The sequence below is a fragment of the Arachis ipaensis genome, chromosome B2 (assembly GCF_059453495.1).
Source record: "Arachis ipaensis isolate K30076 ecotype BB chromosome B2, ASM5945349v1, whole genome shotgun sequence".
Taxonomy (NCBI): domain Eukaryota; kingdom Viridiplantae; phylum Streptophyta; class Magnoliopsida; order Fabales; family Fabaceae; genus Arachis; species Arachis ipaensis.
Window position 1 is genome coordinate 75788995 of NC_142437.1, and position 72089 is coordinate 75861083.

A 72089-nucleotide genomic window follows, 5' to 3' on the forward strand; every position below is an offset into this window, starting at 1 on the left:
TATGAATTCATTAATTCTCCCACACTTAAACACTAGCATGTTCTCATGCTAAACACACGCAAAAGAGATAGATGAAAGGGAAAATGACTTATGCTATATACTACTTAAATGCATGCAACTATCCTAACGCTAATCGCCAATATGTACTATGATGAGAGTTGGTAGAAACAAACTATGAAATTCCAATCTATCACAAGAAAATTTTAGAGCCAATGCAAAGAGTTCTTGCACTAAGATCAATGTCCAAAGAATTGAATTGAAGTTATCAAAACTATCCAATTAAACAACTTGCAAGAAGATACAATATGAGGCGTAAGAACATAGAATTGAGCGATCGAACCCCTCACCGGATGTGTATCCACTCAATTCACTCAGTGTTTAGGGTTTAACCACTCAATTCTCCTTTTATCATGCTTTCAAAGATTTGCAACTCATCTAACAATCAACTAGTATTTAATGCATGAATAACAAATATCATGAGGTCTTTAAAGGGATGTAACGGGGTTAGGGTTTAGGTAGGATAAACAATACAACCTTTCTACCCATTTTCTTTTTCTATCTCACTTTACCCATGCATTTTCTTTTCAAACATGGCATATGCATCCTTTATTTACTCTTTTATTTCATACTTTGTTATGCACAAGTTTTTTTTTTTAATTGAACTATGAATGCATATGTTTTAATTAATGAAATGCATGAGCATTACCTAATTGCCCAAAAATTTTCACAAAGAGTTCATGCCTCTATCACCAATGCTTCTCGAAATTTCCCCACACTTAGAATTTACACGCTAATCCAGCTAAGCTAATCAAAGAGTAATTCAGGAACATCAATGGTTTTCCACTTAAGGGGAGTAATGTGCTTTCATTAGAATAAAAGGGGATTCATATGCTCAAAGGGGGTTCACAAAGGTGAATGCAAGGGTTGGCCATGTAGATTGGTGAGTTTATCATCAAAGATGGCCTCAATAATGCTAAATGCATCCAAACACAAATACAGGACATAAAGAATCATGCAAATCAATGATCACAATAAAAAAGGAGTATGATCTCACACAAGAACAACATTATGGCTGAAAGGTGCAACCATCTATTAAAGCTCAAATCTCACAAGGTATGTTGTTCTAACTCTTTTCCATGTTCTACAAACAAAATACTCCAAACAAGTTGGTAAACACAATTTTTCTTCAATTCAATCAATGCTATGCCCCTAGAAAAGGTTTCATGGAAATTCTTTGGTGTTTCACCAACTTATTCCTTCTATCATGCAACATGCAAATATTAACTACTAAGTATCCATAAACGATAAAGAAGTATTTACAGCACCAAACAAGATGCAATAGGAATAAAGCTACTCAAAATGAAGAATAAGTACTACAAGAAGCATTGCAAAGTGTCTTTAAAAGAGAAATTTTTACCCCTTTGAAATCATCGATCCTCCCCCACACTTAATCTGTGCACGGTCCTCCGTGCATGCTTACGCTCCGGGAGAATGAAGAGGGGTCACCTTCAGCTGGTGGACTCAGGAGTGAGTTGGTCAACTGCATCATGCTCCTCCCCAGCTAGCTCGGATAAAGCTATAGGAATTGGGCCGGGGTCTCTTCCTTCTAGATTTGTCGCTATCCACTCAAAACGTTTGTGCTCCAAATGCTCCATGTGGTGGATATCGTGCAAGATGTCTCAGAATAGATCCAGAAGAGATCGGAGAAAGGGTAAAGCAGTTGATGAAGTTGGTAGATTTGAGGGTGGTGCTGTGGGTGTCTTCCTCTCGGAGGGTGTAATGTTTGTTGATCTTTCTAAATCTCCCCTCGGAATGAACTTGTTACCTCTAGGAACTCGGAACATAATGTCCATTGGTCGCCTCTCCACCCCCGCTACGTTTGCTAAGCGCATCACCATCGACGGAAATGGAATGCTGATATTCTTCTTCTCAACCAATTTCCAAATCGATTTGTGCAATAAAGGCAAGATGGCTATATGCTTCCTTTGCATAATAGCCCACAGTGGCAAAGCAGTTCTAAATCTCACATGGGTAGTGTGGGTGCTCGGGATGATGTAGTCCGCCATAATCTGATGCCATATACGAGCTTCAGCATTCAAATCAGAGTATGCAATACTAGTGAAAACAGAATTTCTCCCTTTGCTATACTCCCAAGATGCACCAGGACGGCCTATTCTCTCAAGAATGGGAGTTAGAGATACTCTTCCTTTGAAGACATCCACTTTTATCTTGAAATATTAATCCTTCTCAAGTGGAATGTGGGGGATGTTCAGAACAGCTTCTAGAGCTTGATTGGATGTATCCAACATCTTTCTCCAAAGGAAAACTGACTTTGGTTCCCAATCTTGGCAGTTCGCATAGAATTCCCGGACCATAGTCTCATTGACTTCAATGGGTTCTCGCTCGAGAAACTCCCAATGAAGCGAGGCAATCCTTTGGTGAATAGTCGCCTTGTATTAGCTTGGAACCTTCAACGGCCGCTCCCAATGGATTGTACGCTTTTTAATAGCCTCGTATTGAGAGTCAGCTCTTCGGTTAACCAAGGTGTTTGGTCTATCACCCTGGCGATTCCACCAAAAATCAGGAGAGCGAGCGGTGGTTTGCTCAAGCGGCAAAGTAACCGGTGCCTTACCTTTCTTTCTCATCCTAAAAATAAAAATAAAAGAATTTCGAGATCATAGGGTAACAATAAAGTAAAATCATTGAGGAAGCACTAACAAGGTTAAAAGAAGCTTATAGAAATAGTGTGATTTACAAAAACACGGTGTGTATATTCCAATGATGCGCGTGGTTGGAACACGCACCCCGGCCGGATATCACAGCAATCACACCCTTAAGGCAATTCACAGCTCAAAGCTTCACGACTTAGTGCTCAAGTTGCAAATATAAAAAAGAGAAATGCAAGCAACTTCAAGCAAGCACCTAAAGGGAATTGTCAATTGTTCATCCTCAAAAAGTGGTAATCACACATATAATGTTCTTAATTAGAAGCCAAAAGATGTTTGATCAAGACATCATTAAAAGTTGAACAATCGTAAAGTGATTGCCGAATTAAAATTTCAAGATGAACAATGTCAATTGGGTCTTATACAACACAATGCATTTTCAACCAAAATTGCACATCGACAAACAAGGAATTGCATTGGTCAATTCACTTAATTACCATCAAAAGTCACAATAGAAGTTGCACAATTCATACAATATGCCTATCGAGAGATAAATTGAACACATACGATGACCAAGTCATATGAATCAAACAAAATGTTCATTGAGGTATTTTATCGAACATGTGGTATGCAATGTGCAAGTTCATCACAATTAAGCTCAAATTTTATCATAACCAATCCAACAATCAAGCAACAACACTTTGCAATACAAAGAAACAACAAAGAAAGCAATTAATTTAATCTAAGCAACATAAAAGGAATGAAAGCAATTGCAAAAATATTAATACCCTAAATAGAAAGGAAAAACAAGAACCTGAGATATAGAGGTTGAAAAGAACAAGAACTAGGGAGGAACAATGGCACTTCTTATAGCCACTGCAAAATCACGGCATTTGGGTTTGCCAGAAAAAGAAGCACCGGAAGAGAGAACTCACCGATGGTGAATAGAGAAAAGAGAAGGAAAAAAAAGAAAGAAAGAAAAGAGAAGAGAAGAGAAGTAACAGAAAGAGAAAAAGAGAAGTCACCAGCGATGGGCTGACGGCGGCGATGGCCGGCGGCAGGGACCGGCAGAGATGTGCAGAGAAGAGAGAGAGAGCAGCTATGAAGAAAAGAAGAAAAGAAGAAAAGAAAGGGCTGCCTCTCAACAGGGCAGGTTGCCCTGTTAATGCTCAGAACGCAATGTGTGCGGGCGCACAGGGACCTGTGCGAACGCACAGAGAGCGCAACTTAGAAAGGGTGCGAACGCACACGGCGTGTGATCGCTGCAACCAGAGAGGTTGCATAAAGACGTGCGGACGCACAAGGACGTGCGACCGCACAGACAGGCTCTCTCTCTTTTTTTTTTTTATACTTGAGGACAGAATCATGTGTGCGTGCGCATGCACAGAGGCTAAAAATGGGGGAGGTTGATCAGGCGCACAAGCTGTTCCCTCGCTCCCACCAGAGGGGTCTGCAATTGGTATGTGGGCGCACACGTCTGTGCGGCCGCACAGATGAAGCATGAAAGGGAACGTGTGCGTACACACGCAGTTGTGTGCACGCACAAATCAGAGAAAACAGGGCAGCGTACACGCACAAGCTGTGCTGGCCCTGCGACCAGAGGGAATATTAAGGTGTGTGCAGATGCACAGGATCGTGCGACCGCACAGATGGTGAAAAATACAGTTTTGTGCGCACGCACAGCTTGGTGCGTACGCACAGATGCCCTGTTTCAGCAAATTCTTTTTTCTTTAAAACTAAGGTTCCTATCCTTTGCATATCAACATACGAACTCCAAATCATGCAAACAAGCACAATTTCATAGTCCACAAGTAATTTAACTTATTCAACTCAAAATCATCAAACCAAACCTAAGCTAATCATTATATCACAAGAAAGCAAATAATTCAAAAGGCTATAAATAAGAGATAAAATTGGAACAATGTTACCATGGTGGGGTGTCTCCTACCAAGCACTTTATTTTAGAGCCCTAGGTTGGACTTGCATGGCTTCATTGGTCACTTGGAACCTTCTCCAAAGAGGAAAATCTCCAACTCCTTGGCATTCTTGGGTTGAGTGTGATAAAGCTTCACCCTATGACCATTAACCTTGAACTTAACTCCATTGATAGGGTGAATCACTTCCACCACCCCATAAGGCTTGACATCTACAACTCTAAATGGCCCGTCCCATCTAGATCTCAATTTTCCGGGCATCAATCGCAACCTTGAATTGTACACAAGCACTTCATCACCTGTCTTGAAGTTCTTCCTCCTAATATTCTGGTCATGGAAAGCCTTAGCTTTTTCCTTGTAGAGCTGAGCATTCTCATATGCTTCCAGCCTAAGGCATTCTAATTCCTCCAATTGAAGCTTACGTTCCATACCCACCCCCTTTAAGTCCGGATTGCAATTCTTCACCGTCCAATAGGCTCTATGTTGGATTTCAACCGGAAGATGACAAGGCTTCCCAAAAATAATACAGAATGGGCTCATTCCGATTGGGGTCTTGTAGGCGGCCCTATAGGCCCATAATGCATCTCCCAATCTAGAACTCCAATCCTTCCTCTGTGGATTAACCACTTTCTCTAAGATTCTTTTGATCTCCCTGTTGGATACTTTCGCTTGCCCATTAGTTTGGGGGTGATAGGCTGTAGAAACTTTCTGAATGATCCCATACTTTTTCATCAACGCCTCAATTTTCCTGTTACAAAAATGGATTTCTTGGTCACTCACGATTGCTCGTGGTGACCCAAATCTACAAATAATGTTATTTTTCAAAAATGAAGCAACGGTGTTAGCGTCATCGCAACGGGTAAGAATTGCTTCCACCCATTTAGAGACGTAATCCACTGCTAACAATATGTACACAAACCCATTGGAATTTGGAAATGGCCCCATGAAGTCCTTGCCCCAAACATCAAAAATTTCGCAAAAAATCATCGGTTGTTGGGGCATCTTATCCCTTTGTGAGGTATTTCCAGATTTCTGGCAATGATGACAGGATTTGCAAAATTGGTTGGCATCCCTAAATAAAGTAGGCCACCAGAATCCACAGTCTAAAACCTTTCTCGTTGTTCGTTGCGGGCCAAAATGACCCTCACTCTCAGATGAGCGGCAAAATTGAAGGATAGACTGGAACTCAGATTCTGGCACACACTTTCTAATTACTTGATCCGCCCCACACCTCCACAGATGTGGATCATCCCAAATATAGTATTTACCATCGCTTCTCAATTTATCTTTTTGATGCTTTGAAAATTGTGAGGGAAAAACGTGAGCGACCAAGTAATTAGCTATCGGGGCAAACCAAGGGGTGCTATGGGATATTGCTTGGAAGGTATCTAAGGAAAATGAATCATTGATAGGAGTGGGATCCGGAGTTAAATGTTCGAGCCGACTCAAATGGTCCGCCACTAGATTTTGGGATCCACTTCTATCTTTGATCTCCAAGTCAAATTCTTGCAAAAGTAATATCCACCTAATGAGCCTAGGCTTTGACTCCTTCTTCTTTAGCAAATATTTCAAAGCGGAATGGTCCGAATACACCACCACTTTAGAGCCTAGCAAATAAGGTCAAAATTTTTCTAGAGCAAAAACAATGACTAAAAGCTCTTTTTCGGTGGTGGTGTAATTCGACTGAGCCGAATCCAAAGTTTTTGATGCATATGCTATAGTGTTGGGAGCGTTACCATCGCGTTGTGCTAGCGCGGCACCTACGGTGTGATTCGAGGCGTCGCACATGATCTCAAAAGGTTGATTCCAATTTGGGCCTCGCACAATAGGGGCTGTGGTTAGCGCTTCCTTCAACTTGTCAAAAGCCTTTTTGCAATCTTCTCCGAAATGAAATTCCACGTCCTTTTGCAGTAGGCGGGAGAGAGGTAAGGCGACTTTGCTAAAGTCCTTGATGAACCGACGATAAAAGCCTGCATGACCAAGGAAGGAACGGATCTCCCTCACTGAGGGTCGACGGAGATTCCGTCTTTATAAACAACATGACCCAATACTATACCTTGCTTCACCATGAAGTGGCACTTTTCAAAATTCAAAACAAGGTTAGTATTGGTGCATCGCTCTAGATACCCTAACTAAGTTCCCTAAACAAGCATCAAAGGAGCTACCATACACACTGAAATCGTCCATGAAGACTTCCATACAATCCTCCAAAAGATCCGAGAAAACACTTGTCATGCATCTTTGAAACGTTGCCGGTGCGTTGCATAAGCCAAACGGCATTCTCTTATACGCAAACGTTCCAAAGGGGCAAGTAAAAGTAGTTTTCTCCTGATCCTCAGGAGCTATGTGAATTTGAAAGTACCCTGTGTATCCATCTAAAAAATAGTAATGGGATTTACCTGCCAAGCGATCCAACATTTGGTCAATGAACGGCAACGGGTAGTGGTCCTTTCGCATTGCTTGATTCAGTCGGCGGTAATCAATGCACACTCGCCAAGTATTCTAGACTCGGGTGGCCACAAGCTCTCCACTCTTCGTCTTCACCATTGTTACTCCGGACTTCTTCGGCACTACTTGGATCGGACTTACTCATTCACTGTCGGAAATGGGGTAAATGACGTCCGCTTCCAAGAGGCGAGTTACTTCCTTCTTGACTATGTCAAGGATTGTGGGATTTAGCCATCTTTGCGGCTGTCGAACCGGCTTGGCACCTTCTTCCAAGAAAATCCTATGGAGGCACACTTGAGGACTTATTCCCACAATGTCACTCAGGCTCCATCCGATCGCCTTCTTATACTTCCGGATAACCTCAAGGAGTTGTTGCTCTTCTTGATCGGAGAGATCGGTTGCCACTATCACCGAAAATTTATGTTCCTAATCAAGAAACAGATATTTAACATGGGGTGATAGTGGTTTCAAATCTTTTCTTGCTTCTTGGTGGGGTAACTTATCCTCTTGGTTGTGGAGACTTGGTGGGGCACTTTCATCTTCTTCATCCTCAAGGTCTCCCGCTTGTAAACTCTCTTCATCACTCAGACCTTTTTGAAGCTCATGGTGGCTACCTTGAAGCTCATGGTGACTACCTACCTCAAGTTTCTCCTCTCTCCCATCTTCAATTAAATTCGTGCCCCTATTAATAGATTCCTCCTTCGGAAGAGCGGGTTGAGGGTTTATCTCATTAAGCGGCTCACTTCCTTTCGGAGTTATAGCATCAATGCTAGATTTCGGGGTTGATGGGTGTGAAAAGGGTGGAGGGGCAAGGCTACTAGGGGTGGAGTGAGAGGGTGCTAGACGTGACAAAGCCTCGGCAAGAGTTGTCATGCAATTCTCTTGCTTCCTTTGAAATTTCCTTTGCTCTTGGATGAGGGCTTGAAAGCTAGGCTCTCCATAAGGGAAGTTAATGGGGATGGGATGGTGGTGAAAGCTACATTGTCCCGAAGGTGGCGGTAGGTAGGTGGGTGGAGAGGGAATTGGTGGTGGAAAGGGTAAAGGAGCTTGAGGGTATGATGGTTGTATCTCATGTCGAGGGTATGGAGCATGAGCATATGGATGGACAAAATTGTAATAAGGACGTGTTTCCGCTAGGTGTGAGAGGTTGATAGATGTTAAGATCATAGGGGCCCCGCAACAGTCCTTGTCGCCAAGAATTGATTGCTTGTGACCCTTCCTCGAATTGACCGCCCCTACCTTGAGTTGAACCAACGTTGAAATTGCTACCCCCTACAACATGATAACAACTAGACTCCAAGCCAAAAGGGTGATAATTCATTATGAATAGGAAAAATAGAACACAATGATATCAATAAAAGCAATGAACAAATGAGTATATATGTTCTAATTATATCTACTCATCTAGGACTAGAAAAACAAAAAGTGTTAGTTGTTATCAATACTAAGACAGAGGCGCCTCCTACCAATTAGTGCCAATTAGCAAACCAAAAATCAAGTATTTATACTACTCACATATTTACAGCAACCAAATTTGTAGCACTCATTACACTTAAAGTGAACTCCCCGGCAACGGCGCCAAAATTTGACAACGCCCAAAAGCACCGGTTAGGAACTTGATTATCAAAATGGAATTGGCGTTGTAAGTATAGTCCTAACCCAACAAATTGGCCATCAATCAAATTGTTAATCCAAAAGATAGTCACAAGCAAAACCAATTCAAAACCGAGAGTATTTGACTCCCGAGTCGTCTCCTAAGGACCACTTTAGAGCAATGAGTGTGCAATTCCGATTGTAGTGATCAAGGGACTGTCAATGAAGAAATGAACATATAAAGCAATGAAAGAACATGAAAAATTGTAATGATTTAACAAATATAGAAATTAAAGAACCGACTATGTAATATAAACAAGTAAAGTATAAAAGAGATTAACATATAAGCGTATGAAAGATTCAAAGCATAAAAAGAGTCTTGGCTTGGAGTGAGCAAAGGGTCCTTTCCTTGTTGGAACTACAACTATGACAATTATGATGAATTAATCTCATTTGATCAACCCTCACATCGGAAAATAAGTTAAATGAGCATAAGTGTTCTCAACCCACAAATCCTAAATTGCTTGCTAATTGCCTTAGCAACAAATTAGTGTTAGCGGGAATAAGAACAATTAACAATCCAAGAATTGAAACTAAATGTTGGACATTCCAACTCTAGGAACCCAATTGCTCACTTTACCCAAGCCAAGAGCTAAAAATTTAGCCTAAAATCATGTATGACATTTTGTCAAACACTTGGTGGGCATAAACCTTAAACATGGAAGAATTGAGAAAAGGCTTGAAACTAAAAGCAACAATTAATCTCAATCAACAAGAATAACACAAGAAAGCATGAAACAAACATCAAACATCAAATTCATCAACAAGAAATTGAAATGGCAAGAGAGAAGTAAAATTGAACTATAACTTGAATTAGAAGAAAGAGTAATGACAACGTAACTATAAAGAGTAATAATAAGAGAATACTTACAATGAAAGCTAGCAAAATCCAAGATCAAAAATGGAAATGGCACTTGAATGTAAAACCCTAATATAAACCCTAATAGAGATGATGAAAAACTTAGAGAAAAAACTAAAATAAAAGCTTCCTTCCACTACTCCTAAACTATACTAATGATATGCTATGTTATCCTCCTCATTTTTCCTTCAAATATGAGTTAGAAGACTTCAGAAATGGGCCTCCAAAGCCCCCAAATCGCGAGTCACGTGCCATTTTAATGAAGTCATGTGCAGACACCTGTGCGGACGCACAGACACTTTACAAAAAATCCCGTCCTGTGCGTACGCACAAGCAGCTGTGTGCACGCACACTAAGCGATGTTTGAGTGGGCGCGCGACGCGCTCGAAACAATCCACGCGCTCTGATTGGGCAGCTGTGCGTACGCACAAGTAGCTGTGCGCATGCACACGTCTCTGAACTCACCTCCTTTGATTCTTCTTGTTTCCTCCACTTTGCATGCTCTTCTTCCATTTTCTCCAACCCATTCCTACCTTATACACCTGAAATTATTCACAAACAACATCAAGGCATCAAATGGAAGGCAAATGGAATAAAATAGCTTAAATCAAGCATGAAAGAGCATATTTTCATAATCAAGCGCAATTTGGGAGAAAAGTTCAAAAGCATGCTATTCCAGGGAATAAGTGCAAGTTTATATGATGAAAATCCATTCAATTCTAGCCAAAAAGCATCATCAAATATGGATTCATCAATTCCCCCACACTTAAACACTAGCATGTCCTCATGCTAAACACACGCAAAGGAGATAGATGAAAGGGAAAATGACTTATGCTATATACTACTTAAATGCATGCAACTATCCTAAGGCTAATCGCCAATATGTACTATGATGAGAGTTGGTAGAAACAAACCATGAAATTCTAATCTATCACAAGAAAATTTTAGGGCCAACGCAAAGAGTTCATGCACTAAGATCAATGTCCAAAGAATTGAATTGAAGTTATCAAAACTATCCAATTAAAGAACTTGAAAGAAGATACAATATGAGGCATAAGAACATAGAATTGAGCGATCGAACCCCTCACCGGATGTGTATCCACTCAATTCGCTCGATGTTTAGGGTTTAACCACTCAATTCTCCTTTTATCATGCTTTTCAAAGATTTGCAAGTCATCTAACAATCAACTAATATTTAATATATGAATAACAAATATCATGAGGTCTTTAGAGGGATGTAATGGGGCTAGGATTTAGGTAGGATAAATTATGGTTAAGTGGACTTAAAGAATTAGTTCTTTGATTAGCTTGAGTGTCCACCTAATCCTACGTCACCTATGTACAGATAACAATACAACCTTTCTACCCATTTTCTTTTTCTATCTCACTTTACCCATGCATTTTCTTTTCAAACATGCCATATGCATCCTTTATTTACTCTTTTATTTCATACTTTGTTATTCACAAGTTTTTTTTTTAAATTGAACTATGAATGCATATGTTTTAATTAATGAAATGTATGAGCATTACCTAATTGCCCAAAAATTTTCACAAAGAGTTCATGCCTCTATCACCAATGCTTCCCAAAATTCTCCCACACTTAGAATTTACACACTAATCCACCCATGCTAATCACAGAGTAATTCAGAGACATCAATTATTTTTCGCTTAAGGGGAGTAATGTGCTTTCATCAGAATAAAAGGGGATTCATAGGCTCAAAGAGGTTCACAAAGGTGAATGCAAGGGTTGGCCATGTAGGTTAGTGAGTTTATCATCAAAGATGGCCTCAATCATGCTAAATGCATCCAAACACAAATACAGGACATGAAGCATCATGCAAATCAATGATCATAATAAAAAACGAGTATAATCTCACACAAGAACAACATTATGGCTGAAAAGTGCAACTATCTATTAAAGCTCAAATCTCACAAGGTATGCTGTTCTAGCTCTTTTCCATGTTCTACAAACAAAATACTCCAAGCAAGTTGGTAAACACAATTTTTCTTCAATTCAATCAATGGTATGTCCCTAGAAAAGGTTTCATGGAAATTCCTTGGTATTTCACCAACTTATTCCTTCTATCATGCAACATGCAAATATTAACTATTAAGTATCCATAAACGATAAAGAAGTATTTACAACACCAAGGATTTGGAGCATTCAGAGCGAGGTACATCGTCCAGGCGACGCGTATGCGTGACAAGAAAAAAAAAGCCAGACGACCCGTACGCGTGACCCATGCGTACGCGTCACAATCAACACATGACCTCATTAAAGTGAATTCGCTATGGGCGATTTCTGAGCTTTCAAGGCCCAAATTCAACTAGTTTCTGAGGCTATTTCATGCAGAATTGAAGATAACATTGTACCTTCTTCCAGTGTTGGAGTTGACTAAATAGGATAAATTCTTGTTAATCATTGTATTATGATTGATGACTAGGATAGAATGCCTATATTCTAAATCCTTGCCATGAATGTCTCTCTTTATTAGTTGCTTCCTTTAGTTGTTACCTTTATTTCCTTACCATTTGCTTTCTTGTCTTTTTACCAACCCACCCCTTGGATACCATAACCAATAATATGCATACCTCACTGCAATTCCTTGAGAAGACAACCCGGGACTAATACCCTCGGTTATTTTAATTGGGTTGGACTTGTGACAACCAAAACTCTAAACTTTGATTGAGTATTATTTGTTGGCTAAGAACTATACAATCAACGAAATTATTGTGTGAAAATTCCTAACTGACGGTAATACTCTTTCAGGTTTTGACAAAGCAAGAGGAAGGAGAAGTGAGCCTTAAGGAGCCTAAGAGGAAGGCTATATTGGATGAATCCATTCTCATTCCATTCCCTTTCATAGTAAAGAGGGCCAAGAAAACTCTGGAGTCTGATCCAAACATGCTTCAAGTGTTCAAGAAAGTTGAGGTAACCATCCCACTTGTTGATGCCATTCAACAAATTTCGAAGTATGCTAAGTTTTTAAAGGACTTGTGCACACACAAGGATAGAATTGGTGAGTTCAAAACATTGTCATTGGGTAGTTCCATCTCTTCATTGATGAAGCCTATTCCGGAAAAGTGTAGTGACCCCGAACCATGTCTAGTATCTTGTTAGATTGGTGGAGTTGCTTTTTATGATTACATGTGTGATTTGGGGGCTTGTGTGAGTATCATGCCACTCTCTATATATGCAAGGTTGAAGTTATCCCCATTGAAAAGGTCGGCCGCCAAATTTGTCTTAGCCGACAAGAGTGTGATCACCGTAGTAGGGATAGCAGAAGATGTGCTTGTGACAATCAAGGATTTAGTGTTTCCGGTTGATTTCTATATCCTTGAAATGCCTCGGAAGGATAATGGAAGTTCTTCCTCCGTTTTGCTTGGTAGACCTTTCTTGAAGACCTCTAAATTTAAATTGAATGTCTTTACCGGCACATACTCTTTTGAGGTAGGTGACAAGACCATCAAGTTTAACTTGGAAGAGGCCATGAGACATTCACCTGAAGAGCACTCCGTCCTCCGTTGTGATGTGATTGATGAGGTAGTAGCGGAGATACAAAGAGAAGATTGCAACAGGTCGTACTATCCTGTTATTGAAGGGAAGGATAAATAAGAGAAAGCTGATGAGGATGAGCTTCATGATCCTGGTGAAAACGAACCTCAACTTGAATCGAAAAGTGAATTGAAGCCTCTACCTTCTTACTTAAAATATGCATTCCTTGAGGACAACCAAGGACTTCCTGTAATTATTACTAGTGAGCTCTCTAGCCAAGAAGAAGAGAAGCTCATAAAGGTCCTAAGAAAGTACAAGAAAGCAATCGGTTGGAGCTTGGCCGACATTGTGGGGATTGACCCCCGTATGTGTATGCATCGCATTTTCCTTCAAGAGGGAGCTTGGCCAGTTAGACAACCCCAAAGAAGGCTTAACCCCACCATTCTTGATGTGGTGAAAAAGGAAGTCACAAGGTTGCTTAATGCGGGTATTATTTATCCGATTTTCGATAGTGAGTGGGTGAACCCAGTTCAAGTTGTTCCAATGAAATCAGGAATCACTGCTGTAAAGAAAAATGATGGTGAAGTGGTCACAACAAGGGTGCAAAATGCTTAGCGGGTATGCATTGATTATAGGAAGCTGAATGCCGCAACAAAGAAAGATCATTATCCCTTGCCATTCATTGACCAGATGTTGGACCGACTTGTAGGTAAATCTCATTACTCCTTTGTTGATGGTTTTACTGGCTACTTCTAGATACATATTGCTCTTGAGGATTAGGAAAAGACCACCTTTACTTGTCCTTTTGGCACCTTTGCTCACAAAAAGATGCCATTTGGGTTATGCAATGCACCCGCCACTTTTCAACAGTGCATGACTAGTGTCTTTTTTAATCTTATAGAGAGCTGTCTGAAAGTCTTTATGGACAATTTCAGTGTATATGGGACTTCTTTTAATAGATGTTTAGGGAACTTGGCTAAGGTCTTAGAGAGGTGTGTTGACACTAGCCTTGTCCTCAATTTCGAAAAATGTCACTTCATGGTGAGACAAGGCAGTGTTAGGACACATAGTTTCAGATAAAGGCATTTCTGTGGACCCGGCCAAGACTGATGTCATTACCAGTTTACATCACCCCTCTTCTGTGAGGGAGGTCCGTTCTTTTTTGGGGCATGCAGGATTATATAGGCGCTTCATCAAGAATTTTAGCAAGATTGCATTGCCGTTATCGCACCTGCTACAAAAGGACGTTGACTTTGAGTTTGATAGTGCTTGTGCTGAAGCATTTGAGGAGTTGAGAAGAGCTCTTACCATGGCACCAATGTGAGGGGCCCTGACTGGACGCAGCCGTTCGAAATCATGTGTGATGCGTCAAATCACGCCGTAGGTGCCGCGCTTGCACAGCGCGATGGTAAGCTCCCTTACATTGTTGCTTACTCCTCAAAGACATTGGATGCGGCGCAATCCAATTACACCACTACGGAAAAAAGAGCTTCTAGCAATTATTCATTCATTGGATAGATTTAGATCTTATTTGCTAGACTCCAAAATAGTGGTCTATACAAATCATGCAGCTCTAAAATATTTGTTGACAAAGAATGAGTTGAAATCTAGGCTCATGCGTTGGATCTTGCTCTTGCAAGAGTTTGACGATGAGATTAGGGATCGAAGTGGGTCACAAAATTTAGTTACGTACCATCTGAGCCGCCTCGAAAATCTAAAGTATGACCCATTTCCGATTGACGACTCATTTCCTCTGGATGGTTTGCATGCTATTTTGGATAGTATTCCTTAGTTTGCACCTATGATGAATTACTTGGTTCCCAATATCTTCCCTCCCAACTTTTCAAAACATTAAAGAGACAAATTGAGGAGTGATTCCAAATCTTACATTTGGGATGACCCTCACATGTGGAAACAGGAAGTAGACCAAGTGATTCGTAGATGTGTCACTGAATCCGAATTCCAACCTATTCTTGAATCTTGTCATTCATCCGAGTGTGGTGGCCACTTTGTCCCACAACAGACGGCTAAAAAAATTTTGAATTGTGGATTCTGGTGGCCGACATTGTTCAAGGATGTTAACCAATTTTGTGTGTCATGTCACTAATGTCAAAAGTCAGGAAATGTATCCCAAAGGGATGAAATGCCTCAACAACCAATGTTGTTTTGTGAAATCTTTGATGTATGGGACATAGACTTTATGGGGCCATTTCCCAACTCAGGTGGATATCTTTACATTTTGTTGGCGGTTGATTACGTATCAAAGTGGGTGGAAGTGATACCCATCCGCTTTGATGTTCCACCCACTTTGATGACGCTAATGCGGTGGTTTCTTTCATTAGAAATAATATTGTATGGCGCTATGGGTCGCCAGGAGCAATCGTGAGCGACCAAAGTATTCACTTTTGTAACAGAAAGATAGAAGCACTACTCACGCGATATGGTTCACCCACACGCACGATTTCTCGGTTCACCACTTTTTTCAAAACCTGCTTTATTTCCCTTGTAGTACCCCATATCGTTTGAGTAGTGCATCTATCTTCCTGTTGCAAAAGTGAGTACCTTGGTCGCTCACGATTGCTCGTGGCGACCCATAGCGGCATACAATATTGTTTCTAATGAAAAAAACCACAGCATTAGCGTCATCAAGGCGAGTGGGTATCGCTTCCACCCACTTCACTTTGATACGTAATCAACCGCCAACAAAATGTAAAGATATCCACTTAAGTTAGAAAATGACCCCATAAAATCTATGTCCCATACATCAAAGATTTCACAAAACATTGGTTGTTGAGGCATTTCATCCCTTTGGAATACATTTCCTGACTTTTGACATTGGTGATATGACACACAAAATTGATTAGCATCCTTGAACAATGTCGGCCACCAGAATCCACAATCCAAAATTTTTTTAGGGGTCGTTGTGGGACAAAGTGGCCAACACACTCGGATGAATGACAAGATTCAAGAATAGGTTGAAATTCGAATTTCGGGACATATCTACTAATTACTTGGTCTACTCTCTGTTTTCACAAGTGAAGATTATCCCAAATGTAATACTTAGAATCACTCCTTAACTTGTCTCTTTGATGTTTTGAAAAGTTGGGAGGGAACATATTGGCAACCAAGTAATTCGCCAAAGGTGCAAACCAAGAAAAACTATCCGAAATAGCATGCAAACCATCCAAAGAAGATAAGTCGTCAATCGGAAATGGGTCATACTTAAGATTTTCAAGGTAGCTCAGATGGTCCGCAACTAAATTTTGTGACCCACTTCGATCCCTAATCTTAACGTCAAACTCTTGCAAGAGCAAGATCCAACGTATGAGCCTAGGTTTTGACTCATTCTTTGTCAACAAATATTTTAGGGCTGCATGATCCGTTTACACCACTATTTTGGAGCCTAGCAAATAAGATCTAAATCTATCCAATGAATGAACAATTGCTAGAAGCTCTTTTTCCGTAGTGGTGTAATTGGATTGCGCCGCATCCAATGTCTTTGAAGAGTAAGCAATAATGTAAGGGAGCTTACCATCGCGTTGTGCAAGCGTGGCACCTACGACATGATTTGACGCGTCATACATGATTTCGAACGACTGCGTCCAATCAGGGACCCTCACAATTGGTGCCGTGGTAAGAGCTCTTCTCAACTCCTCAAATGCTTCTGCAACGTCCTTTTGTAGCAGGCGCCATAATGGCAATTTAATCTTGCTAAAATTTTTGATGAAGCGTCCTATAGAATCCTGCATGCCCCCCAAAAAAGAACGGACCTCCCACACAGAAGAGGAGTGAGGTAAACTGGTAATGACATCAACCTTGGCCGGGTCCACATAAATGCCCTTATCAGAAACTATGTATCGTAACACTATGCTTTGTCTCACCATGAAGTGACATTTCCGAAATTGAGGACAAGGCTAGTGTCAACACACCTCTCTAAGACCTTAGCCAAGTTCCCTAAACAGCTATTAAACATAACTCTCATATACACTGAAATCGTCCATAAAGACTTCCAGACAACTCTCCATAAGATCAGAAAAGACATTAGTCATGCACCGCTGAAAAGTGGCGAGTGCATTGCATAACCCAAATGCCATCCTTTTGTAAGCAAAGGTGCCAAAAGGACAAATAAAGGTGGTCTTTTTCGAATCCTCAAGAGCAATATGTATCTGGAAATAGCGAGTAAAACCATCAAGAAAACAGTAATGAGATTTACCTGCAAGTCGGTCCAACATCTGGTCAATAAATGGCAATAGGTAATGGTCTTTCGTTGTTGCAGCATTCGGCTTCCTAGAATCAATGCATACACGCCAAGCATTTTGCACCCTTGTTGTGACCACTTCACCATCATCTTTCTTTATAGCAGTGATTCCTGATTTCTTTAGAACAACTTGAACTAGACTCACCCACTCACTATCGTAAATCGGATAAATAATACCCGCATCAAGCAGCCTTGTGACTTTCTTTTTCACCACATCAAGAATGGTGGAGTTGAGCCTTCTTTGGGATTGTCTAACTGGCCGAGCTCCCTCTTAAAGGAAGATGTGATGCATACACATATAAGGGTCAATCCCCACAATGTCGGCCAAGCTCCAACCGATTGCTTTCTTGTGCTTCTTTAGGACCTCTAGGAGCTTCTCTTCTTGGCTAGAGAGCTCACTAGCAATGATTACTGGAAGTCCTTGGTTGTCCTCAAGGAATGCATATTTCAAGTGAGAAGGTAGAGGCTTTAATTCACTTTTCGCTTTAAATTGAGGTTCTTTTTTACCAAAATCATGAAGCTCATCTTTGTTGGTTTTCTCTTGTTTATCCTCGTGTTTATCGTTCCCTTCAATAACAGGATAGTACGACCTGTTGCAATCTTCTCTTTGTATCTCCTCTACTACCTCATCAATCACGTCACAACGGAGGACGGAGTGCTCTTTTGATGGATGTCTCATTGCCTCTTCCAAGTTAAACTTGACGGTCTTATCACCTACCTCAAAAGAGTATGTGCCGGTAAAGGCATCCAATTTAAATTTAGAGGTCTTCAAGAAAGGTCTACCAAGCAAAACGGAGGAAGAACTTCCATTATCCGTCCGAGGCATTTCAAGGACATAGAAATCAACCGGAAACATTAAATCCTTAATTGTCACAAGCACATGTTCCACTATCCCTACTACGGTGATCACACTCTTTTCGGCTAAGACAAATTTGGCGGCCGACCTTTTCAATGGAGCTAACTTCAACCTTGCAAATATAGAGAGTAGCATGATACTCACACAAGCCCCAAATCACACATGCAATCATAAAAAGCAACTCCACCAATCCAACAAGATACTAGACATGGTCTAGGGTCACTACACTTTTTTGAAATAAGCTTCATCAATGAAGAGATGGAACTACCCAATGACAATGTTTCCAACTCACCAATCCTATCTTTGTGTGTGCACAAACCCTTTAAAAACTTAGCATACTTCAGAATTTGTTGAATGACATCAAGAAGTGAAATGATTACCTCAACCTTCTTGAATACCTGAAGTATGTTTGGATCAAACTCCGGAGTTTTCTTGACCTTCTTTACTATGGAAGGGAATGGAATGGAAATTGATTCATCCATTATAGCCTTCCTCTTAGGCTCCTTAAGTCTCACTTCTCCTTCCTCTTGCTTTGTGTCTCCCTCATCCTCATGTGGAACTTCAACCACTTCCTCCTCATGAATATCTTTCATGGCCCTAGGAGGTATCTCCTCCAATGTAGTCCCCGACCGTATAGTAATAGCATTGAAATCGCCCTTTGAGTTTGGAAGGGGTTGGGATGGAAAGTTAGAAGAGCTTGAGGCTTGGTTGGTGTGGGTATTGTTGGAAGGAGGTAGAGACATCCTTGAAAGCATTTCGGTTATGTTGGACAATTGAACACTCATGTTACCAAATTGTGCATTGAGATTCCTAGTGTTCTCTTCATTTTTTTCTACCATAGCCCTAAGTCTCTTTTGCTCCTGGTAGAGTGCACGGTTAGAGTCATCACTTTGATTAGTGGAAGAGGAGGAGAATTGGTTGGATTGTTGTCTTTGGTGAAGCGTTTGGTATCTATGGTTGTTGTTTTGGTTTTGTTGTGAGTGTTGGTATGGTTGATTATGGTGGTTTTGGTGGTTATTATTGTGGTATTGGGAAGAAGATTGGTTGTTGTTATGGTAAGGAGAAGATGCGCTGTCTTGGTTCCATCTTTGATTATGGTTGTTCCTTTGAGCATTGTCCCTCCACCATTGATTAGAACTATTACATGAGTAATTGTTTTGACTTTGAGATTGATAGGGTGGGCGGTTGTTGTAGTTCACGTTGGCTACCGCGAGAGTGTAATCCTCTTGAATTTGATGGCATTGGTCGGTGTAATGTGCGGTACTAGAGCATAAACCACATACTCTAGGAAGTCCTTCAAACTGGAGAATTTGAGGTGGGGCTTGGATGACTTGGATTGATTGAAATGCCTTTTGTTCTTTGCGAATCTCCGTGAGGAGAGTGGTCATGTCTCCAAACACTTTAGTCAAAGCCGATTCGGAAGGAGGTGCTTCCACTACACTCTTGGGAGGATTGTCTCTCACTCTCACATGTTGGGTAGCCTCGGCGATATCATTGATCAAACTCCATGCTTCCGTCGTCGTCTTGTTCTTAAAAAGGAAACCATCACTAGAGGCGGTGAGCAATCTCTTATCTGGTGCATAAAGACCTCCAGTGAAATAGCTAATGAGCAAGTGAATATCTAACCCATGATGTGGACAAGATTCCAACAGCCTCTTGAATCGAGTCCAATATTCAAAGAGTGTCTCTTGGTCTTTTTGCATTATACCGAAAATTTCCTTCCGGATGTAATCGGTCTTCTTCGAGGGACTACTTTGTGAAAATCCTAACCGGCGAATTCCCTCCCATCAAGACTCTATGAAAGTAATTAAAATCATAAAGAAAACCTACTAATCGCTCGCAGCTTCATGTGAATCTTTAAACCTATGTCACTGAAAGGGTGAAAAATTTGGGGATGAGAACCAAACCACAAGTTCTCAGTAGAGGTCGAGAATGCCGTAAAAGTAAAGAATAAAAATGCAAATAGTTAATTTAATTCAACGATATTCATTTTCAGTAATTATATAAAACTCTTTGAAATTACGTTGAAAAAGAACTGGATATTAGCTTATGTCAATCTCAGTATGAATAGTCAACCTGTTCCAAACATAGGTTCATTAAGTCTATGCTGAACTAGTATGACATTTCATATAATATCTAACCCTAAGCGCAATTCAAAAACAGGCAAATAGAACACAAACAGACAAATAGAACACAAACAAACCAAACAAGGAACAACATAAAAGCACAGGAAATATAAAAAAGAATAATGCACAAACAAGATGATGCATGTCTAGCCCTAGTACAGGTAATAAGCTCATTTCTCGGTTTCTACCCGCTCCCGACATAAGCAGAAGCAGCTGAAACAGATATGTCTTTCCTGATGGCAACACCCACTGCATGCAGGAAATAACCCCTCTGCTCTGCAGGGTGGCATTCAGCCTGTGCTTGCCAAGACACCCTCTGTATGCAGGAAATAACCCTCTGCCTACAGAAATGATACAGGTGGTCACAATACCTCTATACGCAGGAAATAACCCCTCTGCCTTACAGGAATATAATATGAATCAATACCGCAGGAAACGCAGCAGATGAACATACATTAGATTAATATGTGATAAGGCTCAATTCTTTATTTTCTTTCTCATTCAGAGTCTCTTTTATAATTATAAATACGCAAGCGGAAAAAAACCCACGTCCTTGCAAACAACTTCATAAACCAAATATCTTTTCTCAAGAGAATCAGTGAAGTTATCACCAAGGTTGTCAAACTCGCGAGTCTAGGTAAACTCGTGGAGCTGACCTAGACTCGACTCGTAAACTCGACTCGTAGACTCGTACGAGTTTACCTGTTATAAATTTTTTATAAAAAATATATATATTATGTATAATATATATATTTAATCAAATATAGGCATTTAAACTTAACAATTTTAACATCAAAACACATAATAAATTAACATAATACTACAATTATAACAAGTACTCTAGACCACACATTCAAATCCTTCACAAATATGCATCTAGTTCAACATAAAACACACAATCACACAATCAAAGCTTCATATAACACAACCGAAAAACAAAAGAAAATAACAAAGCAACAACTAAATGTTCTAATAAAGTAAAAGTCTAAAACTGAAATCCTCCAATATCTTCATCTTCCATGGCATCAACATCATCATCTTCACCATCTTCATCAGAAACATCATTTGTTTCAGACATTTTGTATTTGTGTCCCTAAATCAACAAATCAACAAACTAAATAATTAATTTAGCAAAGTTATCCAGAGTTTCAAATTTCAATAAACTAAACTAAGCTAAACTAAACTAAACTAACATTTCAGATTTCATAAATTCAGATTTCATATTTCAATAAACTAAACTAAACTAACATTTTAGATTTTCTAAATTCAGATTTCAGCAATCAATAAACTAAACTAAACTAAACTAACATTTCAGATTTTCTAAATTCAGATTTCAGTTTTCAATAAACTAAACTAAACTAACATATCAGAGTTTCAGTATTTCAGATATTCAGATTCATTAATAAAAAATATCAAAGTAACTAACAGTCTAACTGTCCAAGTATCTAACACCAGAGTTTATTCAAAAATCCATATTTCATCATTCATTAACAAATATGTAACTATCAGATATTCAGATTCATTAATCCATATTTCGTCATTCATCACACCAGAATTCAAACTAAAAAAAATTTAAAAAGTTAATTTCAGAATCAAAATGGTAGAAATCATACCATTATACCAAAATTATTTAAATTTGTTCAACTACCAACATTACAGATTAAACTCACACTAACAAGTAACAACTAAGAAATGAATCAATTGATTCAATTCAGTAACTAATTTATTTTTAAACATACCTGAAGGCTAAGATGGCAGAATGAAGTAGGCTCAGCTGAGTAGCTGACACTGGCGTTGGCGCGTTGCTGTACTGTGCTCCCCGACGACCGACGGAACTGTGCTCCACAACGACCGACGGAAGCGTGTCTGACACTGGTGTCGCTGTGTTGTGCTGACTGATGTACTCCACGAATCTGTGTTCTTCGATGCAGAACAGGGAGCGAGAGAGTGAGAGTGTGTTGAGCTGAGTGAGAGAGCAAGAGTGAGAGAACGGTGGTTTGAGAAACGGCGAACGGCAGTGACAGATCGGGGACAGACGGCGGCAAGGGATGGACTGTTGATGACGAAACGCGAAGAAGAAGAGAGCTTGGAGAGGAGAAGAGAGTGAGTGCGAGTAAAGAGGATTTAGGGTTAGCTGGGTTAGTGGGTTGCTCCCTTGCAGCCTTTCTTTTTTTTTTTTCTTTGCCCAAAACGGGCCGTTTTGGCAAAAAACCCAACCTAAATCAAACTCGCTGACTCATGAATAAACTCGCGAGTTTGACCGAGTTTATCCTAGTCTACCCGAGTCTACTCAGAAACGAGTTTGTGTCTGAGTTAACTCGATTCCACTACCTAAACTCGTAAACTCGTGTGCGAGTTTACGAGTTAACTCGCGAGTTTGACAACAATGGTTATCACCATTAAACAAGCATTAAATATTCATTTTAATTAAATCCTTATACTTTTATAAAAATTTGGACATACTCTCCTCTAAAAATAGAACTTAGCCACCCTTACAGGTTCCCTCTTTACACCAGCCTTTTATCAGCAATTGCCACAACAATATATTCTCAAAAACATCTGATAATAGTATAGAAAATCTATTCTTAAATCTCATATTCAAGGTTGTCACCAAACAACCTCGACAGTCTAATTTCAATTATGTTTTCAAAATACCAAATGAATTCGGAATTACACACACTTTATGTCCAGGCGGCCGTCTCGAATTAAGCTTTCTAATAAACTAAAAATCATAATTTTTTTTATCACTCTAGCCTTGGGAATAGAAGGAAAATCGTGACTGCTCTGCAGTACTTAAAAACTAGAAAACAGCAACAGCCTACAATATTCAAAATTCCATATATAATCCAAATTAAATTCAATGACCTTTAAAATTAATATGGTTTAACTTAACTTATCTAGGTCTCTTTTCCAATTGATTCCAGCCTTGGGAATAGAAGGAAAATCGTGACTACTCTGCAGTACTTAAAAACTAGAAAACAGCAACAGCCTACAATATTCAAAATTCCATATATAATCCAAATTAAATTCAATGACCTTTAAAATTAATATGGTTTAACTTAACTTATCTAGGTCTCTTTTCCAATTGATTCCAGATCAATACCATTTTTAATGAAGGAGTTATATAGCTTGAAAGTTAGATAGGAATATGTCAAAATCTGTTTTAGAAATCAGCAAGCTTAGTATCTTTCAACTTGCATAACCAGCAAGCTTAGTATCTTTCAACTTGCAAAACATATACTACAAAACTTCAATTAAGCTAAATTTTGGTTTGGAGACTCTTAACTTATCTAGCAACAATTGTGTCTTGGTTGCAACCCATTCGCTGTTCAATTCTAAGAGTTACAAGCATTGGAAGTTGATGCGTAACTTGCTGAAAACTGATTCTTTCCAACTTTGATCACCAATTTTCAAAAATTCACAACTCTCAATCCTTAACTCCTAAAATTCTGAAGTTTTACGGAAATAAACCAAGTTAATCAAATTTTAAAACAAAATTGATTTCGCTCTAGAACTCAGCTCGTAGAAGTTGTAGCAAGACAACCAAGTTGCTGCCCTATTCGAATTTTTTTGCAGCAGGAAAAATTCAACGACCTGACTTCAAAAATTCGCCATACATTGTATATTTAACGAAAATGTCTCAAATTTTCCAGTCCAGTTCCATCTATTCCCAAGTTTAACCTAGACTTGGCCCCACGCAATTCCGATCATTACAGAATTAGTTATAGTTTTTAACTTCATTTAAAAGTAATGCAGAAAATCATATTTTCAACAAAAAGTTTAATATTTCAAGATTCAACCTTCAATACCTCTCAAAATCAATTTCAAAACAATCACCAACCAAGTTCACCACTATTACAATATATCTAATAACTAACTCAACAGCAATCAACCAATATAATCCATCAAGATTCAGCATTCTCAGCAATTACTTATCCACAATTCATAATTCACACATAACCAATCAATTTCACAAAATCAACAAGCTCAATCACATTTGCAGCCACAACTCAACATCCATATAATTAATCAATTACTCACAATAATTAAACATATTTGCAGTTATTCAATAAATTTTGTAGGCATTTCTTAAATTAAAATCATTTAAATTAAATCCCCTACCTCAATTAGCTAAACCCAAGGAATTAACCACGATAAACCTGCTCTTTTTGAATTCACAGCAACAGCAACAATTCCAACATAATCAGGACGCGGCAGCAGCACCAACCATGATCACACTTGCAGCAACAACAATTTTGACAGTTCCAGCAGAACACATCAGCACTAAAACACTGGTATCGGCTACCGTAATTAAAATAAGTATATAGCAGAGAAACAAAATGCTAAACAGAACAAGAGTGGAAACGTTACAGGGTTATGAATGGAGGTTCAGAGTCAAAATGAAGAGGATGGCGCAACAATTTGTCTTCTCCAGAGCTCTAATTGTGGCGATTCCAACGAATACAGTATAATTAGGAATATTAGAGGCAGAGACAGGATCATTTCAAAGTGACAAGGTTTCAGAAATGGTAACTCTAGTAGCTAGGGCACAATTGACTCACCAGTAAGGACCAGGAATTCCAGCGACTAGCCCTAGCAGCAACGGCAGCGGCGCTGCCTCCTTCTAGTCGTCGTGCTCTCCTTCTTCCTGTACGCGTTCTACTTCGCTCATCACCTCCCTTCACGCAGCGGCGTTCTCCTCTTGTAGTGGCTTGAACGGCGTCGGCGATCCATGACAGAGCCAGCGGCGTCGTCTCCCCTTCTCTCCACGCGCAGCAGCTTCAATTGATGATGGTAGCAGCGACGGATGCACGAGGATGACGAAGTCAAAGCCTTCTTGATCGTCGCAGCGTCCTCCTCCCATTCCCTTACTCCCTGACTCTCGAGCTCTCCATCTCCCTTTCTCGATCTCTCTTCTTCCCCCTTCGAGCTCACCCTTCTCTCTTCTCTTCTCTGTTTCTTTCCTTCGTTCTTTTGTGTGTGTGTGCGTTTAGTGAATTTAGGGTAACAACTAGGAAAATTCATTCCAATGTATAATACCAACAATAAGCCAATGTAATAAATAATTTCTGTCGAGAATGATGATTTCTTTTTTTTAATTAATTAAAACATCTTTTATGATGCAGATATTGAAATTGTTTTATTTGATGTTTTCCTTCAATTTTCAATTGATTTCAGCAATCATAGTGCTAAAGTGATACATAAGGAATGATTATCATCTTATAAGTTATGTTTTATCTACTAACAATTACAATTGTATCAAGAGAAAACAAAATTAGTAAAAAGACAAAAGAGAACATGGACAAGTATGAAATTAACAAAATGTCCCTCCCTAATCCCTACACGTGCCTCACCATCTCTTGTTCTCAGTCCCTCAATATCTCAAAGCCTCATACCTACTTGCTCTGGGGTTTCTTTCCTTTCGTCTCAGTTTCAGCTACTGCAACAACTTTCTGTGACCCAAAAAGTTGCAAAGTTGAAAGCATTCGAGCTAGGTACTGTACTTATTTGTCCTACTCTGCTTCCTACCTGTTTTCATTTCCTTTCTTATCTTTTTCTCTCATGCCTTAGTATCAACATGTTTCTTTTGTCCTCTTTCTCTACAATACATTTATAATTTGCCTATTTAACTGAGCATGCTGCAAAATGGAATAGTTGTTTTTTATGGTTTGAAAAAGTGAGTTTTTATGGTCTTAGTTGAACTTTGAAGTTGGTACAAAACCCTTAGTTGCTTGTAGTGCATGTTTCTTCATTGTTTGCTCCCATTTTGAGTAGTACTTTATGCGTCTGTGAGTGGAAAACTTGTAACAAGTATCAGAAACGTGAAGTATGAACTTTTGAAATGTCCATTATCATACATATTTTAGTTCTTTTTTTTGGTAGTCTTTTGATTGTTTTCTTTCCTTAGGGAGCATGTTGTAGTGTAACCATTTTTGAATGTTGTTTTATTCTCTCCAAGTGTTGTACATAATATATTCTGTTTTGTTTTTTGATGGCTAAAGATTTACTCGGAAGTAACTTCTTTGCCTTTTTCTTCTGTGAATTTACATCCCAAAAATCTCAATCATTAAATAAATATATGACTATGTAATCCCGATTGTTATAGCTATTAATAGTGGCTCTTGCAGTTGATATGGCTGTAGTCGATAACGTTTATATCATAGAGTGGCAAAAGTTTTTCAAACAATAGTGATAATAATAACAGCAATATTGATTTCTTTCTTTTATCGGGACTTGTACTGACTATGTACATATTTTTATTCATGCTCTAGACAAATCATTTCAACCAATAGTCATTATTTTTTCCTCTTCAAAATGATATTTGTTTACAACTAAAATATCCCTAAACTTATTTTTAAGTTACATGGGTCTGAATTGTTCTTACTCATTGGCAACCTGACTTGAGAGTGACATTTTCTTACAAAAGCAACAAGAAGAAAGAAAAAGAGAGACATAAAGAAGAGAGAAGAGAAAACTATATTCTAAGTGATTGTGCAATAGGGAACTAGGGACCGAAAGAATCGAAGAAAAATGGACAATTGACCTGTGTCAATATAGGATGGCATATGGTGCTAATTTATACAAAAATATAGCATCCTTTCTTTAAGATAAACTTTTCAAATGATCCACAAAAAGCATGGGACTTGCACAATATTTAGTGAAATCCTAAAATGATAGCCCTGGGGACGAGTGTTCACCTTACCACACTCCTTTATTAATTATGGATATACTTATCATTTAATTTGTGTTTATGATGGTGCCACATATATATATTTATATTGGGTAGTGGAGACAGAACACATCTTATGCTTCCATATTTCGGTGTGATTTTTCATTGTCTATTACATATTTCATATACTGATGAGTTTGTACTTTGAAGTTCTAGATAACACATAATTCTGCTGCATACTTTTCACTATTGTGTTTTCAAATGTCTGTCCTTTCAGGAATGGAGGTTCTTGGTACCGTCGATGACCTCTTGGATTTCTCATCCGACGTAGGTGAGGATAATGATGCTGTTGTTGACAGACGCAGGAAAGGATTTCCTTGTAACCCAGAATGCAAGCAACCTTCATTCAATCCATTGGCCATGGATGATCCTAACTATTCATTCTCTGTAAGTTTTATATTCCATTTTCAGTTCTTTCGGAATCTTAATGCCCGAGAAAAAGAAAACAAATTTTTTGCTTTTTGATTGTGACTATTTCGGAATCTTGTGATTTTGAAAACAGAAATGTTAGGAAAAACGTTTATGTTTTATATGCTGATTTGGCGGGTATTGGGTGGAATTAAAATTTGGACTAAGCTTATTGAGTCAGTTGCATAGGGCATTAAGAGAAATAAGATAAGATGTATGGATTATCTTTTATTGAACATAAAAGGTTCTTGATTGGCTTTAGTTTCTTTTATAAGTGTGTACACTATACTTTAGGACAAGCTTTTACTCAAAATGTGGTGGTCATTTGTTAGTGTTAGTGTGTTACTACAGGATTTATCTTAATTACTCAAGGGTGTTATTGAAAAAATGGCAGTGAAACTTAATTTTTCTTTTTGTTTGCAAAATATGGGGGTACTGTCCTATAGTGCAGTTGGTTATTATAATTTTCTTTTCAAAAGTAGAACATTAACAGGTGCTTACATATTTTTATTTATGTGTTCATCATTGCATCGCAAACACTAGATCAGGTAATAAACATTATGTAGACTATATATTTGGTCATATTTTTCCACTTACTTTTCTTCCAAGCTTTCCTTGTGGTAGAGTCATTCATTTCTTCAGTCTGAAGAAAACAAATCATGTGGTCACTTGTTCCTTTTATCCAAAGGTCTGCATTGATTACTAATTAGTTGGGTATCCACTGAGTGATGTGAAGATCAATTTGCCCCCCATTTTCATCTATCAGGAGTTCGCCGAGGAAGAGCTTGAATGGTTGTCCAATAAAGACGCATTTCCTGCTGTCGAAACATTTGTCGACATACCATCTATTCAGCCTAACATGTCAAAGCACCAAGGGACAGCCTCAGTGCTTGAATATAGAAGGAGCATCCCCAATAATAACTGCACTAACAACATTACACTCTTAAACGGCTTTGATCACCTGAAGGTCCCTGTCCGAGCAAGGAGCAAGTGTCGTAGTAGGCCTCGCCTGGCTATTGCTGACGTCTCAAGTCATCAGTCCTGGTGGAGACTATCTAGTAGAGAAATTTCCGGAGTAGAAGTGATAAAAATCCCAACCATTGGGAGGAAATGTCAGCACTGTGGATCTGAAGAAACTCCACAGTGGCGATCAGGTCCGCTTGGGCCAAAAACACTTTGTAATGCCTGTGGGGTTAGGTTCAAGTCTGGTCGACTGGTCCCCGAGTACCGTCCTGCAACCAGCCCAACTTTTCGTCACGAGTTGCATTCTAATTCCCATAGGAAGATTATCGAGATGAGGAAGCAGAAGCAAATGGGAATGGTTTGAAGGCAATGGATCACAAAAGGCAATTTGATAGTGTGCAGTGCTTGTAACAATCAGTATTTTAGAGCTCAATAGTTTTGTTTCGATTTATTCTAATTATTTGTTTCTTTATCTGGGTCCATTTTTTCTGTGGGGTTGGTTAGATCAAAATCAAATTTCTTGAGGAAGAATCAAACTAGGGAGGTCGTAAAATTATGTATCCCATTGTTACGCTGTAATCAAGAAGCCAGCTTAGGATTATTATTCTTTTATTTTGCTGCTTTTAGGCATGTATTCTGTACTTTATTTGGGAGAAGCTCTTATACTTGTCTTGAACTAAGTATAAATTTTGATTTGATTACTTGGTTGTAGTTGATTGCTGAGGAACTGTGATACTATTCAGGTTGTATGTTGAGACATCATCCATTAATAAGAAAAACAAAGTTTTTTCACCACGCAAAAAAAAAAAGGGAATTTTCTTTGCATCTAAGATGTGAACACTCTTTTCTATTGTTTGATCTTCCATTAAAGCAAGTCAAAATTGAACTGATGGTAAATATTGCAACAAAAAGAGTAGAGAATATAATAGCACAATTTTTCAATGTGTATGCGACACACTCTCCTTTAAACTTAATTCGCATCCCCTAATTTAGTATGGTGTGTAAAATGGGCTACTACTGAGTACATGCAATATACAATTACGTATATGCAACTACGTACTCGTGAATAAAAAAAGTTTATTTCAAAAGATATAATTATTCAATGAATTATAATTTTTTAATAAGTTACAACTTTTGAATAAGTCATAACTTCACAAAGAGACGTAACTTTTCAAACATCGGTTTTCACATATTTTAAAAATGGGTTATGCTATGTGTACACCAAAATCAGCCACCAAAGTCAGCCACTAGTATAAAATATATGTTGGAATACAAATACACATTGAAAATAAATTAAACCACACATGTATTTATACACAAATACATTAGTGGTTGATTTTAGTGATTAATTTTGGTGTACAAATAGCATTTATCTTTAAAAATATATTTCGCATTGATCAAGATTGGGTTAATTCATCATTGTAACCATGTACAATAATATTAGAAACAAAAAGCTGCTCCATGTGATTCTTACCTTTGAAATTGCATATTGGCTTGCATATTTTAGCTCCCTCTTTTGGAACCTGTTTTTTCAACCAAATAGAATAAGAGTTTGTTGTTTAACAGAATTACCAATTCGTTTTTTATCCATGGTTTTCCAACCATTTGATTTTAGCCTTCGCATCTTTATTATGTTCCATAATTTCTTTTCTTAAGCTATAAGGCTATAACACCAATTGAATGCTGCTAAATAACAAACAAATTTAATTTAAAAATTTGAATGTGTTTTTATCTAATTAGTTGTCTAAGTATGAAGTTGAATAAACAGAAATTTTTTCTCTAGGCTAAAAAACAATCAACTGGATTTGAAATATTAAAAGGATACTCTTCTTTGTAAATGATCCTATAAGGTATATCTGGGTAACCGTCCACTTCAGAAGGAAGAATACTGACTAAAAAGGTCTTAAAAATAAAGATGTCATGTTTCTAACCTTGGAAGGAAGGAAGGATGTATCCCAGCTCCTCAGAATCACGTAACATACAACAAATAACTTTTGGCTTCAAATTACAAGCTACTCAACATTTCTCTAAAGGATAGTGTACTTCTACCTATTTTGAGCAATGTGATCAGACAAGAAAGAAAATGGGTTCCCAACAAAAAAGTCTTGCACTATCTCTATAAATATGAAGACTTGAGAACCCTAGAATACCAACAAAATGCTCTCTTAAAAAAATTGTGTGTTCATTTCTCTTTTTATTCATCAATTATCTAGTATTTTCTTATCTCAAAAGAGAAAAAAACTTAATCATTTTAATCGAGATTCTTTACTATAAACTAATAAATCGGTGATTTAGCTGGTTCCATTTAAAACTAAGACCATTTCTATATGTAGACTGGTCAATTCGATAATCGCATACAAAAACTCACGTGGTCCATGGTATACCAACACTCATGTACCAAGCTTGTGAACACTCTTCCTCTCATGAGTAATATAATTGAATTATATATATATATATATATATATATATATATATATTTAATTTCACCTTAATTTTAATTTAATACTCATTACATCCTAAATTAACTATACTTTTTTAATATACATTATTATTAATATAAATATTAAATTTTATTAAATATATACAAATTTTAAAAATATATAAAAAATATCCTTTATTATCTATAACATCTTTTCTCTTTTCATGGTTGTATAATATCTACTATTACTATTTTTTCAATAGATACATGAAGTATATAATAGTATAAACTAATTATGTGTTATCGAAATACAAAAATAATAGTCACCAAAAAAGAAATACAAAAATAATAATTAATTTAGTATAAAAAATAAAATACACATTTGTTATGAAAAATAGTCAAATATTATATAATTATTTAATTATAATTAAGTTAATCAATTTAACTAGTGACTCAATAATCTAGTATTCTGATGGGTCAGTTGTTAATTCAGTTTTGATAACTATGATTAAAACAACCCCAGCAACAGCTAATGAAAAAACAATTGTGGTTGGTGCATGTTAGTTGGTATATAAAGACAAATTACTCAAGAGCGGATGAATTAATGATAAACTTTTGATTAGCGAAAGCGTGCTTAAATTAAATGTACAAAAAGACTTGTACAAATACTTTTTAAGGGCTTTCCAGTAAAGTTCAAGAACTTATAAATAATTGTACTTTTCACATCACTTTGAAATGTGAAAGCCAATTTAATGGGAGATAGAGTTAGAGAGATTGCAAACATGAATTTTCTGCTAGTTTGGTTACATCTCTGTACCTATGTCTAGTCCTTTCTGTAAGAGATTTATCCACTTTCTATCAAGTTTGAAACGGATGCTTGACAAATCGCTAAAGCAATGAGTACTTTATACACATTCAGACTCCTCATGGATATTATATCAACTCTCAACTCTTATAGGTAGCGATTGGTAGAGAGACAGAGACTGAAAGATTGAGACTGAGAGATAGAGACTCAAAAACAGAGATTGAAATAAATCTTAATATTCTGTTTGATGTAAAGTAAGAGACAAAAATTGAAACAAAAATGAAGCTCTAATTTAATTTGTACAAAGGGTAAAATTGGAATTAATTAATTAAAATGATGGTATTTTAGGTATAAAATGTTATTAAAGTTTCAGTCTCCATCTCTAAAAATTTTAGTTCCATGTGTCTCCACTTTTTGGAGGTACTGAAATACTGAAATTTTGGAAACAAAGACAAAAATTTTAGTACCAGTCTCTGAACCAACAAACATGATACTGAATCTCAGTCTCCCAGTCTCTGTCCCAGTACCTCAAAACAAATGCTACCTTAGAGACACCACCTCTTAGTGACCCTTGAAGCAATCACAACTTCTAGAGCAAGAAGAGATACCTACTCTTTCATCACATCAACAAGCACTTGGCATACCTATGATATCCTTCTTTTATTGTGTATAAAACCTTGAACCCCTACAGATGTTAACTCTAAGTACACTTTGAAGTAATCCTAACTTCAAGAACTGAGAAAGAGGTACATAACTATTTTCTTACATTATAACACTCACAAGAACGATAAAAAACACTTTGGAAAGTATATGATTCAAATTGACGTTTTATGAACCAAACTTTGTGTAATGTCTCTTTAAAATTTGTGTAAGAACTCTTTGTAAATTTATAGAAAATGATAATGAATCACATGAATGCTTAGAATGATGCATGGTTATGTTTGGTTGCTGAAAAAGGCTTTAATGCCTCTATTTATAGGGATTCTGAACCTTATATATTATATAAAGTAGATGGAAAAGAGCCATTATGCCAAAACCCGTTGTTAATGACTTTCTAATATGTATCCATCAATCAATTGTTTCTTTAACCAATCGATTGGTTAACTAGCAATTGTATAAAATATTTAGCCATCCAATCAATTGCTTAAGCTACCAATATGATGTTTTTGATAAACCAATCAATTGGATAAAATCTTCAATCGATTGTATTGAATTAGAGAATAAAAATTCCATTATGCTCACTAGTATAGTAGCGCATTGGTGCACGAATTGTAAATCACACTTTTCACAACTCGTACCACTAACCAGCAAGTGCACTGGGTCGTCCAAGTAATACCTTACGTGAGTAAGGGTCAATCCCACGGAGATTGTCGGCTTGAAGCAATCTATGGTTATCTTGTAAATCTTAGTCAGTAAATTAATAATAAAAGTGATTGGGTTTATGAAGAGTAAATAGCATAAATTAAATAATACTTGTTATGCAGTAATGGAGAATAGATTGAGGTTTTGGAGATGCTCTGTCTTCTGAATCCCTGCTTTCCTATTGTCTTCTTCTTCACGCACGCCGGTCTCCTTCCATGGCAAGCTGTATGTTGGTGGATCACCGTTGTCAATGGCTACCATCCATCCTCTCAGTGAAAATGGTCCAAATGCACTGTCGGTTCTCAATCATGTTGGAATAGAATCCGTTGATTCTTTTGCGTCTGTCACTACGCCCAACACTCGTGAGTTTGAAGCTCGTCACAGTCATCCCTTCCCTGATCCTACTTGGAATACCACAGACAAGGTTTAGACTTTCCGGATCTCAGGAATAGCCGCCAATAATTCTAGCCTATACCACGAAGACTCTGATCATGAACCAAGGGGCTAAGAGATACACACTCAATCTAAGATAGAACGGAAGTGGTTATCAGGCACGCGTTCATAGGTTGAGAATGATGATGAGTGTCACGGATCATCACATTCATCATGGTTAAGTACGAGTGAATATCTTAGAATAGAAACAAGCGTGTTTGAATAGAAAACAGAAGTAATTGCATTAATTCATCGAGACACAACAGAGCTCCTCACCCCCAATCATGGAGTTTAGAGACTCATGCCGTAGAGATACAATGTAAAACGTGAAAATGTCATGAGGTACATAATAAATCTCTAAAAGTTGTTTAAATACTCAACTAGTAACCTAGGTTTACAGAAAATGAGTAAACTACTATAGATAGTGTAGAAATCCACTTCCGGGGCCCACTTGATGTGTGCTGGGGCTGAGACTTGAGCTTTACACGTGCCTAGGCTGTTTCTGGAGTAAAACACCAGGTTGTAGCCTGTTTTGGGCTTTTAACTCCAACTTGTAACCTGTTTCTGGCGTTTAACGCCAGAATGCAACATGGAATTGGCGTTGAACGCCAGTTTACGTCATTTATCTTCGAGCAAATTATGCACTATTATATATTGCTGGAAAGCCCTGGATGTCTACTTTCCAACGCAATTGAGAGCGCGCCATTTGGGTTTCTATAGCTCTAGAAAATCTATTTCGAGTGCAGGGAGGTCAGAATCCAACAGCATCTGCAGTCCTTTTTCAGCCTCTGAATCAGATTTTGCTCAGGTCCCTCAATTTCAGCCAGAAAATACCTGAAATCACAGAAAAACACATAAACTCATAGTAAAGCCCAGAAATGTGAATTTTGAATAAAAACTAATAAGAATATAGTAAAAACTTAACTAAATCATACTAAAAACTACCTAAAAATAATGCCAAAAAGCGTATAAATTATCTACTCGTCACGCATGTTATAACATCCTATCACACAGAACTTTACACCTAGGACATAAATTAAAGGTGGTGAGACGCTATGACCTCTAAAACAAAAATACGTAAATAGATATGTATGAAGAATAGTTTAACTAAGAGTTTTGGAAGAAAGGATGAACAAAACAAGACCGAAAATGCGTCACACTTGAAAAACGATAAGATAGAAAGCTTATACAGAAAACCAAAGAGACAGGTATACAAACAGAATTTCAAAAGATAGATACATAATTAAGCTCTAAACTCAACCCGTGAAGCAAAGACCTACTAGAGGGATAAAATAGAATATAATCCCTGTTTCTCCAAGTCAACCTCTAGGAGGGATAAAAAACAAATATATACAAGTGGATAACCTAAATACATGTACATATACAAAACATAAAGTATAACATCCCAAAGGTAGATCTTCGCGTCCCAAGAGTTTCCGGCAAGCTCAACGTGGTGTATCATGTCCTACATCTGAAAACAACAATATATGTATGGAATGAGAAAAACAACAATAAGGTCCCGGAGTTTACATCCTACCCACTAATTAGAAAGTTTTGCCCCCAAAATTCAATTACTAAAAGAAAAGCAGGCGAGTATGGCCCTTCTTATTTCAACTTCACAGTCCTCGATCCTCCTTCAAGTCTTGAAACAACCTTATATACGGAAGCTCCTCTTTTCCAATAAGCAACTCCTCCAATTCACCTTCGATAGGGTCCAAGGTTTATACTAGGGGTTTCAGACACAGCTTTAGGTTTAACTACAGGGGTCCTTCTAGCTTCATCTTGATATCTACATTCAAATTTTGGAATCCGAAGGCTACACACTTCTCACTACATTGACGCCCCAACCCGCTTCCGTTGCATCACTCTGATTATTTGTCATTAAAACTTAATCATTCACCTATTTGACCAGAAACCTGCTTGAATCTCTTTATCACACTAACTAATCGTCATCGACCTTTACTTTAGCTACACGAGTCTTAATCCCTTGGTTGTCTCCACCACTAGGCCCATTACCACTTCCATCAGTGTTCCCAGTTCGCTTGTGCCATCCTTTTAGCAGTAGCTCACATAACGGTAACCATCTTCTCTAGAGCGGCCATAAGAATCAACCGGATAACTTTGCTCACATCCACGAGATGTCTTTTGGGTCTTGTCCACACCGAACACTTGATATTAAGGTGATCAGTATTAATATCTCGAGTTTAGTGCTTTGAACCCCCAAAGTTATGCCCATGAACACTTATGCTATGTCAAGCAGACATTCTAAATAGCATGTACACAAGACTCAAAGTATGCTCAGAAATATAGTCAGTCTATTTTCCAGTATCTACGGGAACAAACTGCTCTGATACCATAATGTAACACTGATGAACAGATTTTTGATGGTCTAGAATTCACAAATGAATTCTCGTTGCAATATAGTTTCTAAAGCAACAAATAACCCTTTCATACAAAAGATTGTTTGTCACTAAAACAAACCCCTAAATTTATAAACTGAAGTATTGAAACCTCGGGTCGTTCTCCCTAGGAATTGCAATAAAGTGTCTTGTTGTTGGTTATAAGGTATGTTTGGGGTTTTTGGGTTAAGAGACATGAAATGTAAATGGCAATGAAAATAAACAAACAACTAAAAAGGTCTTGGCAAAGGTTGGTGGTCAAGGATCTCTATCCTAATCACTAACCACAACATGAAAATTGGCAAGGATCAATCCCACTAAGTCATCCCCTAACTAATAGTAGAGGAAAATCAAGTGAGCTATATCAATCCAAGTCCATAAGTCCTAATTCTCCACCAAATTAATTAGTGAGATCTAGAGTTAATGGCTCCCAATCGTCAATCACTTGGACATTAGTAACTCAAGAGTTCCTAAGTTACCTTCCCAAGCCAAGAGCATAAAATTCTACTCTAAAATCCAACCAAGCATTTTGTCAAACACTTGGAAGGAATAAAAGAAAAGCATAGGAAATTGACAACAAAAATAGAATCTAACAACAATTACTATAAGGAATTAACAACAACAATCAAAAGAAGCACAATTATTATGAATTACCTCTAATTGAATTGAAAGAGAATAGAAGGAACAAAAGTAGATCTACAACAAAGCATAGAAACAAAATAGAAGAGATTACAACAAAAGATTAGAGGAATCATGAATGTAACAACAAAGAATTAAGAAGAAGAAGTAGAAGAGAAAAGTAAATCAAAGCATCAAATTAAACTAGATCTAAGAGTTCCTAATCTAAATCTAACCTAATCCTAATTCTAGAGAGAAGTGAGAGCTTCTCTCTCTAAAACTAACCTTCCCTCCAAAACTAATCTAAACTACACTAATGTCAAAAAGTGTGTTGACTCCTCTTCATTCCTTGGGTTAAATAGCATCAGAAGTGAGTTGGATTTGGGCCTGGGAAGCCCAGAATTCGCCCCCAGCGGATTCACTTTAAGTGGGTCACGTGCGGACATCGGCGCGTACGCGTACAGTGCACGTGCGCGTCGATTGACAATTTTCCACCCACGCGTACGCGTCATGTGTGCGTACGCGTCACCATGCGACCTCACAATCCACGCGTGCGCGTCTGCTGCGCGTGCGTGTAGTTGATCTTATCCCAAATCCTTGCTTTTCCATGATTTCTCCACTTTGCATGCTTTTCTCTCCATTCCTTTGATCCATTCCTAGCCTTTCCGATCTGAAATCACTAACAAACATATCAAGGCATCTAGTGGGATCAAAGGTGAGTTCAGATCAACCAATTAAGGGCCCAAAAAACATGTTATCACACTTAAGTACAATTTAAGGAGACAATCATGAAACCATGCTATTTCATTGATTAAATATGGGTAAAAGGTTATAAAATCCCTTAAATCAAGCACAAGATAAACCCTAAATATGGGGTTTATCAACCTCCCCACACTTAAATCAAGCATGTCCTCATGCTTAAACCAAGAGAGAGTAGAGGGTATCAATATTTATTCAATGTGAACTAATCTAAATGCAACCTAAACTATATGTAACTATCTAAATGAATGCAATTGCTTGGTCGAAATAAATCAATTCCCAAGAAGCACATATGCACAAGGGCTAAGGACTAGCAAGTCTAATCCACAATTGAATTGAGTTATTAAATATTTTTATGAACTTGCATGAAAAGAGATGATCATAGGTGAAAACATGTAATTGAGCAATCGAACCTTCACCGGATGTGTTTACACTCTATTCGCTCAAGTGTTTAGGGTTGATTCACTCAATTCTTCCCTAATCATACTTTCTAAGATTTGTTTTTCTTTTAATAATCAACATATATTTCATACATGCATACACATATCATGAGGTCTTTTCATTGGTTGTAATGGGGTTAGGGTCAAGGTAGGATGCATCTTTGGTCAAGTGAGCTTGAAATTTGAATCTTTGATAAGCTTATACTTCCCACCTAACCTATAACACCCTATACAATTCCAAACTAACCTAATTACCCATTTTTTCAATTTTTCACATACTCATGCATTTCTTTTCTTGATTACAACCCATATGCATTGATCTTTATTGAGCTTTACTTTGGGGCATTTTGTCCCCTTTTTATTGTTTTCTTTTTCTTCTTTTTCTTTTCTCTTTTTTTTTCTATTTTCTTTTTTCTCTCTTATCTATATTATTTTTTTCTCTTTTTTTGTTTTTCTCATTTTTTTCTTTCTTTCAAGCTACATGCGGGAACGTCAATGCATAAGGTCTATACATTTAATCAATACATGAGTATGCACCCAATTCCCAATATTTTCAAAAGAATACAAAACTACCCTTTTATTCCACCAATGTCCCAAGGTTCTCACACTTGAATGATACACACACACTAGCCTAAGTTAATCCAAGATCCAAATAAGGACATTTATTGTTTTTCACCTTAAGGCTTGTAATGTGCTAAAGTTAGAGAATAAGTGGGTTAATCGTAGGCTCAAAGTTGGCTAACAATGAAAGATAAAAGGTAGGCTTTTGGGCAAGTGAGCTAAATAAAATGATGGTCTCAATCATATAAATGCATGAATACACAAAATAATGGATATAAAGAATTAAATAAATCAAAGATTATAATCATAGAAAGAGAACAATTGCACACAAGAAGGGAAGATAAGTGGTTATAAAATGTAACCACACCATTAGGCTCAAGTCTCACTAGGTTGTGTGTTCTTAGCTCAAAACATGCTTCACAATATATATAATTCAAGCAAGTTCTATGAAAGATTTTCACTCAAATCAATTGGTGCCCTATAGATAGAAATCTTGAAAAATCTCATTATTTTGATGAAGCTTATTGTGTATATATGCAAAATTAAGAAAATGAAACAAAAATCCTAAAAGACCTAAGAATGAAATGCAAAAGTGTTGGGATTAAAAATTTGTCACCCAAAATCGCCGATCGGTCAGACGACCTCCCCACACTTAAAATTTTGCATCGTCCTCGGTGCATTCAAAGATGAGCAAGGGGGTACGGCGACTCTCTGAATCGCTACCTTCAGCTGGTAGATCAACCTGTGCTGCGTGTTCTTTCTCTTGCTTCCATTTTTTGCTTGCGGTGCATTGGTCATGAAAAATAGAAAATAACACCATAAGATAAGAAGAGACAAAAGCAAGGAAGCATAATTGTTGGACTGAGGTAGTAATCACTAGAATGAAGTGAGTGGATTAATGTGATATTAATGTGATAAGTAGGTGTGTGAATCCTAAATTAGGCACCTTTTAGAACACACATTAGCATAAAAAGTTATGTCACAAAAGAAGCATGAACTTCACTTATCCTAGTGCGCTTGAGATGCTTTAAGTGAACTTGTAAGGTAAAACAAGCATTAAAGAAGCATGAAAGCATTCAAGCCATAAACATATGGATGCATATAATCATGAACCACAATGCATTGAGATAAATGCGCAACATCCATCAAGAAATTGCCTAATCGAGGAAAGGGATTCAAATTACATGGTGGCCAAATCATGCAATTCAAGAGGATTTACAAGCTCGAAGGCAATTCTCATCATTTGGTGTTCCCAAGATTAAGTATGAAAAAGTCAAAAACCAAGTAGCAAAATATAACCTCAATAATAGAATCCAACAATGAATAACAACAATGATCATGCTAAGATAGCATGCAATTAGTAATAAGCAGCAATATGCATTAAACAAAATCCATAATCCAATACTTATAAGGAAAAAGAGAAAATGATATGAAAAACTAAACAAAAACTAACTAATTAGCTAACTAACTAACTAATTAACTAACTAAAATAAATGGTTATCAATGGTGTTTGGAAGTGTTGGATGAGTGATAGGAGAAGGGAAGAAGAAGGGAGAAGGAAAGAAATGGAAAGAGGAGAAGAAAAGAAATGTAGTGAAGGAAAGGCAACCACGCGTACGCGCACATGGCGCGTGCGCGCAGAGGGGTGAAAATGCTTAAGGCACGCATACGCGTGCGGTGCGCGTACGTGTGGATGGTGCTCTGTTTTTCAAAATTTTTCTATGTTTTTACACCAATCCAAGCTTTCTAAACCTCCAAACAGCTACCAAAACGCCATAAAACCTTATTTAACATACCATACTACTAACTAAACTCAACCAACTAATCTAAACATGAAATTAAACTAATTCTACCAATATTTACAAAAGAGAAAATGAAAAGATATTACCATGGTGGGGTGTCTCTGATAAACCACTATTTTATGGTTTATCTTGTGTTTAATTGAGTGGTTTCATCAAGTCTTCACCCACTTATTCATACTAATTGCATGATTTTTACAATCCCTTCCTAGTTTTGTTCCATGGTTGAAAACTTGCTTCCTAGAAATCTTTAATTTGTGTATTTTAATTCTCCTTTATACCATTCGATGCAGTGATTCATATGTTAAGTGTTTCAGGCTTTATAGGGCAGGAATGGCTTAGAAAATGGAGAGGAAGCTTGCAAAAATGGAAGGAACACAAGAAACTAAGGAGATGACCAGCGAGCATCGACGCGCACGCATGGCTCACGCGTGCGCGCGATATGGAGAAAATTGCAGCGACGCGTGCGCGTGCTTGACGCGTACGCGCAGATTGGAGTCTGCACAAATGATGCGCACGCATGGACGATACGTACGCGTGACAAGAAAAATCGCTGAATGACGCGCATGCGTGACTGACGCGTACGCGTGACCTGCGCGATCTGCAGAATTAACAGAAAATGCTAGGGGCGATTTTGGGCCACGTTTTGACCCAGTTTTCGGCCCAGAAACACAGAATAAAGCCAGGGAACATGCAAAGACTCAACACAAATTGACACACATTCTCATTAGGATAGTTTTAGGTTTTTAGATCTGAATATAGAGAGATTTTACTCTCCCTCTAGGTTCTCTTTACATTTATAGTTTATTAGTTTTATGCTTTTGCTTTGGATATCGAAGAGTCATCACCTCCGTTGAAGATACTATTCTAGTTTGTTTCCTTACTTGCTCTTTTATTTATTCCATATTCTTAAATCTTGTTTAAAGTGGTAATTGGATTATTTTCATGGATTGTTGATGCAAAGGATTACTTTTATTTTTAATTAATTAATTTTAAATCCTTATTTAATTTATCATGTCTTCTTCTTATATTTTTATGAGCATTATATTCATGTCAATGGAGTAGATTCCCTACTTGACATGGGGGTTGATTAAAAGGAGACACTTGAGTTGGAAGGCTTAAGTGAAGATTAAACTGGAAGTTGTTGGCTAGTTCTGTATTTACTAACGCTAGACCTTCCCAAGGGAGAGGACTAGGATTTGTGAATAAGAGTTAGCTCAATCACTTGACTTTCCTTTATTTAGTAAGGGTTAACTAAGTGAAAACAATAACCTTTTTGATACTACACTTAAGAGATCCCAACAAGGATAGAACTTCTAATTAATCATTCCCCCAGTCAAGGCTTTTTATTTAGAATATTAATAATCATTCTTAGTTTTTATTGCTTTAATTTACAATTATTTAATTGCTCATTATCCAAACTCAAACTCTTTTGAAAACTCCTGATTAATAAATTGGCACCCTTTCCTGCAACTCGTTGGGAGACGACCTGGGACTCATACTCCCAGTATTTTTATTTTAAATTTTTGTGACACCTTTCTAAATTGGTGAGGTGGATTTTAGATGGTTAAGAGCTATACTCGCAACGCTATTCTTATATTACAAATCTCTTAATTGGCCTAACTTCCGCCACGCACCAGTCTCCCACCTAGCACTTTTGTTTATTGTCCTTAAGTTGGACTTATGGGAGCTCCTCTCAAGGTGGCTTGTGCTTGAATTCTTGTTGGAACTCCCACCAATGCTTGGTTCTCCATGGTGCCCCAAGATTTTTCAAGAGTTGCACCAAGCTTTGATGGAGTTCTTCACAAGCTTGGGGCTCCCAAAATTGATTCTCCTTGTGCGATCCGGGATCCCACACTTTATTTTCACACCCGTCTTGAAGTTGATCATTATTAGTCCATCCGGGTGGCATGACTTTAGAATTCTCATGTAAGCGACCAAACATTCTCCTAGACCCAAGCAATCTAGCTCTATACCAACCCTTGTTATTAAGCCTTGAACATGTCACCATAACCATCTCCCTTTTACTCTTAAAGCCACAAATATTTCTTAGTTGACCATCCGTTTCAAGCAAACCATATTCAAGGGGAATAATAGAGCTTAAGTATAAGGAATTTACCCACTTGAATGAAAGAATGGATGGTAATGGCTTGGGGAGAGGTATCTCTAATGTCCTTGCAAGCTCTACTCCCTTATGTTCTTCTTTAGTTACCTCCACCTCCTCACAAACTTCTTCACTTTCAATCCTTTGTTCATCAATTTCATCTAACTCTTCTCCATCACTCAAATCATATATGGGAGGTTGAGAGAAATCTATCTTCACATCGCTTTCCATCTCATTGGGAGAAGGTTCTTCAAGTGCAAAAGATTCACCACCAAGAAGATTGGATGCTTGATCTTCATCACTAAGGGAACTCACCTCTTGCTTCATTCCCTCCAAGTCTTCATTTAAAAATTGTTTTGGAGGATGTGCACTCTCCTCTTCAACATCCAATTCAATCACCTTGGAGAGGTTCTCTTCGACTCTAGGTTCCCAAGGAGGTTTCGCATCTCCTAAGTCTTCAACCACTTCTTCCTCTTCGTCAATGATCATAGGCTCCTCCAATTGCTCTAATACAAAATAACATTCCTCCTTTTCTACCGGAGTTTCCAATCTCTCTTTCATGCTATGCTTTTCAATTAATTCTCCACATGTGACCAAGGGAGTTCTTTGAGTACTCAAATATTGGGAGGCTAATTGGCATACGACCTCGGTCAAGGTAGCCACAAATTCTAGTGTCTCTCTTTGTATTTCTCCTTGCCCTTGAAGTATAAGGCTAAGGGTTTCATCCATTGAGGATTGGAGTGGATAAGAGGGTTCATTGTCTTGGAGAAAGGGTTCATAATAGGAAGGTGGTTCTTCTTGGTAAGGGTGTGATGGTGTATATTGAGGTGGTTCTTGGGAGTATTGATATTAGAATGGTGGTTCCATGTATGGCTCATATGGTTCAAAAGGTGGTTGGTATAGTGGAAATGGGTTAAGGTCAAATGAAAGTGTTTGGTGAAAAGAGGTTTGTGAGTATGGTTGAGGTTCATGTTGAGGATATGATTTGTAGGCATATGGTGGTGGTTCTTGAAAGTCACAAGGAGATTCACCATAGCCATTGGATTGGTATGCATCATAGAATGGCTCTTCTTCATAGTGCATTGGTGGAGGTATTTGCCATGACGATTGATCATGTGCATATGGCTCCTCCCACCTTTGATTGTCCCATCCTTAATACACATCCTCATTGTAGCTCTCATTTCCTACAACATAATTAGAACCAAACTCATAGCCAAAGTGAGAATTCATAATGAAAAGAGAAAATAAGAAACAAAAGCTAATAATAAATAATGCAACAAAGTTCCAAAACTAGCAAAAATAGCATAAGAAGTGAGTTAGATTTGGGCCTGGGAAGCCCAGAATTCGCCCCAGCGGATTCACTTTAAGTGGGTCACGTGCGGACTTCGGCGCGTACGCGTACAGTGCGTGTGCGCATCGATTGAAGGAAAAATTGAAAAAGATTTGAAAAAGATAGAATTTTTAAATTGAAAATTTGATTTGACTCATAAGAAACAACTAGATTTTAAAATTTTTTGAAAAAGTCAACTCAAATTTTCGAATTTGATGAGAAGAAAAAGGGAAAGATATTTTTTTGATTTTTGAATTTTTAATGATGAAAGAGAAAAACATCAAAAAGACTCAATGCATGAAAATTTTGGATCAAAACACATGATGCATGCAAGAACACTATGAATGTCAAGATGAACACCAAGAACACTTTGAATGTCAAGATGAACACCAAGAACTTATTTTTGAAAATTTTGAAGAAGAGAAAAACATGCAAGATACCAAACTTAAAGAGTTTTAATTTTTAGACACTAACAAATTGAAAATGCATATGAAAAACAAGAAAAGACACAAAATAAGAAATTTTAAAGATCAAACAAGAAGACTTACCAAGAACAACTTGAAGATCATGAAGAATGCAATGCATGGATTTTCGAAAATGCAAGAAAAATAACATGCAATTTGACACCAAACTTAAAAATTGACACTAGACTCAAACAAGAAACATAAAATTTTTTGTTTTTTTTATTTTGTTAATTTTTTTTGGATTTTTTGAAATTTAATTTGAAAAAGAAAAATAAGGATTTCAAAATTTTTTTATAAGAATTCCAGGAATCTGCAATGTTAGTCTAAAGCTTCGGTCCAGAAATTAGACATGGCTCACTAGCCAGCCAAGCTTTCAGTGAAAGCTCCGGTCCAAAACACTAGACATGGCCAATGGCCAGCCAAGCTTCAGCAGATACCAATCAGACATACAACAGCTGATACTTCATCCAACTTCATATGCTGATAATTGGAAGCCTTGGTCCAAATGAATTAGACATGGCTTTACAGCCAGCCAGGCTTCAACGTGCTTCATGAAACTCTAGAATTCATTCTTAAAAATTCGGAAGAACAAAAATTTTTTGAAAATATTTATTTTTATTTATTTTTTTTTTCGAAAATAAGAATAATAAAAACAAAAAAAACTAAAAATTAAAATAAAATTACCTAATCTGAGCAACAAGATGAACCGTCAGTTGTCCAAACTCGAACAATCCCTGGCAACGGCGCCAAAAACTTGGTGTGCGGAAATTGTGACGGTTCCATTCCTTGGTAACGGCGCTAAAAACTCTATACACACGTTCATAATCTTAGTTCTTTGTCACAACTTCGCACAACTAACCAGCAAGTGCACTGGGTCGTCCAAGTAATAAAACTTACGTGAGTAAGGGTCGATCCCACGGAGATTGTCGGCTTGAAGCAAGCTATGGTCACCTTGTAAATCTCAGTCAGACGGATTCAATTGATTATGGAGATTTAATAATTAAAAGATAAATAAAATATAAAGATAGTGATACTTATGTAATTCATTGGTGGGAATTTCAGATAAGCGTATAGAGATGCGTTCGTTCCTCTTGAACCTCTGCTTTCCTATTGTCTTCATCCAATCATTCATACTCCTTTCTATGGCAAGCTGTATGTTAGGCATCACTGTTGTCAATGGCTACATCTTGTCCTCTCAGTGAAAATGGTCCAATGCGTTGTCACTGCATGGCTAATCATCTGTCGGTTCTCGATCATAGTGGAATAGGATCCATTGATCCTTTTGTGTTTGTCACTACGCCCAGCACTCGCGAGTTTGAAGCTCGTCGCAGCCATCGCTTCCCAGATCCTACTCGAAATACCACAGACAAGGTTTAGACTTTTCGGATCTCAAGAATGGCCGTGCATGGATTCTAACTTATACCACGAAGATTCTGCTTAAGGAATCCCAGAGATACTCATTCAATCTAAGGTAGAACGGAAGTGGTTGTCAGGTACGCGTTCATAGTTGGGAATGATGATGACTGTCATGATCATCACATTCATATTGAGGTGCGAATGAATATCTTAGAATCATAATAAGCTTGAATTGAATAGAAAAACGATAGTACTTTGTATTAATTCATGAGGAACAGCAGAGCTCCACACCTTAATCTATGGTGTGTTGAAACTCTACCGTTGAAAATACATAAGTGATGAAGGTACAGGCATGGCTGAATGACCATCCCCCAAATGTGATCTAAAGATGAAAACTAAAGATGTAAATACAATAGTAAAAAGTCCTATTTATGCTAAAACTAGTTTCTAGGGTTTACAGAAATGAGTAAATGATGCAGAAATCCACTTTCGGGGCCCACTTGGTGTGTGCTTGGGCTGAGCATTGAGCTTTACACGTGTAGAGGCTTCTCTTGGAGTTGAACGCCAGTTTGTAACCTGTTTCTGGCGTTTAACTCCACTTTGCAACCTGTTTCTGGCGTTTAACTCCAGAATGCAGCATGGAACTGGCGTTGAATGCCAGTTTACGTTGTCTAAACTCGAGCAAAGTATGGACTATTATATATTTCTGGAAAGCCCTGGATGTCTACTTTCCAACGTAATTGAGATCGCACCATTTGGAGTTTTGTAGCTCCAGAAAATCCACTTTGAGTGCAGGGAGGTCAGAATCCTGCAGCATCTGCAGTCCTTCTTAAACCTCTGAATCTGATTTTTGCTCAAGTCCCTCAATTTCAGCCAGAAAATACCTGAAATCACAGAAAAACACACAAACTCATAGTAAAGTCCAGAAATGTGATTTTTATTTAAAAACTAATAAAAATATACTAAAAACTAACTAAATTTTACTGAAAACTATGTAAAAACAATGCCAAAAAACGTATAAATTATCCGCTCATCAATGGTCACCTTGTAAATCTCAGTCAGGTGAATTCAAATGGTTATAGTGAATTGATAATTAAAAAATAAATAAAACATAAATTAAAGATAGAGATACTTATGTAATTCATTGGTGAGAATTTCAGATAAGCGTATGAAGATGCCTGTTCCTCTTGAACCTCTGCTTTCCTATTGTCTTCATCCAATCATTCATACTCCTTTCTATGGTAAGCTGTATGTTAGGCATCACCGTTGTCAATGGCTACATCCTGTCCTCTCAGTGAAAATGGTCCAATGCGCTGTCATTGCATGGCTAATCATCTGTCGGTTCTCGATCATACTGGAATAGGATCCATTGATCCTTTTGCGTTTGTCACTACGCCCAGCACTCGCGAGTTTGAAGCTCGTCGCAGCCATCCCTTCCCAGATCCTACTCGGAATACCACAGATAAGGTTTACACTTTCCGGATCTCAAGAATGGCCGTCCATGGATTCTAACTTATACCACGAAGATTCTGATTAAGGAATCCCAGAGATACTCATTCAATCTAAGGTAGAACGGAAGTGGTTGTCAGGCACGCGTTCATAGGTTGGGAATGATGATGACTGTCACGATCATCACATTCATATTGAAGTGCGAATGAATATCTTAGAATCGGAATAAGCTTGAATTGAATAGAAAAATGATAGTACTTTGTATTAATTCATGAGGAACAGCAGAGCTCCACACCTTAATCTATGGTGTGTAGAAACTCTACCATTGAAAATACATAAGAACAAGGTCCAGGCATGGCCGAGAGGCCAGCCCCCTAAACATGATCAAAGGATCAAAAGATAATCCAAAGATGATCAAAAGATGTAAATACAATAGTAAAAAGTCCTACTTATACTAAACTAGTTACTAGGGTTTACAGAAATGAGTAAATGATGCAGAAATCTACTTTCGGGGCCCACTTGGTGTGTGCTTGGGCTGAGCATTGAGCTTTACACGTGTAGAGGCTTCTCTTGGAGTTGAACGCCAGTTTGTAACCTGTTTCTGGCGTTTAACTCCACTTTGCAACCTGTTTCTGGCGTTTAACTCCAGAATGCAACATGGAACTGGCATTGAACGCCAGTTTGAGTCGTCTAAACTCGGGCAAAGTATGGACTATTATATATTGCTGGAAAGTCCTGGATGTCTACTTTCCAACTCAATTGAGAGCGCGCCATTTGGAGTTCTGTAGCTCTAGAAAATCCACTTTGAGTGCAGGGAGATCAGAATCCAACAGCATCTGCAGTCCCTCAATTTCAGCCAGAAAATACCTGAAATCACAGAAAAATACACAAACTCATAGTAAAGTCCAGAAATGTGATTTTTATTTAAAAACTAATGAAAATATACTAAAAACTAACTAAATCATACTAAAAACTATGTAAAAATAATGCCAAAAAGCGTATAAATTATCCGCTCATCACAACACCAAACTTAAATTGTTGCTTGTCCCCAAGTAACTGAAAATCAAATAGGATAAAAAGAAGAGAATATACTATAAATTTCAAAATATCAATGAAACTTAGCTCCAATTAGATGAGCGGGACTAGTAACTTTTTGGCTCTTGAATAGTTTTGGCATCTCACTTTATCCATTGAAGTTCAGAATGATTGGCATCTATAGGAACTTAGAATTCAGATAGTGTTATTGATTTTCCTAGTTCAGTATGTTGATTCTTGAACACAGCTACTTTATGAGTCTTGGCCGTGGCCCTAAGCACTTTGTTTTCCAGTATTACCACCGGATACATAAATGCCACAGACACATAACTGGGTGAACCTTTTCAGATTGTGACTCAGCTTTGCTAAAGTCCCCAATTAGAGGTGTCCAGGGTTCATAAGCACACTCTTTTTTTTTGCTTTGGACCTTGACTTTAACCGCTTAGTCTCAAGTTTTCACTTGACACCTTCACGCCACAAGCACATGGTTAGGGACAGCTTGGTTCAGCCGCTTAGGCCAGGATTTTATTACTTTAGGCCCTCCTATCCACTGATGCTCAAAGCCTTGGATCCTTTTTATTTACCCTTGCCTTTTGGTTTAAAGAGCTTTTGGCTTTTTGCTCTTGCCTTTTGGTTTAAAGAGCTTTTGGCTTTTTCTGCTTGCTTTTTCTTTTTCTATTTTTTTCTGCAAGCTTTTGTATTCATTGCTTTTTCTTGCTTCAAGAATTATTTTTATGATTTTTCAGATTATCAAATAACATGTCTCCTTTTTCATCATTCTTTCAAGAACCAACATATTTAACATTCATAAACAACAATTTCAAAAGACATATGCACTGTTCAAGCATTCATTTAGAAAATAAAAAGTATTGTCACTACATCAAAATAATTAAACTAGTTTCAAGGATGAATTCAAAATCATGTACTTCTTATTCTTTTGTTTTTTGGAACATTTTTCATTTAAGAAAGGTGATGGATTCATAGGACATTCATAACTTTAAGGCATAGACACTTAGACACTAGTGATCATATAGTAAAGACACAAACATAAATAAAACATAAAGCTCAAAAATCGAAAAACAATAAAATAAATAGACAAGGAGGTTAAGGAATGAGTCTACCTTAGTGAGGGTGGCGTCTTCCTCTTCTTGAAGAACCAATGGTACTTTTGAGCTCCTCTATGTCTCTTCCTTGCCTTTGTTGCTCCTCCCTCATAGCTCTTTGATCTTTTCTAATTTCATGGAGGATGATGGAGTGCTCTTGGTGCTCCATCCTTAGTTGTCCTATGTTGGAACTTAATTCTCCTAGGGAAGTGTTGGTTTGCTCCCAATAATGTTGTGGAGGAAAGTGCATCCCTTGAGGCATCTCAGGGATTTCATGGTGAGGAATTTCCTCATGCTCCTGTTGAGGTCCATGATCTCTTGTTTGCTCCATCCTTTTCTTAGTGATGGGCTTTTGAGATGAATCTCTCCATCTTCCATGGCTCAGAGGTGGAAGCAATTGCCTTCCCTTTCCTCTTTCTAGATGTTTCTCTGGCCTTAGGTGCCATTAATGGTTATGGAAAAATAAAAAGAAATGCTTTTACCACACCAAACTTAAAAGGTTTGCTCATCCCTGAGCAAAAGAAGAAAAAAGTGAGTAGAGGAAGAAGAAAATGGAGGAGATGGAGGTGTGTGAATGGTTTAGCCAAGGGGGTTTTAGGTGGTTATAATGTGTGAAAAGAAAGGAGTGATGGTTTGAATTTGAGTGGGTGGGTGTAGGTGGGTTGTATGATCGTTTTGGAGGAGTAATGGAGGTGATTGGTAGAGGGTATTTTGGGGAAGAATGTTATGGAAAAGGTGTGAAGAGGAGAGAAGAAAAGGTGGGGTCCATAGATCCTGTGGGGTCAAGGACTTAACATTCCTGCTCCAATTAAGTAGTTTTTGATTTTTCAGTAGTTTTTGTGACTCCACATGATCATCAAGCTAATAAAGCACAAAATAACAATAAAATAGATTTAATTAAATAACATTGGGTTGCCTCCCAATAAGCGCTTCTTTAACGTCAATAGCTTGATAGTGAGCTCTCATGGAGCCTCATAGATGTTCAGAGCATTGTTAGAACCTCCCAACACCAAACTTAGAGTTTGAATGTGGGGGTTCAACACCAAACTTAGAGTTTGGTTGTGGCCTCCCAACCCCAAACTTAGAGTTTGATTGTGGGGGCTTTGGTTGACTCTGCAGTGAGAGAAGATTTTCATGCTTCCTCTGCATAGTTACAGAAGGAGATCCTTGAGTCTTAAACACAAGGTTGTCCTTATTCAGTTGAAGGACCAACTCTCCTCTGTCCACATTAATCACAGCTCTTGCTGTGGCGAGGAAGGGTCTTCCAAGGATGATGGATTCATCCTCATCCTTCCTAGTGTCTAGGATTATGAAATTAGCAGGGATGTAAAAGCCTTCAAACTTTACTAACACGTCCTCTACTTGTCCATAAGCCTGTTTTCTTGAGTTGTCTGCCATCTCTAATGAGATTCTGGCAGCTTGCACCTCAAAGATCCCAAGTTTCTCCATTACAGAGAGTGGCATTAAGTTTATTCCTGACCCTAGGTCACACAGAGCCTTCTCAAAGGTCATGGTACCTATGGTACAGGGTATTAAGAATTTGCCAGGATCTTGTTTCTTTTGAGGTAATTTCTGCCTATCCAATGCATTTAGTTCATTGGTGAGCAAGGGAGGTTCATCTTCCCAAGTCTCATTACCAAATAATTTGGCATTCAGCTTCATGATTGCACCAAGGTACTTAGCAACTTGCTCTTCAGTAATTTCTTCATCCTCTTCAGAGGAAGAATACTCATCAGAGCTCATGAAGGGCAGAAGGAGGTTCAATGGAATCACTATGGTCTCTAGATGAGCCTCAGATTCCTTTGGTTCCTCAAAGGGAAACTCCTTATTGGTCACTGAACGTCCCAGGAGGTCTTCCTCACTAGGATTCACGTCCTCCCCCTCCCTTGTAGGTTCGGCCATGATGGTCAAATCAATGGCCTTGCACTCTCTCTTTGGGTTTTCTTCTGTATTGCTTGGGAGAGTACTAGGAGGAGTTTCAGTGACCCTTTTACTCAGCTGGCCCACTTGTGCCTCCAAATTTCTAATGGAGGACCTTGTTTCATTCATGAAACTTAAAGTGGCCTTAGATAGATCAGAGACTATATTTGCTAAGCTAGATGGATTCTGCTCAGAATTCTGTGTCTGTTGCTGAATGGATGATGGAAAAGGTTTGCTATTGCTAAACCTATTTCTTCCACCATTGTTAAAGCCTTGTTGAGGCTTTTGTTGATCCTCCATGAGAAATTTGGATGATTTCTCCATGAGAGATTATAGGTGTTTGCATAGGGTTCACCCATGTAATTCACCTCTGCTATTGCAGGGTTCTCAGGATCATAAGCTTCTTCTTCAGAAGATGCCTCTTTAGTACTGTTGGATGATTCCTTCAATCCATTCAAACTCTGAGAGATCATATTGACTTGCTGAGTCAATATTTTATTCTGAGCTAATATGGCATTCAGAGTATCAATTTCAAGATTTCCCTTCCTTTGAGGTGTCCCATTATTCACAGGATTCTTTTCAGAAGTGTACATGAACTGGTTATTTGTAACCATATCAATGAGTTCTTGAGCTTTCGCAGGCGTTTTCTTTAGGTGAATGGATCCACCTACAGAATGGTCCAATGACATCTTAGATAATTCAGATAGACCATCATAGAATATATCCAGGATGGTCCATTCTGAAAGCATGTCAGAAGGACACTTTTTGGTCAGTTCCTTGTATCTCTCTCAAGTTTCATAGAGGGATTCACCTTCTTTCTGTTTGAAGGTTTGAACATCCACTCTAAGCTTGCTAAGCTTTTGAGGAGGAAAAAACTTGGCTAAGAAAGTCGTGACCAGCTTATCCCAAGAGTTCAGGCTGTCTTTAGGTTGAGAGTCCAACCATATTCTAGCTCTGTCTCTTACAGCAAACGGGAAAAGTATAAGCATGTAGACCTTGGGATCAATCCCATTGGTCTTAACAGTGTCACAGATCTACAAGAATTCAGTTAAGAACTGAAAAGGATCTTCTGATGGAAGTCCATGAAACTTGCAGTTCTGTTGCATCAGAGAAACTAATTGAGGTTTCAGCTCAAAATTGGCTGCTCAAATGGCAGGGATTGAGATGCTTCTTCCATGTAAATTAGAATTTGGTGCAGTAAAGTCACCAAGTATCTTCCTTGCATTGTTATTATTTTCGGCCATGTCTCCTTCTTTTTCGAAAATTTCTGTCAGATTTTCTCCAGAGAGTTGTGCTTTAGCTTCCCTAAGCTTCCTCTGCAGATTCCTTTCAGGTTTAGGATCAGCTTCAACAAGAATGTTCTTATCCTTGTTCCTGCTCATATGAAAAAGAAGAAAATAAAAAAGAAAATATGGAATCCTCTATGTCACAGAAAGTATGGAATCCTCATATGAAAATATGGAATCCTTTATGTGAGTAGAAGAAGAAAAGAAATTCGAACACGGAAAGAAGAGAGGGTTCGAATTTTTAGATGAAGAGAAGTGTTAGTAAATAAATAAAATAATTAGAAAGAGATGAGGGGAAGAGAATTTCAAAAATTAAATAAATTAAAATAAAAGTATTTTTGTTTTTAATTTAAAATTAATTCGAAAATTAAGAAAGGAAAATAAAATTAAATCAAATTAAAATTTGAAACAAATAGTTAATTAAAAAGGAATTTTGAAAAAGAGGAAGGTGATTTTCGAAAATTAGAGAGAGAGAATTAGTTAGGTAGTTTTGAAAAAGATATGATTGAAACAAAAAGATAGGATTACTAAAAAAAAAGGATTTGAAAATTAATTTTGAAAAGATAAGAAGTTAGAAAAGATTTTGAAATTAATTTTGAAAAAGATGTGATTGACATTGAAAAAGATATAATTGAAAAAGATTTGAAAAAGAAATTTAAAAAAAAGATTTTGATTTTGAAAATTAAAGTTGATTACTTGACTAACAAGAAACAAAAAGATATGATTTAAGCCTTAAAGATTGAACCTTTCTTAATAGGCAAGTAACAAACTTAAAATTTTTGTATCAATCACATTAATTGTTAGTAAGGATTTTGAAATTATGAAACAATAAGAAAAAGATTTTTGAAAATCAATTTAAAATTTTCGAAAATATGAAAGAAAAAAATGAAAAAGATTTAATTTTTGAAAAGATTTGAAAAAGATAGAATTTTTAAATTGAAAATTTTGCTTGACTAAAAAAAAGATATGATTTTGAAAATCTTTGACTAATTCAATGCAATTTTCGAAAATTAGGAGTAAAATAAGGAAAAGATATTTTTTATTTTTGAATTTTAATAAGGAAAGAGAAAAACAACAAAAAGACTCAAGACATAAAAATTTTGGATCAAAACAAAGGAAACATGCAAGAACACTTTGAATGCAAAGATGAACACCAAGAACACTTTGAAGATCATGATGAACATCAAGTATGTATTTTTGAAAAATTTTTTAACAAAAGAAAACATGCAAGACACCAAGAATTCAAGAATGCATATGAAAAACAAGAAAAAACACAAAACAAGAAATTTTAAAAATCAAACAAGAAGACTTACCAAGAACAACTTGAAGATCATGAAGAATGCAATGCATGGATTTTCGAAAATTTTTTAAGAAAAATGAAAGAATGTAATTGACACCAAACTTAAAAATTGATACTAGACTCAAACAAGAAACATAAAATTTTTGGTTTTTATGATTTTATTAATTTTTTTGGTTTTTTCGAAAATTATTTTGGGAAAAACGAAAAAGAAGAATTTTTTTTTGTTTTTTTCGAAAATAAGAAATAAAAAGCTTGAAAATAAAATAAAATTACCTAATCTGAGCAACAATATGAACCATCAGTTGTCCAAACTCGAACAATCCCCGGCAACGGCGCCAAAAACTTGGTGCGCAGAAATCGTGACGGTTCCATTCCTTGGTAACGGCGCTAAAAAACTCAATACGCACATTCATAATCTTAGTTCTTTGTCACAACTTCGCACAACTAACCAGCAAGTGCACTGGGTCGTCCAAGTAATAAACCTTATGTGAGTAAGGGTCGATCCCACGGAGATTGTCGGCTTGAAGCAAGCTATGGTCACCTTGTAAATCTCAGTCAGGCGAATTCAAATAGTTATGGTGAATTGATAATTAAAAGATAAATAAACCATAAATTAAAGATAGAGATACTTATGTAATTCATTGGTGAGAATTTCAGATAAGCGTATGAAGACGCTTGTTCCTCCTGAACCTCTGCTTTCCTATTGTATTCATCCAATCATTCATACTCCTTTCTATGGCAAGCTGTATGTTAGGCATCACCGTTGTCAATGGCTACATCCTGTCCTCTCAGTGAAAATGGTCTAATGCGTTGTCACTGCATGGCTAATCATCTGTCGGTTCTCGATCATACTGGAATAGGATCCATTGATCCTTTTGCGTCTGTCACTACGCCCAGCACTCGCGAATTTGAAGCTCGTCGCAGCCATCCCTTCCCAGATCCTACTCGGAATACCACAGACAAGGTTTACACTTTCCGGATCTCAAGAATGGCCGTCCATGGATTCTAACTTATACCACGAAGATTCTGATTAAGGAATCCCAGAGATACTCATTCAATCTAAGGTAGAACGGAAGTGGTTGTCAGGCACGCGTTCATAGGTTGGGAATGATGATGACTGTCACGATCATCACATTCATATTGAAGTGCGAATGAATATCTTAGAATCAGAATAAGCTTGAATTGAATAGAAAAACGATAGTACTTTGTATTAATTCATGAGGAACAGTAGAGCTCCACACCTTAATCTATGGTGTGTAGAAACTCTACCGTTGAAAATACATAAAAATAAGGTCCAGGCATGGCCAAGAGGCCAGTGCCCTAAACATGATCAAAGGATCAAAAGATAATCCAAAGATGATCAAAAGATGTAAATACAATAGTAAAAAGTCCTATTTATGCTAAAACTAGTTTCTAGGGTTTACAGAAATGAGTAAATGATGCAGAAATCTACTTCTGGGGCCCACTTGGTGTGTGCTTGGGCTGAGCATTGAGCTTTACACGTGTAGAGGCTTCTCTTGGAGTTGAACGCCAGTTTGTAACCTGTTTCTGGCGTTTAACTCCACTTTGCAACCTGTTTCTGGCGTTTAACTCCAGAATGCAACATGGAACTGGAATTGAACGCCAGTTTGTGTCATCTAAACTCGGGCAAAGTATGAACTATTATATATTGCTGGAAAGCCCTGGATGTCTACTTTCCAACGCAATTGAGAGAGTGCCATTTGGATTTCTGTAGCTCCAGAAAATCCACTTTGAGTGTAGGAAGGTCAGAATCCAACAGCATCTGCAGTCCTTCTTCAGTCTCTGAATCTGATTTTTGCTCAAGTCCCTCAATTTCAGCCAGAAAATACCTGAAATCACAGAAAAATATACAAACTCATAATAAAGTCTACAAATGTGTTTTTTATTTAAAAACTAATAAAAATATACTAAAAACTAACTAAATCATACTAAAAACTATGTAAAAACAATGCCAAAAAGCGTATAAATTATCCGCTCATCATATATATATATATATAGCCAAAACAATACTAGTCATAGCCCGCAGAGTTTAGGCCGACTAGTTAATACAGACAATGTTGATTGTTTGATTTAAAACAGCATACACATCCTATCTCTCAAGTTTAGCCTCTAAGGCATCAAAGATACAAAAGTGAGAGAAGTACAACAAAATAACCAAAATACAAAATAAGATAGCAAGAGATGCTCCGCTTTGTCACCATCCCGTAACTCACCGAGGTGGGTTACGACCTGCATCTAAAAAATAATAACAACATATGTTATGAGATTCGGAGGTTCTCAGTATAGTAACAATGCCCAATATATAAGATATAAGGTTCCAGGACGCCAAATGTAATCCTAGGACTTAACATCAATGCAGATATTCAACTTTAACGAAAATATAAAATATAAACTATAAATAGGATATTCTAACTTAGGAAATTTCTAACTAATATAACACCACTATCCATAGCCTTTGCCAGCCTTAGCTCCATGCGATCTCATCGCCATCGCCTACCGAGCCTCCTCAATCCCAGTAGAAAATACAGGTAATGCATACAAGTAAAGCACAAGTAATATACATATACAGCAAGTAAAACAAATAGCAAGTAGGCATGTGATTTATTTAGGCATAACAGAATTTAAGCAAAGCAAACAAACATATAGAAGATGCATATGATGGATGCCTGTCCTATTGGCTCGTGATATCACTTGTCGGTCCATAAATGCCAACCCAACACATCCTTTCAGATGTAGCCTTTTTACCACGTCAGGGATATAGTGCCCTACACATTATCTTTCTGAGTATATAGTGCTTGGCACACTATCGTTTCGAGGATATAGTGTCTGGCACACTTGCATACTCATTCCAAGAATATAGTGCCTGGCACACTCTTACGGCAAAGAAGGTTATGTAAGCGGGATACTACCCCAGCCCTCACATCTTAACGTAAGCGGGATTAACCACCGTCCATACGCCAGTGCCGCGACCTCGACAAGCGGGACTCACCACCGCCCTTTCTCGAGGCGAATAGCGAATCATCCATCTCAAAACATCAATATCATGAAAATTTAGTCTAAGTGATCATTGTCCATTCAATCCAAGTCCATTCATATTCAAGTCATCAATCTCATAACCATACTTATAACGACCTACAATTTTGAAAATCTAAATATAAATAAGTTATATTTTATAAATTAGAGTTCTTTATTTTTAGAAATTATTTTATTATAAGTAATTAAATTAATTTTATAACTATTTGAATTCAATCGAATTCATATTCTTATATATATTTCTATTATGATGAAATATTTTACATAATTAAAATTATATTCTAGTAATTTATAATTAATAAAAATTATATGTATATTTTAATTTGAGTAATTGATAATTTTATAAAAATAAAGTTTAGTTAATAATATTATTATCGAGTTCGATATACGCCGATATGAGTAAATATCGATACTTTTCGGTGAGCTTAGCTTAGTTTTGCTAATGCTTCATCAAATATCTTTTATCCTTAAATTACTAATGTCATTTATATTAGTAACTCATATATATTTAATCCTAAAATAATTTAGACAAAAAAAGAATTACTCATATATTATTAGTTGTCGATTTATTATTATTATTATTATTATTATTATTATTATTATTATTATTATTATTATTATTATAAATAAAGTATGACACATCATTATCATTAAGTTAAACTTTCTTCATGTTCAATTAAAAACCACCGAAGCCAAGAAAGAACAAATATAGAGAGAACGTAAAACCATGGCCAACCTCCTTTTGAGTTTGATTTCTTGAGATCCAATAAAAAATCTAATTCAATAAAAGTATTTGTATCTTCTTGTTCTATAAATTGGCATTACTTTTGTTGGGTAGAGATGAATGGTGATGTAGCTCTTTTTCCCTTTGAGTTCGGCCAATTAGAGTTATAGGAGGTACAGATGATTTCTGGTATTTTTTTCCCTAGCCGCTTAGTCAGAAAGCTTCTCCTGAACTTCCGTTGTTTTGATTTCGTATAGAGGTAGGATTTGATAATTTTATATTAATTAAAAGTAAATTGGATAAGTGAATGTTGGTTTGATTGATTACTGTTTGAGTTTGATTAAGTTTATGTCAAATTATTATTGTTTGCTTGAGATTTTGGGTCGGCTATGTATGAATAACCAACTGGGGTATTTTGGTGATTTTGGAGATGTTATTGTATGCATAAATGGATAAATTTGGCGAGATTTAATAATGGCCGAGAGATTATACTAAAAATTACAAAGAATCGATAACCGAAAAACTCAAAAACAGATTAAAATACAAGTAATATTTTGAAAGGAAAGGGTTAAGGGTTTCGGTTTTGGTATAAGAGAAAGATTAATACTTAAAATTTATTTTTGACGGGTAACATTGTATTTGTATATAAAAAATTGAGGTACAATTTATAATTATATAAGTTTTTGGGTATTTTTGGTAATAAGAAAAGTTTAAGGATAAAATGGGTATTTTATAAAAGTTCAGCATTATTTTTTATAAATATGAAAATAAGTGAAGGTTCAAATATAATTTTATAAAATATTAAGATTAAAAATAGAAAATTAAAAAGTTTGTAATTTCGAAAGTAATTAATAATATTTAAGTTAGAGAAGAGCAAATAGAAGAACTCTTAAAAGCTTTAAAGGACGCAATTGATTTAAGAATTTTATGATTTTTTTTTCATAAGACATTAGGAAAAGGCGACGGAAGAGTGTGAAATTGAAGTATGATAAAGAATTAAAAGATTGGAGAAAAGAAGAGTGAAAGAAAAGAAGTAAGATAATAAAAGAGAAAGATGAGAAAGAAAAGAAAAGAAAAAGGATAAAAAGAGAAGGATATATTAAGTAAAAGGATCTCTGCCAGAAAAGAATAGAGAGCAATGACTGAAAAGATTTTTAATGAATGTCTGCCACAGTAGCACAGATAGAAAAGAATGTATTAATTAAAGGGATATCTACCGCAGTAGAGTAGAGAGTGAATATTGAAAAGAAATTGAGTGTTGTTGATCCTTAGTGCCAAGTATCTAGTGAGGAAGGGGATGCGTAACGCTCACTTGTTACTACAGTGACGGCTCAGTGAGGACGGCTGATAAAGGACCAAAAGTGGGTTAGGAGTTTCACGAAATAGATTTTCGTTGCAAGTATTGCTCCAAACCAACAATTGACCCTAATCAAATTTTAATTCTAGAAATTGTCACAATCCAAAGCAAAATATAAACCGAGAGTATTTAGATCCCGGGTCGTCTTCCCTAGGAGTTGTAATTAAGTGATCAATCATTGGCTAATGGCTATGGGGGATTTTCGGGAGGTTTTGATTATAAGAGGCAAGAAGTTAAAATGGCAAGTAATTAAATGGAAAGCAAGTAAAAGCAATGAAAAATGAAAATTACATGGCAAAAGGGGCTCTTGGCAAGAATTGGGGAATTAAGTATTCCTATCTAAGTTATGGGCTACAAACATGGTAATTGTGTAGAATTAATCCCAATTAGTCAATCCTAACATCGAGAATTAGTCAGAAGGGCATAGTTGATCCCAACCCATAAGTCCTAGCCAACTCTATTAATGGAAGGCTTAAAGTTAGTGGAAACCAAATCAACTAGCAATCCTAACACAATGTGAAATAGATATCCACAACTCAAGTTCACACAATCACCCAAATTTCCAACCAAGAGTGTGAAAAACTAGGAAAAAATCCAACCAAGCATTTTATCAAACACTTATAAAGCATAAAAAGAAAGCATGATAAAATAACAAGGAATAATAAATTCTACAACTACCAAGCAAGGAAAGTAAGAATAACAACTTAACTAAACAATAAAGGAACATAAAACATAAATTGCATTAAATAGAGATCAAAATAACAAGAGTACTCATAAATATAAAATACAACAAAAATGAGAAATTAACAAGATAACATAAGAAAATTAAGGTAATAGAATAAAGAAAGCTAAAAGAAACTAGATGAAAAGAAGAATTGAAAGTAGAAATTACAAAGAAAATAAACTATAAACCCTAATTTCTAGAGAGAAGGGGGAGCTTTGGTGCGTGGCAGAAGTTAACCAATTAAGAGATTTTTTTAATAAGAGAACAGCGTCGCACATATAGCTCTTAACCAGCTAAGATCCGCCTCACCAATTTAGAAAGGATTGTCACGAATTTTAAAAATAGAAATACTGGGAGTATGAGTCCCAGGTCCTCTCCCAACGAGTTGCAGGAAAGAGTGCTAATTTATTAATCAGAAAATTTCCAGAAAGTTTAAGTTGGATAATGAGTAATTAAAAGTAATTGTAAATTAAAGCAATTAACTAAGAATTATTATTAATATTAAAAGGTCTTGACTGGGGGAATAATTAATTGGAAGTTCTATCCTTGTTGGAATCTTCTCAAGTGTAGTGTAAAGAGGTTGTTGTTTTCACTTGGTTAACCCTTACTGAATAAGAGAAAGTATAGTGATTGAACTAACTCTTACCCGCAATTCCTAGTCCTCTCCCTTGGGGAGGTCTAGTGTTAGTAGGTACAGAATTAGCCTACAACAACATCCAATGTAACTAAGCACTTGAGCATTCCAACTCAAGTGTCTCCTCTTAATTAACCCCATGTCAAGTGGAATTTCTACTCCATTGACATGGATTTAATAATTATAAAAATATAAGAAGACATAATTGAATAAAATAAAATAGAGAGATTTAAAATTAATTAAAAATAAAACTAACTCTATATATTAATAAACTCAAAACGCAACATAATTATCTAAACAGGGTCAATGAGTAATTAATTAAGAATAAGGGAATAAGGAAACAAACTAAAATAATGTCTTCAACGGAGGTAATGACTCTCAGCATCCAAAATCCAAAACAAAAGTATAAACTATCAATGTAATACTAATCTAGATTCAGATATAAAACTAAAGTAATCCTAATGTGATGAATCTAAATGTATGTGGATGCCCCCCTTTGAGTCTCTGCATATTCCCTCGCTTTATTCTGTGTTTTCGGGCCGAAAATTAGGTTAAAACGCAGCCCGCAATTGTCTCCAGCATATCTTGTAATTTCTGCAGATCGCGCAGGTCACGCGTACGCGTCGTCCACGCGTTCGCGTCAGTCAGCGATTTTCCTTGTCACGCGTTCGCATCGTTCACACGTTCGCATCATTCGTGCAGATTCCAATCCACGCGTTTGTGTCAGGCACGCGTTTGCATCGCTGCGATTTCTCCAATTCGCGCGTTCGCGTGAGCCATGCGCTCGCGTCAGTGTTCGCTGGTCATCTCCTTAGTTTCTTGTGTTCCTTCCATTTTTGCAAGCTTCCTTTCCATTCTCTAAGCCATTCTTGCCCTATGAGGCCTGAAACACTTAACACACGGATCACGGCATCGAATGGTATAGAGGAGGATAAAAATACGTAATTAAAAGATCTCTAGGAAGCAAGTTTTCAACCATGGAACAATTTTGGGGAGGAATTTGTAAATGCATGCTAATCATATGAATAAGTGGGTAAAGACTTGATAAAACCACACAATTAAACACAATATAAATCATAAAATAATGGTTTATCAAGCTTCTCTCTCTAGAAAATGACCTACATAATGCTAAACTAACCCTAATTTCTCCCCCCTTTCACATGGAGTGATGACCCTTTGATATAGCAAGAATTAGCTTCAGAAAGTCCCAAAACTGGGCTCTGAAGGCCCAGAAATCGCCCCCAGCGATTTGCATTAAGTGAGTCACGTGCACTGACGTGTGCGTACGCACAGAAGGTTGTGCGTACGCACACTCCAATGTGTGCTTCTCCTTTGTTTTCTTCATATTTTCTCCCTCTTGCATGCTCTTCTTTCATCTTTCCCAAGCCATTCCTACCTATTGCATCTGAAATCACCCACAAACAACATCAAGGTATCGAATGGAATGTAAATGGAATACAATTGACTAATATTAATCACAAAAGAGCATGTTTTCATAATCAAGCATAATTTAGGAGGGAAACTCAAAAGCATGCTATTTAGGTGAATAAATGTAGGTTTATATGATGAAATCCACTCAAATCAAACCAAAATATATTGTCAAATATGGATTCATCAATTCTCCCACACTTAAACAATAACATGTCCTCATGCTAATCACAATCAAAGGAGAAGGATAAAAAGGGCAAACAACTTATCCCATGCAACTACCTACGTGCATGCAAATATACTAAATGCTAACTATCTATATCTATGCTATGGTTCCTATTGAGTTTGGCAAAAACAAACAATAGAATTCCAATCAATCAAAAGTAGAGACTTAGGGCCAAACAAAGAGAATATAACAATATGATCGATGTCCAAAGATTTGATTTGAAATTTCCAAAAACTAACAAGCAACTTGCAAGAAGATTTAGGATAAGAGATGGAAACATAGAATTGAGAAATTGAACCCCTCACCGGATGAATCTAATCGCTCAGTGTGTAGGGCCTAATCACTTAATTCTCCTTTAATCATGTTTTTCAAAGATTTGCAAGTCATCTAACAATCAACTAATATTTGATGAATGAATGCAAATATCATGAGGTCTTTGGAGGGTTGTAATGGGGTTAGGATAAAGGTAGGATCAATATGGTTAAGTGGGCTAATAGATTGGATCTTTGATTAGCTCAAGTATCCCACCTAATCCTATATTATCCTATGTACACAAAAGACAACAACCTAACTTCCTATTTGTAACAACCCTGTTTTTCGAGTTTGCGAGATCTTTTCTGAAGACACGGATTTCTCCGGAAGTTCAACAAAGGGAAAACCTCTATTATATTATCAAGAATCTCAATCCTTATTGTCATTATGTCATCCTTAAGTTAGGACCTCAGTTGAGATAGGCTCGACAACGCAATCGCGAAGAACCTAGTTTTTGAACCGTATCGGTTAGGAGTTTTGATTCTAGTTTTCGTAAATAGTCTCTATTTGACGAACTGACACGATTCATGAGAAAAGAGAGATAATATTATAATATTATCATTATATTTATATTATAAGATGCTTGAATGATATTATAAGGTTACCTGGTCTATTTTAGTTAAAAACAGAAAATCTGTTTAACCGGGTTCACAGTTTACTGGTGCAGCTTAGCACCAGAACTCTTTGATGACTTTAGTAATGCTAATGCCTCATCATACATGTTCTATTATCATATTAAATATGTTATTAGTGTCATTTATGCTAGTAGCTCATTAAAGAATTTTTAGAGATGTTTTTACAAGTGTTCCGATACATCTAGTTTTAGTAGTTATACACCTGAGAAATTTTAGTATTATTTTAACCACCTCCCAATCCAACCAATCACAGCTCTCCCATCACCCACAAGACCTCCAAGGCTGCCTTATTTGCTCATTGTGGACGAAAATTATCAAGAGAAAAAGGAGAGAAAGTTCTTGGTTCATAAATCTTCAAAGCTTGATTTCTTCTGAACTAAAACTCAAATCAAAACTCTGATTTCACCAAAATGATCCTCTCTTATTCCTATATATAACCATGTAACTTATCAAGGATGGAAATAAGATGAGATGGCTGTTCCTTTCTGTTCATACCCTGGGTCAAGCTATCCGACCTGGGATGATTAACGACAAAGTGACCGACCTCTTCAGGTCAAGCGGACCGACTTCTTCTTAAAGAACTCGGCCAAATCGACAGGAAAGCCCATAAAGGGCCCAAGTAGAGGAACACGACCCAAATCCAAAGGTCGTCTAAGCCTATAGAGATAAGGGCGGTTCCCTTGAAGATAAGCTGACCTCAATCCAAAGATAAAGATAAGATAAGATAACTAACTTATCTTATCTAGAAAGGTCACTCTACAACTATTATAAATACACTGGAACACCCAGGTATAACTCATACTCTGATTCTACTAAAAACCTGCTTAATACCCGTGCTAACTTAAGCATCAGAGTCTCTTGCAGGTACCCCCACCCTCCGGTGGCCAAGGATCAGCAGTGCAGTAAATCCAACAAGTCGGACACAATAGCTCCGGTTGCCATTAGCTAGCCGGACACGTCAACTCCGACCAGTACAGGCGATCTCATCCAAGATCGACCTCTAGTTTCAGGTAACCCTCGGAACATTGGCGCCTTTGCCAGGGAACCTGGAAGTCATCCCATCACCATGGCGGATAACCGTGACAACGACCACGATTCAGATCTAGAAAATAGAACGCCGCACGAAAATACGGACACCCCACTAGAAGACACCCCAGAATCCAATGGAGACAAAAATACATCTAAACCGGGGGCAATAGAAGCTCTTCAAGATCGCTTGAAACAACTTGAAAAAGAATCCCAACAACAACGAGAAATCGGAAAGGATCTACAAAGAGAGGTAAGGCGACGTCGAGAGTTGGAAGAAAAATTACAGCAATTAAAAGCCGATCTCAAATTGAAGGCCCCTCGGATCACTCCTGAGGAAAGCTCACGTAAAGAACAAGATCCATTCACCAGGGAGATCTTGAAAACCAAAATCCCAAAGGACTTTAAACTCCCAGATATGACTTTATATGACAGTACCACAGATCCCAACCACCATCTCAGCAATTTCAGAAGTAGAATGTACCTTACCGATGCCTCAGACGCCGTTCACTGCAAAGCTTTCCCAACAACTCTCACGAGGACAGCAATCCGATGGTTCGACAACCTACCTCCAAAGTCCATCTCAAACTTCGACGACCTGGCCAAAATGTTCCTGGCCCGATTCTCCATCCAGAAAGATAAAGCCAAACATGCCCCCAGTCTACTAGGGATCAAGCAAGGAGATCGGGAGAGCCTCCGCAACTACATGGAAAGATTCAACAAAACATGCATGGACATACAAAGCTTACCAACAGAGGCCGCCATCATGGGACTCATCAATGGCCTACGAGAGGGACCATTTAGCCAATCTATATCAAAGAAGTACCCTACTTCATTAGACGAAGTACAGGAGTGAGCAGAAAAATACATCAACATGGAAGAAAATGCTCGGTTGGGAGAAACCTCAAAATCTGGGAACACCTACTGAGATAAAGACAAGGAATCCAAAAAGAAAGAAGATCGACAGGGGGAGAAAATCAAAAAGTACCATAATTACACCCCTCTCAGGGCATCCCTGGTCGACGTATACAAAGAAGTCTGCCACACAGAGAAAATCCCCCCAGCGCGACCACTCAAAGGCAAAAGGGGAGGGGGAAACCGGAAGGAATATTGTGAATACCATCGAGTTCGAGGGCACTCCACCAACGAGTGCTTCGACTTAAAGAATATCATAGAAAAATTAGTGAGAGAAGGAAGATTAGATCGATTTCTGGCTACCCGAGATGATGACCAAAGAAAAAGACAAAGGGACGAGGATGACGGACGAACAGGACGATCACCTCGGACACCAGAAAGACATGTCCACATGATACATGGCGGATTCGCAGCAGGAGGGATCTCCAAATCCTCTCGCAAAAGATATCTCAAAGAAGTATATCATGTCGAAGGAGAGGAAGAAGTGCTCAACATCCCAGCGATAACATTCACTAAGGAAGACGCGTCGGGCGTCATCACAGGACATGACGATCCCATGGTTATCACCATCATATTGGCAAACGCCAACCTACACCGCATCTTAATAGACCAAGGGAGTTCTGCCGACATCTTATTCAAAACAGCCTTTGATAAACTCGGCTTAGAAGCAAAAGAACTCAAAGCATATCCAAACAGTCTGTTCGGGTTAGGAGATACCCCGGTTCGACCACTAGGATACATACCACTACATACAACCTTCGGAAAAGGGGACCAATCCAGGACCCTCAAAATAGATTACATCGTAGTCGATGTAAGTTCAGCTTACAATGCTCTCATAGGTCGGACAACACTCAACCAACTCGGCGCAATAGTCTCGACCCCACACCTATGTATGAAATTCCCAACTCCGAAAGGGATAGCCACGATAAAAGCTGACCAAAAGATAGCACGTCGCTGTTATAACGAAAGCCTAAACCTCAGAGGCAAAGGAGAAGAGTTTCATACAATTGAAATGGGCGGAGCCCAGCGACGAGAAGAACTCCGTCCACAACCAGAAGGCGAGATAGAGAAGATTCAAATTGGAGACACCTCGGACAAAATGACCAATATTGGCACGATCCTAAAAGGAGACTCAAAAGAATTACTGATACAATTCTTACGAGATAATATCGATCTCTTCGCATGGAAAGCCGCAGACATGCCAGGCATACACCCTAAGCTAATGTGCCACAAGTTGGCGGTCTACCCAGGATCTCGGCCGGTGCAGCAGAGACGAAGGAAACTCGGGCCAGAACGATCCAAAGCTGTGGAAGAACAAGTACAAGCACTACTGGAGGTAGGATTTATAAGAGAAGTCAAGTACCCACTGTGGCTAGCTAACGTCGTCTTGGTGAAAAAATCAAATGGGAAGTGGCGAATGTGCACCGGTTACACCGATCTCAACAAAGCCTGCCCAAAAGATCCATACCCACTCCCAAGCATCAACGCTCTGGTAGATGCTTCCTCCGGATACAGATACCTCTCGTTTATAGACGCATATTCGGGGTACAACCAAATCCCATGTATCTACCAGATCAAGAAAAGACCTCGTTCTTAACACCAAAGGCAAACTACTGCTACATCGTGATGCCTTTCGGTCTCAAGAACGCAGGAGCTACTTATCAAAGGCTAATGAATAAAGTCTTCTCAGATCACATCGGAAAAATCATGGAAGTTTATATGGACGACATGTTGATAAAGACACAGAGCGAAGATACATTATTATCCGACCTGGCTCAAGTGTTCGACACCATAAGGAAGCACAACATGAAACTCAATCCCGCAAAATGCACCTTCGCAGTAGAAGCAGGCAAATTCTTAGGTTTTATGCTCACACAAAGGGGAATTGAAGCAAATCGAGACAAATGTCAAGCCATACTCAACATGAAGAGCCCAACCTGTGTCAAAGAAGTACAACAACTCAACGGGAGATTGGCTGCCCTATCCCGATTCTTAGCAGGAGCTGCGATAGAATCCCTCCCCTTCTACGCTACGTTAAGAAATGGAAAACAATTTGAATGGACGACAGAATGTGAGCAAGCCTTCCAAGAGTTCAAGGAGTTCTTAGGACGGCTACCTATCCTATCCCGACCACGAGAAGGAGAACCGCTCATATTGTATCTCGCAGTAGGGAACCGGGCAATAGCCTCGGCACTAGTCAGAGAAGACGAAAATGGGCAACAACCTGTCTACTTCATTAGCAAGGCACTACAGGGATCCGAGCTGAACTATCAGAAAATAGAAATATTTGCCTACACTCTTATCCTAACATCTCGACGACTCCGCCCGTACTTCCAGGCTCACACCATTAAGGTTCGAACTAACCAGCCCATAAAAGGAATATTACAGAAAACAGATCTAGCAGACAGAATTCTACAATGGGCAGTCGAGTTGTCAGAGTTCGATCTCCAATATGAAGCTCGAACGGCAATCAAATCACAATATCTGGCCAACTTTATCGCAGAATTCACAGATGCCCTAGAAACCTCCACAGAATGCAACCTTTACGTGGATGGTTCTTCAAATAAAACTGGAAGCGGCGCAGGCGTGATAATAGAAAGCAACCAAGGAACCCAAGTTGAGCTCTCCCTCAAGTTCGGGTTCCCGGCCTCAAACAACCAGGCGGAATATGAAGCATTATTAGCTGGTTTAAAGTTGGCTAAAGAGGTCAGAGCTCAAAAACTCAACATTTACAGCAATTCACAAGTGGTTACATCACAAATAATAGGGAGCTACCAAGCCAAAGATCCCACCATGAAAAAGTATTTGGATAAAACCAAGGAACAGCTCGGACAAATCAGAGAGTATAAGATCTGGCACATATCCGCGAACAAAATGCCCGAGCTAATGCACTCTCAAAACTAGCCAGCACCAAACCAGGGGATAACAATAGAAGCCTCATCCAGGAAATGCTACAGAACCCGTCAATCTCGGAAGAGGAAAAAGTCCTGACTATAACAAGTCAGGACCAAGGATGGATGACCCCTATAATCAACTACCTCAAAACAGGGACACTCCCTACAGAAGAAAAGGAGGCAAAGAGATTAAAAAGGAAGGCACAGTACTACACCATCATAAACAACATCCTGTACAAAAAAAGAATCTCAACACCTTTACTAAAATGCGTGCCGACCTCCAACACAAGGGAAGTGCTAGAAGAAATACACGGCGGTATTTGTGGCAATCATCTCGGAGCACGAGCTCTCGCCAAAAAAGTACTCCGGGCGGGATTTTATTGGCCGACTCTACAGAAAGAAGCCACAGAATTTGTAAAGACATGCCCACCATGTCAGAAACATGCCAACTTTCACGTCACCCCGCCAGAAGAGTTCATCAGCGTGACCTCGCCCTGGCCGTTTGCAAAATGGGGACTCGATCTTCTCGGCCCCTTCCCACAGGGATCAGGACAAGTTAAATACCTCATAGTAGGGGTAGATTACTTTACAAAGTGGATCGAGGCAGAGCCCGTAGCCAATGCCACCGTTCAAAGAAGCCGGAAATTCTTATATAGAAATATTGTCACAAGGTTCGGGGTTCCATATTCAATAACCACAGACAATGGCACTCAATTCACAGATGCAGGCTTCAGAAAACTAGTAGCCGATTTGAATATAAAGCACCAATACACCTCCGTTGAACATCCACAAGCCAACGGACAGGCCGAAGCTGCTAACAAAGTCATACTGGCCGGATTAAAACGGAGATTACAAGATGCAAAGGGAGCCTGGGCAGAAGAGCTTCCACAGGTCCTATGGGCATATCGAACAACGCCACATTCCACCACGAAGGAATCCCCCTTCCGATTAGCATACAGAATAGAGGCGATGATTCCAGTAGAAATTGAGGAAGGGTCGCCCAGAGTAGTTCACTACAATGAGGGAGCAAACTCCCAACTTCAGAGAGAAGAGCTCGACTTGTTATCCGAACTCCAGGAAAGAGCTCGGATCAGGGAAGAAGCTCTAAAGCGCCGAATGGCTTCCAGATATAATGAAAAGGTAGTGTCGAGAAGTTTTGCAGAGAATGATCTCATCCTAATCCGAAATGATATCGGTACAACTCGACCAGGAGAAGGAAAGCTCGCAGCAAACTGGAAAGGACCCTACCGAGTTGTAGAAGTACTCGGAAAGGGCTACTACAGAATGTCTGAGCTCGATGGACGAGAGCTTCCCAGGTCGTGGCACGCTTGCAACCTAAGAAGGTACTACAGTTAAGAAGAGATAAAAGATCTCATCATTGGATGCACTCTTTTTCCTGAAAAGGTTTTTTGATGAGGCACCAAGTTGAGACTCAGACAATCCCATATGTATCTATTTGCACTTTTCCTTTAAATAAAATATATTTTAGATATTCTACAAAGATTTCAAGACGCATTAATCTGAAGCATTCATCGTCCGATTATAAAGCAACAGATCGGCAGAAAGTGAAAAAGAATTTCACTGCACGATCACGATAAAGACAACCGTCCGATAAAGGTGAAAACGCGATTCACCCAAAGGACGATCTAGAGATGACAACCACTTTCTACAAATCAGCAAAGATGAACACAGAATAATGTAAGAAGTTATCGAAAGTGATCTAAAAAAGAACCTGACGAGGTCTTACGGATCGCTAAAATAATAACTTAAAGACTGGTCGAACATTAAGAGGTCGAACCAAGTCAAACCAAGTTATAAGTAAACCCTGGAAAGAGGTCTGGCCAACCCTATTAAAGAGGATTACTTTAACTTAGAAGGGCCCGACATAACAAAGTCAGCCCAAAACGAAAAGTTATCAAAGTAGTCCCTGAAAGAGATCTGACAAAGATCCAAGAAAGAGGACTACAAAAAATAACTTAAAGGAGACCGATATAACCAAGTCGGACTCCTACTACTAAAAAGTTATCAAAATAATCCCTGAAAGAGATCTGACAAAGATCCAAGAAAGAGGACTACAAAAAAAATAACTTAAAGGAGACCGATATAACCAAGTCGGACTCCTACTACTAAAAAGTTATCAAAATAGTCCCTGAAAGAGATCTGACAAAGATCTAAGAAAGAGGACTACAAAAAATAACTTAAAGGAGACCGATATAACCAAGTCGGACTCCTACTACTAAAAAAGTTATCAAAATAGTCCCTGAAAGAGATCTGACAAAGATCCAAGAAAGAGGACTACAAAAAATAACTTAAAGGAGACCGATATAACCAAGTCGGACTCCTACTACTAATAGTCCCTAAAAGAGATCTGACAAAGATCCAAGAAAGAGGACTACAAAAAATAACTTACAGGAGACCGATATAACCAAGTCGGACTCCTACTACTAAAAAGTTATCAAAATAGTCCCTGAAAGAGATCTGACTAAGATCCAAAAAAGAGGACTACGAAAATAACTTAGAAGGGGACCAACGCAAAGGAATCAGTCACAAACACAGAAAACCGAGTAAAAAGTTGGATCTATACAATCACAGCCTCAAAAGATCCAAGATACAAGCAAATAAAGTAAAGTAACCCAAGGAGGTCGAGCAGCATGATTTTGAACATCAATAGAAAAACAAAAAAGATGTCAAGTCAAACAACTGCTTCTACTCTATAAAGTTATATGGGCTCGAAGGCCACTAAAACCTACCACAAAGAGATAACAAGTTACCTTTTATTTTTCAAAATAAAAAGTTGCTAGACAAGCAACTAGGAAGCGTCAGCAAATAAATAAAAAAGTTCTAAACGAGCCCACAAGCCGGGCCAACTACACAAATTTTCAAGAAGAGATCAACAAGCATCGGGAGCCTTCTCGGCAGCATCAGGACAAGGAGAAGGAGGGCGATTCTGAATCAGCACAGCATCCACAGTTCCATCCTCCCGATTTAGGATCTGACAATCCGAGTTAGGGACAGCAGGAGGAACCGAAGAGGTCGGTACTTTGGTAGAGGACACAGGGGGAGGAACATCATCATCATCATCACCCTCATCATCAGGGACAATCTTGCCATCCCTGACTACATTATCCAGGCTAAAAAGGGTGAGGTCGGCTTCGGGGGCAATGACATGAACTTGCTCCCTCAAGTTCTCATAAGCAGCAGTCACGCTGCCAACGAGATGACTTTGGAGCTCAGCATAATCTTCCCGAACACTGTCAAGCTCCCCCGTCAGGCGCATCACCTCCTGATAAGATGAAAGGTAACTCTCCTTGTGCATCAGGACTGCGTCCTAAGCCAACCTCAAAGAAGCCGCCAACGACTGAGAACTCGCCTCCTCATTCTTCAAGTCCTTCTCCAACTTGGCTACCTTCGTCTCAAGCTCCTCCTTTAACTCCTTCATCCGATCAAACTCTTGTTTTGCCTCCTCCATAAGCGCTTTAGTAGCATGGAGAGGGAGATTCTGAGTAGTCCGATATATGGCAGCCGACATATACACCATCTTCACATGATTTTGGGCCATGAATTCCAAGTGATGGAGGATGGACACATCGTCCATGGAGAGAGCGCCGTAGGGACCGATTTGTTGATCCACGAATTCAATAGCATTAAAATCAGGAGCATCGAGGTCAAAGGGTTCAGCAGTCTTTTGTTTTTTATTGGGAGGAGCAACGGAAGGAGCAGCAGAGGTAACGTGAGGATCTGCCAAATGAACTCGGGGTGTAGGGATCACTTTCTTCACCCTGGCGGAACTCTGCACTGATGGCTTCTCGTGCACTTTGGAGGATCCCTCCCCAGCCGCCTTGGCAGCAACATTTCTGGCAGCAGTTGTCCTCTGCGCCCTCTTAAAAGCTTTCATGTATTCACTATTCTTCATTGCCTCTGCAAATAAAACAGAAAATTAGTTATACCGATTCAGACAAGTCGGAAAGACAGCTACAAGCAACATACACGGATAATAAAGAATACGCAAAGATACCAAGTTCAGTTTGAAGAAGAGAAGGATTGGTTAGAAATTTCTTTGTGTCGAGATGGGGAGCTTGACCCCAGCGTTCTTCCAGGATAGTCACAAAGGCTCGCTCAGCATCATGCAACATCTCCCACGAATAACTGGAGACCCTCACATCTTTTTGCCATTCCAAGGAAAAAGTAGGTTTGTCATTTTCATCTAGAAAAAAGGGCCGAGTTCCTTCAACAGCTCGGACCTTGAAAAAGTAGTTTTTAAAATCACGGAATGACTCGTCAAACATGGAGAAAACCTTCTTTCCCTGGGTAGAACGAAAGGAGACCCAAGCTGATTTCTTTTTTACCACACCGGGCTTAGTCAAAACAAACAGATAGAAAAAGAGAGACTGGGAAGTAGGAATACCAAAGCCATTGCACAGCAATTGGAAAATTTTAATGAAACCCCAGGAATCGGGGTGAAGTTGAGAAGGGGCAACATTACAAGACCATAACAGGTCGGTTTCAAATTTGGTAAAAAGAAGAGTGATACCCAGCTGACCAAAGAAAAAATCATAAGCATAAAAGAAAGGGCGACCATCAACAACCCGAGTTGAAAAGCAGACTCTCTCGTTAGAAGAAGGAGGGACAAGTTCATAGTTTTTCTCATCACCATAATTACTATAGACACTGTGAAACTGCCTAAGCTGAGCACAAAATTCAGAATCAACCAGCGAGACAAACATGAGAACCATGGAGTCCACCCAATCGGCCATACCCGCGGGAACCTGGGAAGGCATCTCTACAACGTTATTTCGGGAAGACATGAGGTCAACTAAATCCT

General features: G+C 38.1%; 3 protein-coding genes and 1 non-coding gene across 9 annotated transcripts; 2 read left to right on the forward strand and 2 right to left on the reverse strand.

Annotated features, from left to right (window-relative positions):
* Positions 1 to 4663: 4663 nt before the first annotated feature.
* On the reverse strand, positions 4664 to 7057 carry LOC148574438 (uncharacterized). Its single transcript, XM_088505899.1, has 4 exons — positions 7000 to 7057; positions 6337 to 6570; positions 5955 to 6207; positions 4664 to 5348 (listed from the first exon to the last, which is right to left on the reverse strand). Exons 1-4 carry the CDS (start codon positions 7055 to 7057, stop codon positions 4664 to 4666), a joined length of 1230 nt encoding a protein of 409 aa, XP_088362025.1.
* Positions 7058 to 9592: 2535 nt separating this feature from the next.
* On the reverse strand, positions 9593 to 24999 carry LOC107613849 (uncharacterized). 6 transcript variants are annotated; one of them, XM_088506391.1, is made up of 5 exons: positions 24859 to 24999; positions 24668 to 24735; positions 24419 to 24534; positions 22036 to 22381; positions 16705 to 21389 (listed from the first exon to the last, which is right to left on the reverse strand). In XM_088506391.1, the coding sequence occupies exon 5, from the start codon at positions 19871 to 19873 to the stop codon at positions 18311 to 18313; it is 1563 nt and encodes a 520-aa protein (XP_088362517.1). In that variant the 5' UTR covers positions 19874 to 21389; positions 22036 to 22381; positions 24419 to 24534; positions 24668 to 24735; positions 24859 to 24999; the 3' UTR covers positions 16705 to 18310. The 6 variants fall into 6 exon arrangements, 5 of the variants coding, with proteins under 5 accessions (XP_088362517.1, XP_088362515.1, XP_088362518.1 ...); XR_015905457.1 differs by lacking the exons at positions 16705 to 21389; positions 22036 to 22381 and adding an exon at positions 9593 to 10102; XM_088506389.1 differs by lacking the exon at positions 22036 to 22381.
* A 583-nt stretch (positions 25000 to 25582) lies between these two features.
* On the forward strand, positions 25583 to 29098 carry LOC107614333 (GATA transcription factor 1-like). Its single transcript, XM_088506393.1, has 3 exons — positions 25583 to 25791; positions 27244 to 27413; positions 28201 to 29098. Exons 1-3 carry the CDS (start codon positions 25605 to 25607, stop codon positions 28759 to 28761), a joined length of 918 nt encoding a protein of 305 aa, XP_088362519.1. The 5' UTR covers positions 25583 to 25604; the 3' UTR covers positions 28762 to 29098.
* A 22397-nt stretch (positions 29099 to 51495) lies between these two features.
* LOC148574439 (small nucleolar RNA R71) lies at positions 51496 to 51603 on the forward strand. The gene has a single exon (XR_015905495.1). It is a non-coding gene; the product is annotated as a small nucleolar RNA R71 (small nucleolar RNA).
* The last annotated feature ends 20486 nt before the right edge of the window (positions 51604 to 72089 follow it).

Excerpts from the sequence above, each read along its gene's own strand:
- LOC107614333 (XM_088506393.1), top strand. The coding sequence starts at position 25,605 with ATGAAATTAACAAAATGTCCCTCCCTAATCCCTACACGTGCCTCACCA. Across the intron at positions 25,792-27,243 it reads GTTGAAAGCATTCGAGCTAG|GAATGGAGGTTCTTGGTACC; the intron begins GTACTGTACTTA and ends CTGTCCTTTCAG. Across the intron at positions 27,414-28,200 it reads ATCCTAACTATTCATTCTCT|GAGTTCGCCGAGGAAGAGCT; the intron begins GTAAGTTTTATA and ends TTCATCTATCAG.
- LOC107613849 (XM_088506389.1), bottom strand. The coding sequence starts at position 19,873 with ATGCAAAAAGACCAAGAGACACTCTTTGAATATTGGACTCGATTCAAG.
- LOC148574438 (XM_088505899.1), bottom strand. The coding sequence starts at position 7,057 with ATGCGAAAGGACCACTACCCGTTGCCGTTCATTGACCAAATGTTGGAT. Across the intron at positions 6,208-6,336 it reads CGCGCTAGCACAACGCGATG|GCTCTAAAGTGGTGGTGTAT; the intron begins GTAACGCTCCCA and ends CTTATTTGCTAG. Across the intron at positions 5,349-5,954 it reads ATATCCCATAGCACCCCTTG|GAAAATTGAGGCGTTGATGA; the intron begins GTTTGCCCCGAT and ends TTTTTGTAACAG.